General features: G+C 33.3%; 6 protein-coding genes, 1 non-coding gene and 1 pseudogene across 7 annotated transcripts; 5 read left to right on the top strand and 3 right to left on the bottom strand.

Annotated features, from left to right (window-relative positions):
- The first annotated feature begins 17,036 nt into the window (after window positions 1–17,036).
- LOC118049619 (cytochrome P450 726A27) lies at window positions 17,037–19,380 on the top strand. The gene is made up of 2 exons (XM_035059660.2): window positions 17,037–18,012; window positions 18,539–19,380. The coding sequence occupies exons 1-2, from the start codon at window positions 17,125–17,127 to the stop codon at window positions 19,163–19,165; spliced, it is 1,515 nt and encodes a 504-aa protein (XP_034915551.1). The 5' UTR covers window positions 17,037–17,124; the 3' UTR covers window positions 19,166–19,380.
- Window positions 19,381–24,033: 4,653 nt separating this feature from the next.
- Window positions 24,034–33,492, top strand: LOC118049685 (dihydroorotate dehydrogenase (quinone), mitochondrial-like; annotated as a pseudogene).
- Window positions 33,493–40,795: 7,303 nt separating this feature from the next.
- Window positions 40,796–43,311, top strand: LOC118049618 (F-box protein At1g11270). The gene is made up of 2 exons (XM_035059659.2): window positions 40,796–40,935; window positions 41,736–43,311. The coding sequence occupies exon 2, from the start codon at window positions 41,810–41,812 to the stop codon at window positions 42,992–42,994; it is 1,185 nt and encodes a 394-aa protein (XP_034915550.1). The 5' UTR covers window positions 40,796–40,935; window positions 41,736–41,809; the 3' UTR covers window positions 42,995–43,311.
- A 3,262-nt stretch (window positions 43,312–46,573) lies between these two features.
- Window positions 46,574–49,679, top strand: LOC118049617 (probable RNA helicase SDE3). Its single transcript, XM_035059658.2, has 3 exons — window positions 46,574–47,776; window positions 48,126–48,347; window positions 48,504–49,679. The coding sequence occupies exons 1-3, from the start codon at window positions 46,907–46,909 to the stop codon at window positions 49,482–49,484; spliced, it is 2,073 nt and encodes a 690-aa protein (XP_034915549.1). The 5' UTR covers window positions 46,574–46,906; the 3' UTR covers window positions 49,485–49,679.
- Window positions 49,680–58,309: 8,630 nt separating this feature from the next.
- Window positions 58,310–60,649, bottom strand: LOC118049615 (protein PHYTOCHROME KINASE SUBSTRATE 4). The gene has a single exon (XM_035059657.2). It carries the CDS (start codon window positions 60,229–60,231, stop codon window positions 58,591–58,593), a length of 1,641 nt encoding a protein of 546 aa, XP_034915548.1. The 5' UTR covers window positions 60,232–60,649; the 3' UTR covers window positions 58,310–58,590.
- Window positions 60,650–61,819: 1,170 nt separating this feature from the next.
- On the bottom strand, window positions 61,820–63,769 carry LOC118049614 (prefoldin subunit 5). Its single transcript, XM_035059656.2, has 4 exons — window positions 63,504–63,769; window positions 63,269–63,372; window positions 63,074–63,151; window positions 61,820–62,319 (listed from the first exon to the last, which is right to left on the bottom strand). The coding sequence occupies exons 1-4, from the start codon at window positions 63,712–63,714 to the stop codon at window positions 62,236–62,238; spliced, it is 477 nt and encodes a 158-aa protein (XP_034915547.1). The 5' UTR covers window positions 63,715–63,769; the 3' UTR covers window positions 61,820–62,235.
- A 97-nt stretch (window positions 63,770–63,866) lies between these two features.
- On the top strand, window positions 63,867–63,938 carry TRNAT-UGU (transfer RNA threonine (anticodon UGU)). The gene has a single exon. It is a non-coding gene; the product is annotated as a tRNA-Thr (tRNA).
- A 2,590-nt stretch (window positions 63,939–66,528) lies between these two features.
- LOC118049613 (transcription factor TCP21) lies at window positions 66,529–68,759 on the bottom strand. The gene has a single exon (XM_035059655.2). It carries the CDS (start codon window positions 68,437–68,439, stop codon window positions 67,624–67,626), a length of 816 nt encoding a protein of 271 aa, XP_034915546.1. The 5' UTR covers window positions 68,440–68,759; the 3' UTR covers window positions 66,529–67,623.
- Between the last annotated feature and the right edge of the window lie 3,330 nt (window positions 68,760–72,089).

Here is a 72,089-nt window from a genome sequence, read left to right as displayed (position 1 = left end):
TTAAAAGGTATAAAAAAAAAATCTTTTTTAATCTAGTAGGTTATGTCCATGAGGCACACCTCTAGCTCTTCATGGCATGTTTCAATGATGTTTTGAACTTGTTTTTGATGATAAATTGTATTGATCTTATATTTTGATTAATGCATGAAATGTTTCTTGTTCTTTGCTTAATTTTGATTTGAGTTGTTTACTAGATGTTTATGAAATGTTTTGATGTTTATTTTCTTGGAATAAAATAGTTTTTGTATTATGTCAAATATGAAAGTAGTTGTTTGATGCTTTTTTGGTTTATTAGTGTATTTTCTGGGTTCCTGAGCTTGATTAGGATAACAATTTGTTTAGAGACTCAATTTTGAATTGAAATTTGATGTTGTTGTTGGCTGGCATTGGGGTTGTAGTTATGAAAGTGGAATATAATACATGATTTTAATGATTTGATGTTTTTTTTATTAGTTCTTTTTATTTAACTATGTTTGGCATTAGTAATGTGGTTCATGAGGACCAAAATCAATGTGTTTAAAGGTTTGAAAGGCCATTTCTAGGGTTTAACAGTGTGCTGTATTTTTCTGGGTTATAGAACAGTGTTATTAGAAAGAACATTACCTTAGTTATATGATTTGAATCAGTTTTTGTCCATTTCTTTACACTAAACACTTCGTGATACTTGATTAATTAATAATCTAAGGTCTATTGCCTTAGTCATAGAGTTTCGTTTTAGAACTGAAACCAATTTGGACAAAATCATATTAATTCCTTGAAAATTGAAGTGAATGGATGCTAAATTATTAATCCTTACATGATTCACAACATGTATATAGCCTTGTTTTGATCATATTTGGTCTGGTTGGAGAGTCATGTTGCTAGAATTGGTATTAATGTTCTTTGTATTCTTCATGATCTTTATTTTTTTCTGCGTTTGATTTGTTTTTGGTCAAAAACTTGTGTTTCTATTTTTTTGAAGTTTGATTTGTTTTAAGTTTTGGTTTTTTTTTTTATTTAGTTTTCGAGTCAAACCATGTCTTTTGTTTGATTTATGGTCAAATCAAAGATTTCAAGTCAACTTGATCAGGTCAACTTGGTCGAGTCAACCCAGTCGAATCAAAATTGGGTCAACAGTAAAGATTTTTTTTGGCTGAAAATGTTTTTTGTTAAAGGTTTTTTTTTTTTTTTGTTTTAAGGTGTATTTGGCAAACACCTTCTAATCCTATTTTGGCAATTTTAGTTTTAAATAAAGATTTTTACAAAACATAGCCTTACAAAAATAAATAATAAAAAAATAAATTTTACTTGTTACATATGATTAAATCCTTGCAAGAATTGCATTTATAAAAAAGAAGAAAAATGCTTTTTAGCATTGTTTTTTTGAACAAAATTGGGTTGATTGAGATTTCTATTGTATATTTTAGGCAATCTAGACATTAGATGGATGATAGGGCATCTAATGTTTCTGAAAAATATCCAAGTACATAATAAGTCTTTTATCATAAAAGATGATGTATCGTTCCTTTAAAAAAACCTAGATTAAATGACCTCCACTTTTTCAAAAAAACATTGACTAAGAGCATGGGCTTGACTTTTATTTTTATTTTCAATATTTTTTTTATTTCAAATTTTAATCCATCTCTTTTTGTAATAGTAATTAATTTTTTTTTTCTAAAATATAATACGTTAAAGAGATTATTGTATTCTGTTTTTGAATTTTTCCCTCTTATATTTTATATAAAAAATTATATTTGTATTATGCATTTACAAAAATAAAAATAATTTATTCCTAATGACCAGAATTAACTTCTAAGATCAAATAAATAAAAAGATAGCTTGAGTAAAATATTTATACGTATATCTATCTTTTTATTTTTACTTGGAAAATCAGCTATCCACTTTAGTATCTAATTAATGTTAAAAACTCCTTTTATTATTTATTAGTTAATATATTTTTTTAGGTTTTTTATCAAGCATAATCATACCTTTCCATTTCACAATTAAAAAAAAAAACAATTTATGATACTTTAAAGTGCATCTATAACATTGATGATTTTTTTAATTAAAAATTAACTTAAAATTCTACTTTAGCGTTTAGTTGTAGAAATAATTTATCACTTTTATATATATATATATATATTATATATATATAAGTTAAGCTAGTGGTTATTAAATGGTTGCGTTTTTTAGCAATCACTACCCTTACCGATTAAATTTAATTTTTCTCCACGTTTTTTGTTCTAAATCAACTCAAGAAAGCATGCAAAATATGCTGCCCGATTCATTAGATTAGGATAAGCTAAAAGAAAGCAGATAGAAAAAAGACGAAGCGTAATTCAAACAAATTTGATGTAGGAAAATAAAATAAGAAAAAAAATCAATTAAAAAAAAATCACCATCAAACCAGACAAGGCTATCAAATCTAATGGCGATTTTCATTTTTAAAGCAATTTAATATTAAAAGACAAACAAGTTCAGTCATGGTGTCGTGTAAAAAGCTATAGATATACTGTTCTCTTCATTTATCTACCAATACAGCTATTTTCTCTTCTCAATAAGTTATAAATCCGACATAATTAAATAAGTTGGTGTTATTTAATCAAGCGATTAAAAAATTGTAATCTAATAAATGAACTGAGAAAAAAAAAATTCATTAAAACCTAAAAACAGAATTAATTTTTTTTTTTTATCAAAGCTTAGTTTAAAAACAATTCAATATTAAAATTTAAAATTAAAAAAAAAAAACACAATCTAAATTAACTCGAGCAAGCACCGCCCTATTTATTAGATTAGAATAAGCTTAAATAAATAAATAAATAATAAAACCTAATACAAATAAATTCATAAAAAATAAAATCAAAAGAAAATTAATTAAAAAATTCACCAACAAACTAGACAAGCCTATAAAATCTATTGACAATTTTCATTTCTAAAGCAATTTAACATTAAAAGACAAAATTAAAATAAGCATTAAATTAAAAAAATCAACCACCAAGAAATTTTTTTAATGAGAGTTGGTGGGCATGTTGACTTCTATGAATAGAGAAAAAAAAAATACAAGAAACCAAGTTAAGTCATGGTATCGCGTAAAACGTTGTATATATATATACTAGTTACATGCCCCGCGCGATGCTGCGGGTCAATTATTTTTTGCATTTTAAAAATAGTTAAGATCTAAAAGTGTTAGTTTTTTTGTAAAGTTATACCAAAAAATCTCAGTTTTGGTTGCATCGCCTGATCCAAGAGTAATATTTATAATATTAATAATAACATTAAATTTGGGTTAACCTTTGGCATAAAAGTGTCTGGACTACAATACCAGATCCAATAGCATTGGACGTGGGTCTGGCTGCAAGGTCGTGTCATAAAAGTGTGATAATTAAATAGATTAGTTAAAAAAAAAAAACCAACAGGAAGAAAAAAACTAATGAAAAAAAAGAAAAAAAATATGAATTAATTAGGTTAACCCTTCAAACCAGGTTAACCCGTTATACCTTGAATTCGCATCATGAAATTTTGATAATTAAAAAAAAAAAATTAATGGGTTAACCAAGAATTAACTGGGTAACTCGTCAAACTAGGTTAACCTGTCAAACCCGGAATCCGTGTAATGAAAGTTTGATAATTAAATAGAAAAAAAATTTAACATTAACAATTTAAATTAAACAAAAAAAATTAATTAAAAAAAAAAAAGACATTATCCTTTTTACTGTGGATTGCACTGTGCAGTCCACAGTCAAAGGCATAAAAAAAAAAACTAAAGGCGTCAGCCAAAAACTACTTAGAAAAAAATTTAATATTAATAAACTAAATTAATTAAATAAAATTAATTAAAAATAAAAAATAAAAAAAAAACCTCTAAGAAGAAAAAAAAAATACTAAATAGAAAGAAATTTAACATTAACAAACTAAACTAAACGAAAAAAAAAAATTAAAAAAAAAATTCAGGTTAACTCGTCAAACCAAGTTAACCCGTTAAACCTGAGATCCGTGTCATGAATGTCTGGTAACTAAATAAAAAAAATGAACATTAACAAACTAAACTAAACAAAAAAAAGTAAATAAAAAAGAAAAAAATATATGGGTTAACTCGTCAAACCATGCTAACCCGTTAAACCCAAGATCTGTGTCATGAAAGTCTGGTAATTAAATAAATAAAAAATTAACAAACTAAATTAAACAAAAACATTTATGAAAATAATGATAATAAAAATTGACGAGTCAACCCGGAATTAACTGGGTTCACCCGTGAAACCAGGTTAACCTGTGAAACTCGGGATATGTGTCATGAAAGTCTAATAACTAAATACAAAGAAATTTAACATTAACAAACTAAACTAAACGAAAAAAATTAATTAAAAAGAATAAAAAGTAAAAAAAAAAATTCTATTTTAACTTGTCAAACAAAGTTAACCCGTTAAATCCGGTAAACGTGTCATAAAAGTCTAACAACTAAATAAAAAAATTAAACATTAATAAACTAAATTAAACAAAAAATTTTTGTTAAAAAAAAAAACAAAGGAAGAAGCAAAAAAAAATCCCAAAAAACATATAAAAAAAAAACACAGCTAAAAAAACTAAGACAACTTCAAAAAAAAAAAAAAAGCCTAAGGAATCAGTGTTTTACTATGAAAATGAAAATATTAATTAAAAAGAAAAACCAGAAAAAAAAAATCTGAGTTAACCCATTAAACTTGGAATGCGTGTTATAAAAGTTTGAGATAGAAAAAAATTTAACATTAATAAAAAAATTTATTTTTAAAATATCCATTAAAAAAAACAAAGAAAAAATGAAGAAAAAGAAAAGCAAAAAGTAAAAAAAAAATGAATTAATTGGGTTAACCCTCAAACCAAGTTAACCGTCAAACTAGGGATTCGTGTTATGAAAGTTTGATAACTGCATAGAAAAAAAAATTGACGGGTTAACCCATAATTAACTTGGTTAACCTATGATACCAGAAAAAAAAAATCTGGGTTAACCCGTTAAACCCGGAATGCGTGTTATAAAAGTTTGAGATACAAAAAAATTTAACATTAACAAAAAATTTTTTTAAAAAAATATCCATTAAACAAAAAAAAAGAAAAAATGAAGAAAAAAAAAGCAAAAAGCAAAAAGCAAAAAGCAAAAAGCAAAAGCAAAAGCAAAAGCAAAAAAAAAAGAAAAAAAAAAGACAGCTCAATTAAAAAAAATGAAAAAATAGACTTAAAAAAAAAGCAAAAAGCAAAAAGTTAAAAAAAAAAAAATTCGCAAAACAGCAGGGATCAGTGTTTTACTGTGAACTGCACAGTGCAGTCCATAGTAAAACACTGATCGCTTTTAACTATTTATAATATTAAATCTGTCGCTCCCGAGGATTGAATGAATTAAAAAAAAATTGCTTTACAACATAAGCACGTTAAAGAAATAATAGTGTGTGTATATAAATGCAAGAGAGAGAGCGGGGAGTTATAGATCCCGCTTGATTAAATAAGTTGGTATCATTTAATTAAGTGATTAAATAATTGCAATGATAATAAATGAACTGAAAAAAAAAAAAGTTGAAGAAAAGAAAATGATGCCAACTTAAAGCCACCCCAATATAAATGATCGAAAATGAATAAGAAAAAAAGTGACTCAAATCATCTCGACTAAATATGCAAAATTTATAGCCCGATTCATTAGATCAGGATAAGTCAAAAGAAAACAAAAAAGAAAAAGAAAAAAAGAAGCCTAATTCCAACAAATTCGACGTAGAAGCATGAAAGCAAAAGAAAATCTTTTTTTTTTTTAAAAAAAAAAAAAAGAAGCCTCACCAAACTGGACAAGTCTATCAAAACCAATGACCTGAATCATGTGAATTAAAATTGATGATAACCCAATTGAAGTCAAACGGCCAAAAAATGATGATACTCATTTCTAAAACAACTCAATTTTGAAATGTAATCACCAAAGAAAAAAAAAATGGTTTTAGATAAACCAAAACAAGGATAAGGATACATCTAAACCAACCCCAAACAACCCATTTCTTCCCAAACCAGCAGCTGCATGTGATTCTTTCCTTCCCCTTTCACAACAGAAATGTGAATCAAACTAGTAGAGATGACTTTGTGAACTTGTGAGGGAGAGATGAGACCTTGAGAGAGGAGTGGGCAGCTGTATAGAGGAGAGGAAAAAAAGAGCTGGAAAACGTGAGAGGAGGAAGAAGGAGGAGAACCAGCAGCTGAAGAGAAAAGAATAGTGTCAAACCTTCCTCAAATTTAGTTAAATTCAGAAGGTATGGGTCATGAAACTCTCTTCCTCTCCCCTTTAAGATCAAAAACGAAAATGAAGAAGAAAAACCCTAAGAAAAGAATTGATCTAAGACCTAAGCCAGCTGTGAAGGAAGCTGAAATTAAATAAGAGAACAAGCAAACAAAAGTGAAATAAAGCCAATTTCAGAACATCTAACAAATAAATAAAATGGAAATAACAAATCATGATAGAGGGCTGGCTCTAACTATGGGGTGGGCCAGTATGCATGTATGTGTGTTCTGCTAGAATTTATTGAAAGATTTTATGTTGAAATAAATGTGTTCTGCTGTGATGTTGTTGTGCTGAAATTAATGTGTTTTGCTGTGATGTTGTGTGCTGAAAGTAAGGTATTCTAAACCTGTTTTTATGAGTCTTTGCAAGTTGATTTTGAATTGATGACTGGATGTTAAATCATAGATTTTAGTTCTTAGACTTAAATTGAGGAAAAAGTATGAGTTACTAAATTAAAGAACTTCTTGTGTTGTGTGTAAATGGAAAGGCTGACGAATCTGGACAGTTTCGTCTCTTGATTTTCAAGAGATTTCGGGTAGGAGGATGAAAGAATTAGGATCATATTCCTTATAGAAATTGTAGTTTTGAATGTTGGCTAATTAATGAAATTGGTCTTGCTCAATTTAGAGATTATAGAACTCCCGTTATGGGTCACCAAATGAGACAGTAACAGTTCAAAAATGTCTAGATAGTAACAGTTCAAAAAATGAGACAGTAACAGTTCAAAACTGAGACAGTAACAGTTCAAGACAGTAACAGTTAAAAAATGAGACAGTAACAGTTCAAGACAATAACAGTTCAAAAAAATGAGACAGTAACAGTTCAAGACAGTAACAGTTCAAAAATGAGACAGTAACAGTTCAAAAACGAGACAGTAACCGTTCGGATTTTACGTAGAAATAGTTCAAATATATGTATATAGAAATGATGACTGAAAAAAAAAAAGACTTATTGGTTGTTGATATGTTTATAATAAAACATATTCGTGAGTGAGAAAAACTTATGGGATAAACCTGTGAATTTCAGGAGGGACCATAGGTGTGGGGCAACAACAACAGCAGTAGCAGGGGAGTACAAATAGAGCTTCTATTTCAGGTAGGTGACTTGCACCTTCCCTTTTCATAAGTTGAATATTGAAATATTTAACTTGAGTATTACCATATTGTTAAAACCGATATTAGATTGTCGAACGCTTAAATGTTGATTAAAGGTTGATTAGCTTCGGCTAATGGCATCCATATGGATGGCCGGGATGATGGACTGATTAGCTTCGGCTAATGGCATCCGACTGGATGGTCGGGATAAATGAATGATTAGCTTTGGCTAATGGCATCCGAACGGATGGCCGGAACAAAGAATGATTAGCTTTGGCTAATGGCGTCCGAGTGGATGGCCGGGAGAAAAGAATGATTAGCTTCGACTAATGGCATCCGAATGGATGGCCGGGGGATGATGGATGATTAGCTTCGGCTAATGGCATCCGGATGGATGGCCGGGACAAAAGAATGATTAGCTTCGGCTAGTGTTAATTCGAAAACTTGTGCATCTAATTGTATTACTAGTTGTTATATCAACTACATGAATAAATTATAAATGTTAATGCTTTATTTAACGGCCAAACCGTTAGTACCATTATTATTATTATTAAGTATTTTCATCCTCTTAAATGTTTTATACTACTGCAGGGACGTCACACCAACGAGATGTTTAGGAAACCCGATACACGGGAACCTACTTTTGCAAGGAATCATGTAGATGCATTCTATATCACAATGTATTTTGTATGGATCAATGTACTGAATGTTTAACTTTTACTAGATCCTTTTTGTTTAAAAATGTGATGTTTATTAGTGGGATAGGAATGCAAACTCATGACTATGTATATATTCTTTTAATATGATCTTCAAATCATGCAACTTTAATATTATGTGTTTGTGTAAGATTTACTTTCAAATGAAATGTTGATTGTATGGATTGTAGTTTGATGATGTGAAGCTTCAAGTTCCCTAATTACCGGCACCATGTGTTTTAAATATAAAAAAAAAAAAATTTACTGTTGATTTGGGCTTGGAAAGCCGGGTTGTTACATGAAAGATAAAAATAAAATAAAAATATTAAGTTAAAAAAAGCAACGACCAAAAAAAAAATTCGAGTTAACTGGAATAACCTGAAAAAACCGCAGTCCTGGTAATAAGATCGAGGTATCCAAATATAAAGGAAATTAAAAAAAAAATCACGGGCGGAGTTTAATAATAAAACCAAACTTGGAATGATAAAAATGAAAAAAAAAATCATTTTTTTTTTTAAAAAAAGCCCTAATAAAAAAGAATGATATTAACCCTGGGTTAAGTTTTTAGATATACAACTTAGGTCATGAAGCTAAGATCACTTAATTTTTTTTAAAAAAAAACATGAAGCATAATTTCCAACTAACCCTATACCGAATGATGAATTTAAAAATAATTAATTTTATAAAAGGACCTAAAAAATAGAAATTAAAAGAATAAAAATCAAGTTAGAAATAAAAAAGATGTTTGACATTTTTTAAAAGGAGGTTTCAATTGAAAATAATACTCAATTTCACAAAAGCATTAAAAAAAATTAAACAAATAAAAACCAAATTTAAAAAATAAAATAATCAGATAACCTAATTTTTTTTTTTTATTGTTTATAACGCTCATTCACAAGTACAATCTATTAGGTATGTCGATAATGCTCCGTCATGAGTCTAGATTCAAGGTATCAATAATGTCATTGCAAGCTTCTTTTTTATTAACATTAGTCATGATATCATAATGTACAAACATGTAAAAGCTGTAATATATTTTGCTGCGGTACAATACACAGGCTATGTTCTTATATTTATAATAGGAGATGAATATATACAAACGGGTTAGGAGATAAGCTATGAGGGTTGAGATACACTTGAAGTGTTCTTGGCTTGATCCTTATCTCCTTTTACAGTAGGGGATGAGGATAGTATAACTGTATTGTTGGTGGGTTTGACTATGTCTCTAATACCCTCCTTCAAGCACAACGGTATGGGAAGAACGTTGAGCTTGGAATGTAGAAAACCAAATCATATGGAAGATAATGGCTTGGTGAAGATGTCGGCGAGTTGGTCTTTGTTGGAAATGAAATTGATGGAGAGAAGTTTCTTGGCTACCATATCACGTACAAAGTGGAAATCAATTTCCACATGTTTTGTTCTTGCATGAAATACTGGATTTGCACATAGATAGGTGGCGCCGATGTTATCACACCATAAGACTAGAGGTTGAGATATATGAATGCCAATTTCGGAGCATAATGACATGAGCCAAGATAATTCAGCAGTAATGTTTGCTAGTGATTTGTATTCGGCTTCAGTGCTTGATCGAGCAATTGTTTGTTGTTTGCGACAACTCCATGATATTAAGTTCCTGCCAAGAAATATGCAGTAACCCCTAGTGGATTGTTGATCATCGCGGCTCCCTGTCCAGTCTGCGACAGAGAATGCCTAGAGATTAGTGGATGTGGAAGCATAAAATTGAAGGTCATGTTGGATGGTTTCCTAGAGGTATCGAAGTAGTCGTTTGACAGACTGCCAATGAAGATCAGTTGGTTTGTGCATAAACTGTGATAGTTTATTCACACAAAAGGAAATGTCTGGGCGTGTGATGCAGACATATTGAAGTGCGTCAACGGCACTTCTATACATAGTCGGATCCAAGAGGGGATCTCCTTCAAAACTGGAGAGATAAGTAGAGGTAGCCATTGGAGAGCTGATCGGCTTTGCATCTGTCATTTTTATTCGTTTGAGAATGTCCATAATATATCGATGTTGTGATAGTATGATGCCCTGGTTGAATGGCATAACTTGAATACCAAGGAAATAGTTTAGTGGCCCTAAGTCTTTGACTGCAAAGTCATTGTGTAATTCTCGGAGTAGTGACTGAATAACAACATGACTGGAGCATGTGATAATGATGTCATCTACGTAAATTAATACCAACATGAGATAATTAGTGGAGCGAAAAATAAATAGGGAAGTGTCTGACCGTGAGCTGAAGAAACCAAGTTGAATCATCTTGGAGCTTAAACGAGAGAACCAAGCTCGTGGGGCTTGTTTTAAGCCGTTTAAGGCTTTGTGCAGCTTACAAACATGAGACTAGTGTTGGGGATGTAGGAAGCCAGGTGGTTGTGTCATGTAAATAACCTTAGTTAACGTTCCATGTAGGAACACATTTTGTATGTCAATCTGATGTATAGGCTAGCCACTGTAAAGAGCAAGAGAGAGACCCAGACGTACCATAATTGGTTTTACCACAGGGCTGTAAGTTTCACCATAGTCGATTCCTGGTTGTTGATGAAAACCTTTTACGACAAGTCGTGCTTTATATCGATCAATGAAGCCATCTGCCTTTCGTTTTAACCAAAACACCCATTTACAACCAATGACATTTGATGCATCTGAAGGGGGGGACTAAAGTCCACGTTTGATTCTACAGTAGTGCATCAAACTCAATATTCATTGCTTTTCTCCAACACGAATTCTGCATGGCAATGGAGTAACAAGTAGGTTCCATGGTTGTGAGGCTAGATTCAGTAAGAAGAGCTCGAGGCAAGGGATAACGGATAGTGCCATCTGTATGAATTTTGGGTTTGGTGATGAGGTTCTTTGCACGTGTGGTCATAGGGTGAGTTGATGAGGGTAGGGGCGTCTGTGAGCTGGTGTTTATGATAGTTGGATTGGGCGGTTCAGGTGGGGGAGGGGGGTTTAAGGAATCTGAAGAGGATAGTGATTGATGGTGGGGTGGTGTTGTGGCAAGATTTTGTTGGATGATGGTTTCTGTTGATGGAGAGTCCAAAGAAGGTGCTGTCGTGGCCTGATAGTCATGAGGAATGAGTAATGGACTTGGATTATTGAATACCTGCATAGATATGTTAGGGGACAAAAAAGACGTAAGAGAAGCATATATGCATGGAAAAGAGTTTTCATTAAATACTACATACCGGGAAATATAAACTCGATTTGACGGTAAGTGAAGACACTTGTACCCTTTGTGAAGGGGGCTATATCTTAAAAAAAGACACATTATAGACCGTGGTTGGAGTTTATTTTTATTATAAGGACGTAAGTTCGGCCAACATGCACAACCAAAAGTGCGTAAAAATGAGTAATCAGGTTCATAATGAAAGAGAGTGTGAAAGGGTGAATTATTTTAAAGCATAGGGGTGGACATGCGATTTATAAGATAGCATGCCGTGGAAAAGGCATCATCTCAAAATTAGAGAGGGACTTTGGCGTGAGAAAGTAAGGCTAGGCTAGTTTCGACAATATGTCGATGTTTGCGTTCAATTTTGCTATTTTGTTGATGTGTGTGGGGGCAAGAGACACGATGGGAGATACCAAAAGTTTGAAAGAGTGTGTGAAAGGGACGGTATTCCCCACCCCAATCAGATTGAACTGTACAAATTTTTTCCTTGAAAGAGCATTCAACATAGTTTTTAAATTTATGAAAAATTCTAGTGACATCACCCTTACAATAAATGGGATACAACCAAGTGTATCGACTAAAATCATCTAAAAAGGAAACATAATATTTAAAACCAATTTTGGAGCAAATAGGGGCAGGGCCCCAAACATCTGTATGGATGAGCTCTAAAGGTCAGTTAAAGCGAGAGAGAGATGCAGAGAATGGTAATTGTTTGGACTTGGAGCTGAGGCACGCAGAGCATGGATCAGTGACTTTGGAATTGGAAACTGGAAGTTGAAAGGAGGAAATAATTTTCCTGACTAGCTTGATGGAAAGGTGGCCAAGCCATGAGTGCCACTGAGGAAAAGAGACTCGTTCACCAATTAAAGCGGAAGGGGATGATGGATTTTTAAAAGATGGGAATTGATAGAGACTATGACTATTCGAGCCGTCAAGCAGCAACCTCTTCGAACGTCGATCCTTCAAAAGAAAATAATTTGGGTGAAATTCAAAGAAGGTCACGGTTACAAACTTGACAAACAGGACGAGAAGAAGAGCCACAACCTGGAAAGAAATGAGTGTTGCGCCCTCTGCCACGAGAATGTTGATTGGAATATGGCCGTGAAGGCCCCCTTCCAGAAGGTGGGGCACCAAGGATAGAGTTGTATCCGCTGCGAGGAGGTCAGAAGGAATTTCCTCCACGTGTAGCATAATGAGCCCCAGTGATAGAGAGGTCAATGGATGAGTGATGGTGCTCAAGTCTGAGTTCATGAGAGAGGAGATGGCCATAGATTTCTTCTACAGATAAAGGTTCAATATGCGTTGTAACTGACACGATGAAGGGATCATAATCAGGTCCTAGTCCAACAAGCAAGAAAGCCACCATTTCAAAGTCATTAAGAGGTTGACCCACGGTAGCCAGGGAGTCAGTAAGAGATTGGAACCTTTGAAAGTAGTCAGCAATAGAGGAGCTTCCTTTTTTTAAGGTTGCCAATTGATAGTGAACCTCCATGGTGCGTGCACGAGATTGGGACATGAAGAGTGTCTCCAAAGTTGTCCAGGCAGATTTGGAGGTGGTGCAACATGTAACATGAGTGAGCATTTTTTCAGTAAGAATGAATTGATGGCAAGGTTTGGGGAAGTGATAGTAACACCGTCAATGGTGGAGGAAATAGTGGACGGTGGGGGGGGAGTACTGCCATCTACGTATCCGAAGAGGTTTTCGCCTCTAAGATGAGGAACAATTTGAGAGAGCCATAAAGGATAGTTGTCCCGAGTGAGTTTAACTGGATTGAAGTTGGTGAAGGTGATCAAAGGAGGGGTTTGAGTGGAGGAGAGGGTTGCTACTGCAGACATGGTGAGAGGGGATGAAAGAAAGGAAAAAAAAAAAATATTGACATATGTCAGGTGTGCTCTGATACCATGTAAAAGCTATAATATATTTTGCTGCAGTACAATACACAGGCTCTGTTCTTATATTTATAGTAGGAGATGGATATATACAAACGGGTTAGGAGATAAGCTATAAGGGTTGAGATACACTTGAAGTGTTCTTAGCTTGATCCTTATCTCCTTCTGCAGTAGTGGATGAGGATAGTATAACTGTATTGTTGGTGGGTTTGACTAGGTCTCTAATAAAACATAACCCATTTGAACCTTTATTTGAGTAAAAACAAATCCAATACACAAAAATATTAAGCAATGTTGTTTTTGTGAAAAACAAAATTAGTGGAGAAAGTAACTCTTTGTAAATGTTACCATGCCCAACCTAGTAAATCAACTTTTAAATCTTCTAATCCAATTGTTTGCATAGCCCAAACTTCAAGTTAATCATGTGGGAGCTACCCTAACATGTTTAAGTTGATTTTACAAGACCAATGATAAACCAATTGACTGATAAAAATGTGGATTAGCTTTAACAAATAAAAAAAAACTCAATATGATATATTTTCATGTTTTTATTTTGAGATGGAGACCATGTGAATAACCCCGGATCTACTAGGGTTTAACACATAAATCATAACTTAGGTCATAAATATAATCACAATGCATTAACCTAGTAGGTCAATTGTCGTTTTTCTTTCCCCTCCCTTACTGGCCCTACATTAGGTTTAGGTTGAATGGAATTCAAGCATAAATTAAAGATTTTTTAGATAATTAGGTACTAAATTAAAAGAAAAGAGCTTAGGCTCTAGTGGGATGAAATTTAGGATTCTATTGAAGGGTTCATATACAATCAAGGATTAAAATTAACAAAAAAAAAAAAAAATAGTTGGTAGGTGAAGAATTTGTGCCAACATGTGGGAGGACCTGTCGCATTGAGGTGATATGAACGGCGTTGTCCAGCCTTCAGAAGCAGTCTTCTTTAGTGTCTCTAGATGAATCTCGACAGTTTTTTTCCGTTAGAGACGGCGCATGGTGGTTGTTCCTTGGCTGCTAGTTTCTCTCCTCTTTAATTTCTTCTTTTTCTCTCGTTTCCCCTTAAATTCCGTAGCTTTTTTTTTTTCCTGAAAGGGATTGATATTTTCTAGTGTCAATTACAACCCCTTGATTTCTAATATCTTGAAAAAAATAACCAAACAATATTGCCCAAAATCAAGTGCAAATCAAATGGTAGATTTTCTTGTACACCCGAGAATCTTATACGAGGTCATTGAAACAAATCATAAATTACAGTCACAAATTGAATAAACATGAAAGGATAAAATTGAAAAATAAAAAGTTGAAAAGCAAAAAAAAACATAAAAAATAGCACCGTGTAAATTTCCCACATGCTTTAGTTTCTCTTAACTTAATTAACATGAACAAATCTCATGTAAGTCGGCAACCATATTGGAATTTTCAATTGAGAACCCATATAATATATTTTTTTTTCTCTCAATTTAATAACTAATTATGTGAACGGAATAGTTAAGAGATATTGTTTTGTGCATACTTTGGACATGTTTGGAAATACAGTTATGGTTGCTTTTTAAAGTGTTTTTCGTGCTGAAATGTATCAAAATATTTTTTTTTTTTGTTTTAAAAATCAGTTTTGAAATCAACGCATCAAAATAATACAAAATATACAAATAAATAATTTTTAACAAAAAAATTGAATTTTTGTTAAATGTACCGCGTTCCTAAACGGTGTCGGCACTACCAAGATTGCTTGAAGGAATTTAATATTGATTGACTAGTTAGTTTTAATATATTTTTTTACCATTTGATAAAAAAAGATTTTTTATTGTTTCATGACCAAATCTTTATTCAACATTTCAAATTTCCAACTTTAAAAAAATCAGATCTGAGGTATTAGCTTTGTATTTACCACATTTCTATACCTCTTAGCACTACAAATGTAAGGTAAACTACCTTAACACCAACAATATTTCACTTTAGTCCTTGCAGATTAAAATTTGTCATTGTTAATCATATGTTTTCAAGACTTCTCCATTGAAGAGATTTTTCGTTAAATAGCAACTGTCACAAATATGAGGTTTTGGAAGAAACCATACAAAGAGGGAAAAAAAAAAAAAAGAACAAAATCAAAATTGGAAGTCAAATTGGCTAAAGTTGCATAGATTTGGGAACCAAAAATAAATTATAACATGTGTAGTGGTTAAATTTGAGGTCTAAATCAATTTAGTTAAGGAAAAAATTAAAAAGCAAAATGTGATTTAGGGAAAATCCAGTTAAAATTGCAAAATTTCAAAAACTAATACTACCAGAAAATTGATAAATATAAATGGAAATACCGACATAAAATTTTAATCATTAGATTGCGACAGGTTAATTTAGATTGATTTGAGTTTTTTTATTAATATTTTTTTAATTTCATTAAATTAATTAAAAATTAACCTTTATAATTTATTTTAATTTATTTTTATTAATTACCATCACTATCATTTGTACCTGTAACACTTCCCTACCGGGTATAATACATTCTGGAATAAAGAAGAATAACAAATTATATATTCAGATGTAAAGAAAATTCCATGAAAATTGTTGGTCAAAGTCAAAAACTTTGAATAGGAGGCCATGAATGAGAAAAAAAAGAGAGGATGGAGAAATTTAGGTTAAGGGTTAGCATATATGGTGATTTTCTTCTCACGTGTGAATTCTTAGTTTGTATTATATATTTGAATAAAATTAAAACGTAAAGTGGGCACTAAAAAACTCAATTAAATGATTAGCTAGATTATCAGCATGACATAATTTTTTTTTAAAAAAAATTGTTTATAAATTATAAATTATGAAATCAATATTTTTTTTTTTCTAAAATGAATCTTTGGTTGCTATTTATTTTGCTTTGAGAACAAAACAATATCACTTTAAATCGAAAAAATAACGGCTTATTATAAAGTCTATGTTTTTATATATAAAAATGATTTTATTCAGATGAAGTGTCTATATATATTACTACCTTATTCAATTTTATTTAGAAAAAAAAAACTTGAGAATTATTTTATAAATATGTTCACATGTTATAGGGGTTTAAGAAGTCATAAATCATTTAATACTAAAAATAGTATTTCTTTTTATTATTATTTTAGTATAATATTGATTGATAATTTTATATTTCAAAAGCAAATTAATATAATTTAAATTTTTTTATTTACTTCAAATTAATATATTTTTTTTATTTTCAGATTATTTTAATAGATTTCCAAACAAAAAATATTTTCTAAAAAAATCACAATCAAACTTATAAACATTCTCTTAATCAAACATTATTTAGTTATTTAAAATATAACATAAATAGCACAGCAAATTAACCCTTTGGCTTTGTGTGGGGACTTGGTACAGCCGTGCTAGATGCATATACATTATTAGTGGGTGTGCCTCTTTTCATCATCATTTCTTTTCGTTTAGCTGGTAAGAATTCCTCCCACGTCAAAGCGTGTTTGAAAATATAGTTGTTGTTATTTTTTTAAAATATTTTTTATTTAAAAAAACATGTCAATAATATTTTTTTTATTTTTTAAAAATTATTTTTAAGATCAGCACATCAAAATAATTTGAAAACATCAAAAACATATCAATTCAAAACAAAAAATAAATAAAAAATTTTCAAATTTTTTTAAAAACACTTTTGAAAAACATTCCTAAACACCCTCTTAATCGCCATACAATTTAAAAAATTATTAGGGGTCTTAAGCTTTATTTATTTTAATGTTTTAAAAACTTTTTTTTTTTATAAAAAGAAAGATCGATTCATGATGGGGCCAGCCCGACGTCGATTCTTGTTGCTGAATTGGAAATTTTTGTCCCCCTTCGTCATGATCATAGCATGGCCCTAGATATTTTTAATTGCAACTTGAGAGAGATTATGATAAAAGGGCAGGAATGATACATTAGCCTCCCTTGCCAATTTCACTAGCTGCAGCGTTAGCCATTAATCCTATCGATTTTCTCGTTATGGAATTCCCAATCCTTCTAGCCAGCCTTCTCTTTATCTTTGCTGTACTGAGATTGTGGAAGAAATCGAAAGGCAATGGCTCAACTCCAGCCTTACCTCCAGGGCCATGGAAATTACCCCTCATCGGAAACATTCACCAGCTAGCTGGCTCTCTTCCCCATCATGGCCTCACAGACATGGCCAAGAAATATGGACCCGTCATGCAACTGCAAATTGGAGAAGTCCCAACTGTCGTTGTTTCTTCAGGAGAAGCAGCAAAAGAAGTAATGAAAACACACGAGATCAACTTTGTCGAGAGACCTTGTCTCCTTGTTGCAAATATCATGTTTTACAATCGCAAGAACATTGGGTTTGCACCATATGGAGACTATTGGAGACAAATGAGGAAAGTTTGCACGTTGGAACTATTTAGTGCAAAACGTGTAAGATCATTCAGATCAGTAAGGGAAGAAGAGGTATCCAATTTTATTAGAAATATTTATGCGAAAGCCGGTTCGCCAATCAACCTTAGCAAAATGATGCTTGACTTATCAAACGGCGTCATTGCAAGAACAAGCATCGGTAAGAAATCCAAAAACCAAGAAGCCTTCTTACCGATCATTGAAGATGTGGCAGAGGCTTTGGCTGGTCTGAATATTGTAGATGTGTTCCCTTCTGCTAAGTTCTTGTACATGATCAGTAAGCTGAGGTCTAGACTCGAAAGGTCGCATAAAGAAGCAGATGAGATCCTTGAAAACATTATAAATGAACGTAGAGCCAGCAAGGAAGAGACGAAGACCGATCAAGACAACGAAGTGGAAGTTCTTCTGGATGTTCTTCTAAATCTACAGAATCAAGGAAGCCTTGAATTTCCTTTAACAACAGACAGCATCAAAGCAATCATCATGGTTAGTACATATATAAATCTGTTTGTGCATCACATTTCACACATGTTTTAAATATATATATGCCTGCACACCTGATGCTACTTAAATTCAAGAACATTTGGTCTAACTTGTGTAAGGTATTCGAACTCAAATTTAAGTCTATATATGTTGTGCCTTCTCCGGTGTCTTTAAAGACACCAGCCCGTCATTGAACTGGATGTTTGAAACAAATCAATTCAGTGACCTGAGTCACGGTCGAATCCTGCTAAAGAGGTGGCTGGATCTTGGAGATCACGGACATCATGACACAATAGTTGGACCGGTTGTTGTAGAAAATCGTGCCTTTCCACGCCTTCAAAAAGGCGCTGGAGAAGGGACAAGTAGTTAAACGATCAATACTGATCCCAATTCACACACACCAAGGTTAAACAATTAGAGATCCATAATCAAGAAAACAATTATCTCTCCAAGTTGAATTGATATATGATTTCTATGCACTAACTAAGAAAGATATGATCAGCTCCCTAACTCGCAAGTCCTGTTACAGGAAATGTTTGGTGCTGGGAGTGAAACAACATCAACACTTTTGGAATGGTCAATGTCAGAAATGTTGAAAAATCCAAGGGTAATGAAAAAGGCACAAGAGGAAGTGAGGCAAGTCTTTAGTGATTCAGAGAATGTTGATGAAACAGGTCTTAAAAATCTGAAATTCTTGAAGCTGGTCATCAAAGAAACTCTGAGACTACATCCACCCATTTCTTTGATTCCAAGGGAATGCAGCAAGACATGCGAGATTAATGGATATGTCATACAAGCTAAAAGTAAAGTAATAATCAATGCATGGGCAATTGGTAGGGATTCGAATGATTGGACTGAAGCAGAGAAATTCTATCCAGAGAGATTCCAAGATAGTTCAGTTGATTACAAGGGTACAAATTTTGAATTTATCCCATTTGGTGCTGGAAAGAGGATGTGCCCTGGCATGCTGTTCGGTATAGGTAATGCTGAGCTTCTGCTTGCACGGCTGCTATACCATTTCGATTGGAAACTTTCCAATGGAGCAGCTTTAGAAGATCTTGACATGAATGAGGCTTTTGGGGGAACAGTTACGAAAAAACATTATCTTGACTTGATTCCCATTCCATATGGTCCTTGTCCTTTGCCTGTGGAGTGATGAAAGTCTGTGACAGTTTCACCTAAGTTTCGGTCCCTGAATAAAATCTACTTGTACTAAACTACTTAGTTTTTACATTGTGATGTTCTTGTGATTGTGCAAGTTAAAGTAAACAATAGAACGTTAGCTAAATGTGTTTCTTATGTATTTCCAAGAACTCGGGAAGTTCACCCTTGTGGAAAATAAACAATTTTCGACTCTCAGATAGCAAAGTTCGTCGTGATCTTGGTAAGCAGCTTTATATTCAATTTATATATACTTAATTTGAGTAGTGGAAGAGAAGTGCCACAACCATGGCTTTGTCTACACGAATATGGAGTTGTGGCTGGGTGTGTTGGATTGTTCGGCCATCGTTGACCCTGAATTCTCTGTTGAGGCTTGGAACCACTCTACTTGTTTTTTAATGTTTAACCACTTTCAGAGCTAAGTCTGTGGATATTCTCTGCTGCTTGGGGCTTGCTCTGTGGATAGTAATCTGATTGGCTGCTAAATTGATGTTACCTCCAATTTTGTGATTCGCTGCTCCTGCTACGCTGCAGTTTTTGTCCATGCTTGGATTTTATAAACCAGCAACTGCGGGAAGCAACGCTTAATGTACCAAGTAAAAAATCCAAACAAACAGGATCACTTGTTGGAACCAGTGGGAAGTCCTTCGAGTCTTAGTGCAAGCAAGGGTACTGATCAGATCCTAATAGAAAATAGAAATGCTGAAAAGGAGCTTAGTCTAATAAGCTCAGCTTCATCATAACTTTCTGCAAAATATTTGACATAAAAAGATACTAGCTTTTGAAATGCAGCAGTTTAAATTGTCAGTGCATTGCCACATTCTGCTTGTGATGTTTTGAAAAAAAACGAGAAAGAATTAATAGGAAAAGACAGCAATGTTCTTGGAGGCTTAGACAATGTTGTAGTAATTGAGCAAGAGTTTGATAAATATTTGAGGAAGATGAAAAAAACTCAAAAAGGAGAAATCATTTTTTTTTAGAGAGATAAACCGTGAGAAGAAAGAGAAGAGGAAAGAGAAGAGAATTGAAGAAATTACGAGTTTAAGGTAAGGTTTATGTTTTAATGTGTATAATTATGATTTTTAGTTTTAATTTTTGGTTTTGTTAAGTTTTAGGGTTTGAAGTTGTATTCTAGAATATTAATTGATGGATTGATTACATGTAATTGATTAATTGATTATAGTGTGATGCTAATAATTGTTATCAATTAATATATATATATATTATATATGTTGTGTGTGTGTGTGTGTGTGTGTGTGTGTTATAGTTATTATAAAACATGATCATTTGTTGAATATAAATTCTAGATATGAGATATGTGTATATCTTATTTAATAGCTCATTTGATTGATGTTAAGATATAATTCTATTTGTTTGATTATGAAATGATATTTTGATATACTACTTAGAATACCCATACTAATATGGTAGTGTTAATTTTTGTGCACATTATATTTAAACCTTAGTTGGTAGGGGTCGATAGCAACTAGATAGAATAGATACAAATGAAATTGTCTATACCAGAACTGTACGACCAAGAATGGCCTAGGAGAGTCACCAACTTGTGCAAACTGATCATTCCAGAGTTTGGAGCCGCATGCTCATTGCATTTTGATTTTTTTACAAGCCTTACCTTATGATATTCCTTGTTATGGCTTGTTTATTAAACTTTATTGTAAAAGCTTAAAGTCAAATTTGTATATGTTTCTCTTTGCCTAATTACCACATATGGGTATATTGAATGTTATTTACTCACTAAGTTATTGAAATCACCCTCTTGTTATTTATCCTTTTCAGGCATAAAGTTTTTATAGCAGGTTAATTTTGTTGGACTTTAGAACCCACTCTTTTATTGTATTTAATATTGTTTTGTTATATCTAGTTAGAGCACCACAATTATAATATTTGTATTAAGTCATGTGTTAAGATGTTGATTTATATTATGGACTTTAATTATGGTATCAGAAGCTATTTAGATCTCTAGTTTGTTTAAATGGTAAAAGCTTGTATGTAAGTCTTGGTTCGTAGAGGTATGTAAACCTAAAGGGGAACCTTGCATATGTGTTAATCATGGATCCAGGAATCGAGTTATGAAAAACTTGGTATTAAAGCTATAGGTCAAAGAAATAGTAATATAATTAATTTTGTAATACGTGAAACATTAGGATCTATATCGTTTTGTTTGTTGTCCTTAGGTTTTTGAATTCTCATCAAGCATGTCTTCTTTAACTCCTTGAACTTTGTGTAGATATATTTTCCTATAATTTTATGATAATTATCATGTTATTGTTCTAGCATGACTTAAGTGCTCTTGCTCCTTAAAGGAAATGTTGGGGAATAGACAAATAATTGGTACTATTAAAGTAGGTACAATCAAGATGGTGTCCATATTGTACAGTTGAGGACTGTAAGGAAAATAAGGAAGGGCAGTGTACTCACACTTCAACATGTTAAGGAGGTACCTTCACTAGTAGAGGATGATCCTCATGAGTTAAAAGAGGAGAATGTGGTTGATTAAACAGGTGGAGGAGTAGTTAACCTCAAATCCCTTATAAAATTACAACAGTTTAGCCAGGCTTTGCAAACATAGATAGAGTTTAGTATGGAAAGAGATCAAAGAAAGGATAAAGATGTACCATCATCATCCCAAACTGTTTAAGCAGTCAATGTGTCGTTGAATGAATTTATGAAGTTAACATCTCCTACCTTTATTGGATGTACAACTTAGAGGATTCTTAAAGGTTGCTAGATGACATATGATGGCGGTGTAAAGCTTTAAGGTGTACAAACCATTGAGCTATGAGTTTGGCATTATTTAAGTTAGAGGGAGAAGTAGCCATCTCTTGGTTTGAGTCTGGGAAAAGAGCGAGGCTAGGAACGAGTTTAACACCATATTCTTGGACAGATTTCTTCCTCAAAGTATTAGGTATGCTCGAGTGTATGAGTATAAGAAGCTATCTTATGGGATTATAATAGTGGATGAGTATGGTTTAAAGTTTACTCAATTTTTAAGGCATGACACACATCTTTTACCCACTAAGGAGTGAGAAGTTAAGAGGTTCATTAGAGAGCTCAAATCTTTGATGTATATGGTGATAGTGTCTCAAGTGTTTCCATTTTACTTCTTAGTAGTTGATAGCACTAGGTTGATTGAAGCATAAGAATTAGAAGATATGGCTATAGGCCAGTCTAAAAGGCCTAGAAAAGAGAGTCAGTTTTTAGACAGTAAGGATCGAGTGCAGGTCCATTTAAAGGATGAAGTGGTTGTTAGGGCTTATAGGTTTTGAGAATGTTTAGACAAAGATCTTTTGCCAGCAGCTTAGGCAATCAAAATGACAATATTAGTGCTTGAAGCTATAGTTAGAGTTCAATTGAGACTTCACCTCGTAGCTCATTTGTTTCATCTAGGGACAAATCTTCATGTCAACACTATGAAGAAAGCCATACTAATACATAGTGTTATAGGAGGACTAGGCTTATTTTGGTTATGGCTAAATAGGACATAATTTTTGGGAGTGTCTTAGAAGACAACTATATGCTTCGAGAGCATATGCTTCAATTCAGCCTCTTATTCAAGCACCATTGACAAGCCAATTTATGGCTTATGGTAGTAGAGATTTTGGTGGCCATGGTTATAGAGGTCAGGGTGTAGGAGATAAAGGCCAGATACAATAGGGACAGAGGTATGCCAAAGTTTTTGTCTTGACTTAGCAGGATGCTCAGGCATCTAACACAATTGTTTCAAGTATTCTTATTGTTTACTCGTTTGAAGCCAAAGTCTTATTTAATACGAGTACAACCTATTTGTTTATGTCCCAGTATTTTTCCATGAGGTTATATAGGCAACCAAATCTGTTAGGATTCTCTATTTCAATCTCTACTCCTTTATATGAATTAATATTGGTGGAGTATGTGTATCTGGATTATGGAATAGATATTGGAGACATGATCTTTATAAAAGATCTTAAATGTCGTAGAAATGGTTGATTTTGATGTGATTTTGGAAATATACTAGTTGGCAAAGTAAAAAGATTTAGTGAATTATTGGGGTATGAAAGTAGTGTTTCGATTTAGATTAAAAAAAAAAAAAGTCGGGCTGGGAGATAAGATTACATCTTCATTAATTATTCTATCGGCCATCTTGAGGTGAATGACGTGAAAATAAGTTCAACGGTATATAGCATATATAGTGGAATGTAGAAAAAAAGTTTCACAATAAAACCTAGTCCCGTATAGTCAGGGAGTTTATCAATGTTCCAATGACTTACATGGATTGTCTTTGTATAAAAAGATTGAGTTTTAAAAGGTCAACTTGTAATTTTAACAACATTAACTGAATGTAGATAGAATGCTATCAACAACAAGATAATCAAACTAAGTTTTTATTTTTGGAGGCTGATGTCTTTTATTAGGTTTAAAGCCTATGGAAATTGGACTCCATTTTAGACGTCCTCTTGGTATTTTGTGCACTGGGCTCCTTGAAAAATTGAATCAATTCTTTTCTTGTTATTATAAAGCAAGGCCTAATACTTTGCATCATGTATTTGTTAAAAAAATTCAATTTCACTTGTATGTTAACAATTTTTCAATTTGGTAGGTATATTATGTGATTTTTATATCAAAATCATATAATCTATCACGTTTTTCTTTTTATTATTAAATAATACATAATGTGAAAATTAACAAAATTGATAGAAATTACACCTATAAAATTACTGGATCCCACAGTCCACTAAATGAAGTGAGACTAATGCAAGTTTCAAATTGAGGGTACCAACTTGGATGAACTCCAAAGATGATGATAGTGTTTAATGAAGCTTGATGAAGGAATATGGGAAAAGCAAGGTATTAACACATGAAGGGATGGTGCATATTTACTGGAAGAGGAAGGACAATGAATCACAGGGAGGGAGAGAAGAGAATGCCACAGGTTCCATGTTCATGTATGAGCGTAAGCTTGGGAATCCCTTCCAGAAAAACTAATGTTCCTTTTTTTACTGCTACAACTATAGCCACATGTGGCACCATTTGATGGCTAATTATAACGTTGCGCATCATTTACAAACCAGACATGCGTTTTGATTACATTTGAATTCTCATATATGTTTCCAACGGTCATTTTATTTCCACAAATTACTATTCCTTCTTACTCTCTGCTTCTTGATCTTCTTTTCCAAGGTTTAAACTTGTGACAACGCCCCTTTCCATGGTATTAACACCTACGTAGCAGCTTGATTGTTCTTTTTCACTATCCTTCTGCCCAAAACAGCTTGTGGATGAAGAATGGTTTCCCTGGGTAAATCAGGTAGGCTGACATGCACCTTCTTGTTTCCTTACTGTTTCTTTAACTGCGACACATGAAACACAAGATGGAAAAGTTGCAGAGGGAGGTAAGTCTACCTTATAAGCCATCGTACCAATCCTCTCCCCCACTTGGTAAGGAGCAATGCCAGTTTTTATGAACTTCTATGAGCTACTATTTTCTATCCATGGCTACGGTTTGAAGAAGACTTAAAAGTCACCAATGTTGAATGTCCTTTCACTCCTCTTCTTATTAACTAACTGAGTCATTCGATATTGAGCTGATGTTAGATTATTCTTCAATGTTAGATTATTCTTCAATCAAACTGGGGGTGATAAGCAGACGAATAACATATAAATCCACTCCTTGAAAGGAAAATAGGTGCTTCCAAAACTGGCTTAAAAACACACACAGCATCCCTAACACTAACTATAGTGGCAGGTAAGCCATGCGATTTGTAAATGTTGTCCATTAAAGCTTTAGCAACTATAGATGAGTGTAAGGATGGGTAATAGCTATATAATGGGCATACTTATTAAACTTGTTGCATGCATATTGGAACTCTAATTCCAGAGTAATGATTTATATATGAATGTACCATGAACAAGAATTTAAACATGAATGACTGCTTGATTTATTGAAAGAATTTGGATACATACCATGATAGATTCTGATAATCATGCTTTGTTTATATTCTTTGAAGCTTTTATAGTATTGAATAAATTTACATTACTAGATAATCTCATGAATCACTCATGGTACGAGTTCAATTTGAAAGTACCTCGAATACTTGTATTTTATTCTTGGGATTTAAACTTATTCTGTGTAGAATTTTCTTGCGGTGGTTGGCTATTCAATGCAACGAAACTCGTGAATCCATTTTTTTCCCTTTTAGATGCTGAGTTTGCTCATAAGCTTGCTGTCTCAGCAGCTGCTCGTGGTTGGGTTCCGAGAGAGTAGAGGCCTGATCCTTCAGTTTTACCATGGCGGGATCTGGCCAAGACTCCATTTGGGTAGGAAGTTCTCCAACCCTATAGGTCTAGCTGCTGGCTTTGATAAAAATGTTGAGGCTGTTGAACGGCTGATTCACCAAACTGCTTGGCTAGTATCCGTTGTTTTAGCAACGGATTTTCCGTTGCTGTGCAAAAAATGTGCATTCGATTTGTGTTGTTGCTGATTCTGTTGCTAAATTGTTTTAGCAACGATTTTGTAGATTTGCAACCCTGCTTCACGTAGTGACAAGAGGGAAATCCAAAGCAACGTATCTTCAGATTGCGTCAGGAAGGGAGAGAATACCCCTCTTTTTCCAGTGCATCTAGTAGTGGTGGTGGATGGTTCTTGGATTAGTGAAAATTTGATTCTTTGGTGCTTGGACATGTGAAAGAAACCATTTTTTTATCGTATGGACTTCAGAAAAAAAAAATTATTGTAAATTTGTTTCTAGAAAAGTGTTTCAGTACTGATATATATGATTGCTTTATATATGTTTGTGCCAGTGCAATTATCAATCGCTGGGGATTTAATAGTGAAGGCATTGTAGCTGTTGCAAAGCGATTGGGTGCACAACATGGAAAAAGAAAGTTGGATGAACTTCAAGCGCTTCATCTACCTCTAACAACGAAGTCATACATGGAGGCAAAGCTGGTCCTGGCATTCTCGGGGTCAATCTGGGAAAGAACAAGACAAGTGAAGATGCTGCTGCAGATTATGTACAAGGGGTTCATACATTGTCCCAATATTCCGATTACCTGGTAGAACTTTCTTTCCATATCTGTCTTTCTTTTTGTTCTTCTATCTTCCGGTTCATGAAAGCTTGTGGTTTTTCTTACAAATGTTAATGGCACTCCATCATCTAGCTACATGCGCTTCACTTGACGATACTTTTATGCACACTGTGAAAATGAAAAATGGAATGCCGATAGCATATGCCCTTTTACCTAGGCAAGTACATGACAGACTAAGAGGAATTGAATTCTGTTTGATATGATTTGAAAATATGTTCTTGTCTTGCATAGGTTATTAACGTTTCATCACCCAATACTCCTGGATTGTGTATGCTTCAGGGAAGAAAGCAATTAAAGGACCTAGTTAAGAAGGTATGGATGCTTACGCCTGACTTACACCTCTTTTGAAATTTTATGATGCTTAGTTAACCTTTTTTTTTTTTTTTTTGCATTTCATTTAGGTCCAAGCTGCTCGTGATGAAATGCAATGGGGTGAGGAGGGTCCTCCTCCTTTGCTTGTGAAAATTGCTCCTGACCTGTCCAAGGAAGACCTTGAAGACATTGCAGCAGTGTGTAACTGCTCTTATTTTCATATCCGTTCTCCACTTCCACATGCAGCACTCTTATAGTTCCTTGTTTGTGATTTCTTGTAGGTTTCTCTTGCACTCCGCTTGGATGGACTGGTATGTCTTGTTCCCATCAAGAACTCCATCTGGTTTTACTTTTAGCTGGACATTCGTGTTTTTGTGTTCAGAACTTTGGTTACTTTTCAGATGAATGAAGCTTTCTAATTAGTTTCTTACAACAATTGATGACTTGGTTACAAGTATGGTTGATAAAGCCATCTATGAAGTGGTTCCTATATATATATATATATATATATATATATATATCCTACTCACCGCAGAAATTATTAGTGGGAGAAATCACTGGTGGTGGCTTTGAAACACTCAAAGGGGATAAAACACTAAGTTTTATTTCAAGAACAAAAGCTTACAATAACACAAAAGCTTAACACACACCCTCTCTCTCTTTCTAGTGTTTCTCTCTAAACTCTCCACACATAATAACATAAGCTTAGCTGCCTATTTATATATAAATTGAGAATACGAAAAAATCAAACTTTCAGGTGTGAAGGTGGCTGGCAGCATGCAGCTAGGCAGTGGCTGCTGGTGGCTGGCGGCTGGTCGATGATAGCTGGTAGCTGGCTGGGCGGTGGTTGCCTTCCATGACCTTCTAGATTGAGTTTAATACAACAAATCTCCCCTTTAAACTCAATCGAGGGATGTCATACCAAGCATGAACTTTAATATGATAAATACTTCTCCCTTCAATGGCTTTGTAAATATATCTGCAACTTGATCATTTGTTTTGCAGGATAACAATTTGACTTCTTTATTCTTCACATGTTCTCGGATAAAATGATGACGTGTATCAATGTGCTTACTTCTTTCATGATACACAGGGTTCTTTGCCAATGCAATCGCTGATTGATTGTCAATATAAATCTCTGTAGGATTTTCTTGAGGAAATCCCGAAAACTTCAACATATTCCTTAACCATATTGAATGGCATACAGCTGAGTTGGCAGCAACATAATCAGCTTCACAGCTTGATGACGTTATAATCGATTGCTTCTTGGATGACCATGTGAAAGATGTATCTCCCATGAAAAAGACAAACCCTATTGTGATTTTCCTTTCATCCAGATCTATACCCCAATCACTATCCGAGTAGCCTACAAGATTGAAGTCGTTACTTGAGGTATAAAACATACCTTCATTTATTGTGCCTTTGATGTAACGAAGAATTCTCTTGGTTGCATTCAAGTGAGACTGGTCTGGTGTCTCCATATATCTGCTGATAAGTTTGACTCCGTAGAGTATATCCAGTCTGGTACATGTCAAGTACCTTAAGCTTCCTACTAAGCTTTTGAAGTAAGTTGGATCAACATTTCCAACTTTACTCTTCCTCAATTCCACTCCATTCTCAACTGGAGTTGATACCGGATTACAGCTTTCCATCTTGAACATTTCAAGAATATCTTTGGCGTAAACCGCTTTGGGATACAAAAATCCCTTCTTCTTTTTGCGTTACTTCTAAGCCAAGAAAATGTGACATTAGACCAATATCTGTCATCTCAAACTCCTATACCATGCTTTGTTTGAAGTCTTCAAACATGGTAAGGTTGTTGCCGGTGAATATCAAGTCATCAACATATAGGCACACAAATAATATGCTGCCATCTACTTCTTTCTTCACATATATTGCGTGTTCATATGGACATTTTTCAAATCCATTATCTTGAAAATACCTGTCAATTCTAGTATTCCAAGCATGCGGAGCTTGTTTCAAACCATAAAGAGCTTTCTTTAACTTGTATACTTTGCCTTCATTTTCAGCTTCAATGTATCCAAGTGGTTGTTCAACATAGATCTCTTCTTCTAGGAAGCCATTCAGAAATGCTGACTTCACATCGAGTTGATAGATCTTCCATCTATGTTGTGTAGCTAGTGAGATCATCAGTCTGATTGTCTCTAGCCGGGCTACTGGAGCAAATACTTCTCCATAATCAATACCTTCTCTCTGTTTATAGCCTTTAGCCACTAATCTGGCTTTGTATCTTTGCACTTCTCCTTTTGCATTCTTCTTCATCTTGTAGACCCATTTGACACCTATTGCTTTCTTGTTTTCTGGTACATTAGTCAACTTCCAGGTATCATTCTTCTCAATGGCATGTATTTCTTCATCCATTGCTTTTATCCACTTCTCTTCTGTGATAGCTTCATTGAAGCTTAGTAGGTCACTATCTGCAAAGAAACCAAATAAAGCTGTATTTTCCATGACTTGAGTGGCATCGTACAGCTCTTCAAGATTTCTCATCCTTCTTGGTCCTTCTAATGAGGATTTGATGGTGGTGTTGATGGTGGTGTTGATGATGATGATTTTGGTGTGTTCCTCCTGTTGAATACAGGGAATCTGTGTACCGAACTTTGTGGTTCATCTGCTGGCACAATCGATTCTTCTGCAAGTACTGTTGGTACTTCATCATCTTCAAGGATCAAATCAGTGTTGATCCATTTGACTTCTTATTGGTCATCATTTCATTGCCAAGATTTATCTTCTTCAAAGATAACATCTCTACTCATAATTACCTTCTTTGTGATGGGATTATACAGCTTGTATCCCATCCTTCGATCACAATATCCGAAAAAGATGCATTTTTCACTTTTATCATCGAGTTTGGTCCTTCTTGCATCTGGGATCTTTGCATATGCCACACAACCAAAGACTCGTAGATGAGTAACACTTGGTTTGTGATGACTCTATGCTTCTTGTGGAGTAACACCTTGCAAACTTCTGGTTGGGCTGCGATTCAATAGATATACTGCACATTATACAGCTTCAGCCCAGTATTACTTGGGCAACTTCTTTGCTTTGAGCAAACTTCTTGCCATGTCAAGAATCGTTCGATTCTTCCTCTCAGCTACACCATTTAGCTGTGGTGTATAAGCTGGTGTTGTCTGATGTCTGATGCCTTGTTGTGTACAAAAGGCTTCAAAGTCATATGCTGTATATTCTCCACCTTGATCAGATCTCACAGTTCTGATCTTATAGCCATTTTGCTTTTCCATAATTGCTTTAAAATCTTTAAAACAATTGAATACTTCTGACTTCCTCTTCAGAAAGTATATCCATGTCTTTTTGCTAAAATCATCAATAAAAGTGAGGAGGTACCTATTTTGTCCAGTCGACATAGGCTTTATTGGGCCACACACATCTGTGTGCACTAACTCTAGTGGCCTCTTTGCTTTCCAGTTGACTTCTTTGGCAAAACTAGATCTGTGATGTTTGCTGAGGACACAACTCTCACAGACTTCATCTGGATGATCAAGATAAGGCATACCTTTGACCATCTTCTTGCTTGCTAGCATCTTCAGACTCGTGAAATTTAGATGTCTAAGCCTCAAGTGCTAAAGCCATTCTTCACTGTCGGTGATGACACTCAAACACCTTGCTGCATCATACTGGATGTTTAAAGGAAACATCCTATTCTTGGACATTTTCACATAGGCAATTAGTCTCTCATTGTAGTCTGTAATTATCAGATGACAATTCTTCGTGAAAAGAGTATAACCTCTCTCCATAAGTTGACCTATGCTGATCAAGTTCTGCTTTATGGCTGGGACATAATAAACATCGACGATGTAGCTATGATCTCCATTCTTCAACTTGATTGGGATGTTGCCTTTACCTTTGAATGAAACTTTTGAGGTATCTCCAAAAGTAACTAGACCTTGTATGGTCTTATCTAGATCACCAAATAAATCTCGGTGGCCACACATGTGATTGCTGGCTCTAGAATTTAGATACCATATATTCTATGTTTATTGCTAAGTCCTTGTTGGACAAGTAATGCAACTGCTCCTCTATCATCCTTCTCTGCATAGTTGGTTTGCTCACGTATCTCTAACGGAGCTTTCCTTCGACATTCAGTGTTATAGTGCCCCAATTGATTGCAACTATAACACTAAATATTTCTCTTGTCACGGTTATTGTAACCGCCTCCTCTTCCTCTAGGAGTGAAAGCTTGTTTTCCTCGACCTCCTCTGGTGGTGTTTCTATCACCTCTTCCTCTAAAGCCTGTATTCCAAGATCCTCTTCCTTGGAATCATTGAAATCCTCCTCTGGATTGTTAACTTCTTGCTTGAGTGGTATATCCACTTGTTGAAGTCTCCCCTTGCTCATATCTGTCTTTGAGAGACAGCTTTACTTGTAAGGCATGCTCAATGGCCTTATCTCCATTTCTCTTTACAATCTTTTTCTCATGAGCATACAAAGAACTCATAAGCTCATCCACTATCAACTTGTCCACTTCTTTGGACTCTTCAATAGCAACAACAACAAAATCAAATTTTGGATCTAGGGATCTCAAAATTTTCTCAGTAATTTGAGAATCTGTGATGGCTTCTCCATTTCTTCTTATCTGATTGACTATCACCATAATTCTTGGGTGATAATTAGAAATAGACTCCGAGGACTTTATTTGCAATAATTCAAATTCACCTCGCAAAGATTGAAGATGAATCTTCTTGATTCTATCAGCACCTTTGTATTTTTGTTGGAGAGCCTCTCATATTTCTTTTGGTGTTTATGCGGAAGCAATAATCTCGAATGTAGCTTCATCAAGACCTTGATAGATGATGGTCTTTACTTTGTTGTCCTCCTTTCTATTGGCTTTGAGAACTTGTTTTTCTGCCTCATATAGAGCATCTTCTGCTTCTTTAGACTCTGGTTCATCATAACCATACAACACAATCTCTATACACTCTTATGAACCAAGGAATGCCTTTAATCTGATGCACCAACTATCATAGTTGTCTTTGGTCAGCTTCGGGATGAGTGTTTGTGTACTTTCTATAGTCATTTTGCTCTTTGAATGACTATATCACCCTCTAGGAGCCGAATTTGGCAAAATGGACACTGTAGATCAATCCGGAATGCTAAAAATAATAGGGAACCGGTCTGACTTTGTTGAAAATGGGTAAAAAATGGGGTGAACCGATCAAAAAATCAATTCTGTACAACGGGTGGTTTGCTGGAGTTGAACCGGGAATATTCTGGGGAATATTATGTCGGCTCGGCTACAGCTGGATAGTGGCTCAGCTGAACTCGGCTTGCGGCTCAACTAGGACGCGGCTTAAACGGCTCGGCTCGGCTCAAATATGGCGCACATGGATGTCAGTCGCCGTCTACCTCTGGCGCGCGTGGGCGAACAGTGCAGAATCTTCAGGCGGCACGTGTGGGCTACCTTCATCTCCGATGAAGCTGATTCTTGCACCAATGAGTTCGTATTGATGAGCTATGCATTGTGGAATGATCAAAACTTGTTTTTGACAACTTTGAAAATTCAGGTATATCCCAAAACACTTCTATTTTCTGACGAACGAGGCTCTGATACTAATTGTTGGTGGGAGAAACCACTGGTGGTAGCTTTGAAACACTCAGAGGGGATAAAACACAAAGTTTTATTTCAAGAACAAAAGCTAAAATAACACAAAAGCTTAATACACACCCTCTCTCTCCTTCTAGTGTTTCTCTCTAAACTCTCCACACATAACAACATAAGCTTAGCTGCCTATTTATACACAAATTGAGAATACGAAAAAATCAAACTTTCAGGTGTGAAGGTGGCTGGCGGCATGCGGCTGGGCAGTGGCAGTTGGTCGGTGACTGCTAGTGGCTGGCTGGGCGGTGGTTGCCTTCCTTGACCTTCTAGATTGAATTTAATACAACAGAAATAAGAACAATACTTGCACACAATCATGTTAATTACTCACTTATCAAGGCTGATCTTGCTTCTTCTGCTACTGGGCTAGATTATATCGAATACAACCATATCAAGGCCAGATTTTGTAAAGAAATACCCAGTGGCTGATGAAACTGGTGGTTAGAGTGGGAAACCTCTCCTCAATTTGTCTACCAATATCTTAAAAGTGATGTATATTTTGACAAGGGCATGTTGGTTGTTCTTATGATAAATATTAAATTAAGTTCCTATGCATCCTTGGCATTCACTTGATAATGGATTGACTATTATATGGTCAAGATCACTAGAGCAAGTTAGTACATGCACCATGAAGAAACTCCATTACCCAATCATTTTGCTGGCTAGTTCCAATAATCTTAATTCTCAACAAACAAAAAAAATTTCCAATAATCATAGTTTTTTCCCCCTTTAATTTTAGAAACATGGGTTATATTATCTGTAAAGCATGCGATCTTATACTGTTTGGCTTGAATTCTGTAATAGTTCCTTTTCCTGTTAGTTCAAAGTTTCCCGAGTTATTTATAGGTTGTGGAGGTGTTTTCAGGTAAAATCTAAAGAATCCATCTTCATTAGTGTCATTAACGTATGATTGCTTCATGAATTTGTTGCCTGAACTTAATTTACTTGCTGACAATTCAGTGGTGAGGATGCATACAAAAAAATTCGAGCTGGAGCAACTCTTGTTCAGCTTTATACAGGATTTTCCTATGGGGGACCAGCCCTGATTCCTGGAATGAAGGTAACATTGCAATGTGTTTCTGCATTCTTGGAGCGACGTCTAGAAAATATAAGTATAACATTAAATTGTTTTGAGGGGGGAAAAGCTTCTTTCTTTTTTATTGTTTTTCTATGGGATATGGAAGGATTTTTGTGTATAACTTAAGCTCTTAGCAAAGCTTCCTTTGGGAAGTGTATTGCTTTTCAAAAGAAGGAAGAACTCAGATGGAGCGTCATCTGATAAATGAAGCAGAAATATACAAGCAATGATAACACTGGAAATTGTTAAAAATTGTTTTCAAATACAATATTCTCTCCCCCGCAAAATGCTTAGTTTCTTTCACTTTTTTTACCTGATCTTTTTTTGGGTGGAGTGGAGATTTTTTTTTTCTTGTTTTTGGTACAATATGACAACGATTTTGAAGTGATAGAATAGAAATTCTGGAGAAATATATATATATATATATATATCTTAGAGAAAGGGGAAACTTCCCCTGTTGTTATCTTGTTGTTCTGCACTGTCTTAACACATAAGATGGAATAGCAATATGCTTTTCAATATGGAAAATCAAATTAAGATGTTTATGTATTGATTTAAAGGGAAATGGTATACTTAGAATTTCAAATCAAGTCTTTAAGTAGGTCATAACTATAATGAATAAATATGTTTGTAGAAACCGATCTGGTAATATTTAGGCTTAATCTCAAGACTGAATAATGATATTTATGTGAAACGAGGAACAAATCCAATATTGTGACCACTCTCAATGAACTTGCTTTGAGTTCTTTTTGTTTGTGTTTTTTGATACCATAAAAAATTTCTTTTTATGATAAATTGATGCATGTATTTAATTAAATATGTTAAAAATTAGTTATGTCAATAGATACAAAATAAAAAAAAATTATTAATAATAACTAAAGATTAAACTTAAAGTTTAAAAGAGAGATGTAGATTAAGATATTTGATCTCGTAATATAGATCATGAATTTAAATGTGTTTAATAATTTTATTTCTTAGAATTAATTTTTTATTTATTTAAATAATAATAAAAATAAATATGTATATGAAAGAGAGATTGAATAAGATCCAAACATAAAAATGGGACAATTACAAAAAAAATCTCTTATACTATGATTCATTGTTTTTCATCTAAGCTTTAAGAAATTATGGTTTCTCTCCTGTGTTACTCTTTACACCCCACATTTTGGAGTAAAATAAAGTCACTCATTATCTACAAGTTTGTTATTATAATAATTTTAATGATGAAAGTGCCCCCGGTGACTAAAATTAAAAAACAATTGTGTTATTATTGGCTTTTATTAAAATAAAATAAAATAAAAGCTAGTTGTTTCCCAATGTTTTATTATTTAAACAAATGCCACTAAAATCATGTATAAAATAAATCTAGCAACAATTCTTGATCAAATTAAAGACAATAAAAAATATAAAAGTTCACCAAAAAAGAAAAAGGTTCATTAGTTTCAACCAAAAACAATAATTTTTCAATGTTGTTCATCATTTCAACTTAATAAAAAATAACACTAAACTAGAATTAGTTACACAAATTTGTAACAAAAATTTATAGCAACAATTCTTTACCTTCCAGAAACAATTCTTCACTACAAATCTTACAAACACACACTACTAGCACACATTGTAAAACACAAACTAAAATCGGCAACTTACACATTTGAAATAATGTTATCATATTCATCAAATGCTAATAGACTACAAACTTGCAACAACTTAGATGTACTAAAGTTTAAGAACAGAAAGTGAATGAAATATAGAAAAAGGATAATTGTTAGGATATAAAAAACAAAAACAAGTAAAATCAAGCTTTTCTACATACGTGGTGACAGGTTATACGAGAACATATTCATTGATTGGTGCAAACCTATTAATGATATTGATTTAATTACTAGAAAGGGATGAGATGTTAATGATATTGATCAAATACTAAATAAAATAAAATAAAAATAAAGATGAATTACATTATGTTTGGATCAAGAATCATAATATGAAAGTTAGCTTTGTAAGTGTAAAGTTGTTATTAATAACTAATTTAATATGTGTAATTTTACTATTCTTAACTACAATATGATTCATCATATTCAAATGAAATGAATTACAATAGTGAATTAATGCACTAAACATAATGCATATTAAAGTAGTGCACTAGACATAACTTAAATCCAAATATTATATATGTCTAAAAGCAACAATCATCCACAATACATACTTCAATCAATGCAACTAGTTTGGGTTAAGTGTTAAGATAATGATAATGTTCCAACAACAATTTACAATTTAAAATCGAATTGATTACTAGTATAATTATGAGTAAAAAAAAAAAAGAAGTAAACATTATGCATATTTAAGTGAAGTCTCACGTGATCTTGAGATAAAGGTTGAGAGGAGGACTAACATCTATATTACTAAATGTTCACCTTTAACTCTACCTTTAGAATCTCCCCCACCATCTCTAGAAGTTTTCCCCCACCACCTCTGTCAACTTTCACAATTATAGAACCTCTAAAATCCACTCATACCCCAGTCAACACCATTGTAATTATCAGCACCCATCACACCTCTACCAACATTCCTCACAACTCTACCAATCCCCATAACACCTCTTTCAACACCTATAAAAGTACCTAAAATACCTTTGTTAGTACCTTTATATTGCCATCACCACTCAAAGCCCTACAATACCCACCATACTATCACACCACTTAAACTCATGCTAGTACCTCTTATACTATCACCATTATTTAAACCCATTACAACTCCACTTAAACTTGCAACACCATGGAATTTTCTAATTTGTTCAACAATATTTATTTAATAAGTCTTTGAATTGTGTCCATATTGCTTGCATATATTGAACCTCATAATATATGTTTTTTTATATATATTACTAGATTGATCTTCTTATTGTTCCCTTCTAATATTCTTTTCAGGTCTACCAACACTTCTTTTAAGATCAAAAGGTAGAACAATGATAACTTCTTCTCGTGGATCCAGATTCGCCTAGGTAATGGGTGGAAAAACTCCCAATATGCTTTCTTATAGTTCAACATTGTAATATATATATATATATATATATAGGCATGATAGTCTTCTATGGTAAGTCTTTTATGTTGCATACAATGAGCCACATGCCTACAAGGAATGCATGTCATCATCCATTTAACCAAATTTTATGCTCATTATATATATATGGATGATGACATGCATTCCTTGTAGGCATGTGGCTCATTGTATGCAACATAAAAGACTTACCATAGAAGACTATCATGCCTATATATATATATATATATAGACTAAGTTTCGACATTACCACCCTATAATTGTTTTGTCAACATATATTGAAGATATGACAACATGTTTAATCATTATGGATAATATATATTTTGCTTATATCATACGTAATGCAAGAAATCGCTATAATATACTCTATTTTTTAAAAAATCATATAAGGAGTATAAGAATCGTCTCCACGTGTCTTTGTTTTCTTCCTACACAATGGCATATGCAACTAGAAAAAATCCATTGTTGCCATCTAACTCCATTATCGATAACAAGACACTTTCATATGGACCTTTTAGAAGGCATCCATCAATGCCATTTATATATAAAAAAAAAAGTCTCATAAATGACTCCTTATAAGTTTATATGTTCCTTCTACAAACTTCTTTGCCTTTCTCCTAACCCTTTAAAGTATTGAATGTAGTTTGATATCATATTTTTCATCTAATATTGTATCCAGTGCTTCTCTAGATATATTTGGATTAGCACTAATAACAGGTAGTATCTTATTTGTAATCCAAGTAGAATTGATAGCTTTTATAATGGAAGGTTTGATACAAGTATGTTTATCCTTAAAAGTTTTAACTATGAAAGTATTGCTCTCATGAACACATGAAGCATAAACCTTTTACTTGTAACCAATACCTCAACATGTTGTTGTAACATTCTCCTTCTAATTAAGGTATATTTTTATATGATACTCATGCTTAACTTTGTATTTTCTCAACACTTTCTTAAAATTATTGACATTATGAAAGATTTGACATTCTCAGAACTTCATTGATCCATCAACTCCCACTTTAAATGTCTTGCATTTAAAATCAGATATGGCATTAACCTTTGACTTCTTTTGCTTCTTCCTCATCTTTTTTTTTTAATCTTAAAAACCCTAAGAACAACTATTATTTGATAATTAAACTAAATACAACATTATCATCATCATCGTTAATATTTATCTTCCATTTATCCTCTAATTCTAAGTCTTTTTCCAAACTTTTACCAAAAACATACATCACCATCTAAGCTAGCAATCCATTTATCTTTTTATTCGTTAACAAATTCATATCCTTTCTTATTAAAAGCAATATAATCATCATATGTTTCCTTCTCCTCATCATTTGTTTATTTATCACCACCCTTATCATACACGCTACTAATGTCAAAATTACACTTTCAGTTCTTTAATTTCCTAAATTGTCATCATTAAAATTCCTGCCAACAACAACATCATCAACATCATCATAAAAAAGATCTAAATCATCTACATTAAACTCTAATACACCTTCATTACTGATAGGAACATCATCAACCTTATTGAAGTATTTTACTTTAGTTCTTTGACTACCTTCAACCTTACTAGTGAAACACCTTAGCATCCTCTTTGTTACAAAAGCAGTAGCATCATCAGCATTAATATAAGTATGTATTTTTTCTTCCTCTTCATGCATATTCATCATCTTTAACTTTGATGCATAGTCAAATATTTGATTTTCTTTGTCATTATTTATTTTAAAACCATACATGTTTACGTTAAAAACTTGTTTGCATATGAATAATATGCATATATAAGCTATATAGTTATAGCATCAACCTTTCTCAACAAGTGATATGATGCTATCGTGAATAACAATAAATGGCTTCTTGTATTGTGCCATTACAAACAATATAAACCTAATTAAAAACTTATGTAGCAGTAACCCTAATTATAGACCAATCTAGCAATCATACATGTTAAACTCTAATTTTAAACAATAAGATTATTGTGAACAATAACCTTAATTGATAAAATTAAGGGTTTTAATGTTTAATTTAAAAAACATTCACTTAATATTGTAATCAATCAAGCCATAAACCAATTAATTAGGGTGTTTATACCATTTTTCATAATAACCATAATTTATCAAATTAAAGGTTTTTGATGTTTACTTCACAAAGCATACATTACAAGTATAAACAATAATTTAAACATTACTACAACACTTAATATTGCAATCAATCAAGCCAAAAACCAATTAATTAGGGTTTTTATAGCTTTAAAAACAATAACCCTAATATATAAAATTAGGGGTTTTCATGATTTCAATAGCAATGTCCATAATTAATATAAAATATACCTAAAACATATGTAGAACAATCTAATTTCTTGATTGTCAAGCCAAAATCCAATAGTTTAGGGTTTTCAAAGCTTCAGGATTAGGTTTAGGATAAATTAAAAATTATTCATTGTTTTATTAAATCAAGTGCATATTCATAATATTTTAACCATTAACCATTAATTTTAGCATAAAATAAACTCATACACATGTCATTCAATCAAGATTCACTTAAAAAACTTACCTCTCCACTTTTATCTACATTCCCTAGTGAAAAAGATAGAATAAATTAACACCAATAATAGGTTTTTGGCTCTTAATACTCATACGGAGAGATTATGAATAAGAAAACAAAGATCTTGCTTCAAATTTAGTGTTTTATGTGAGAGTGTTGTGTTTTTAGAGAGAGAGAGAAACTGGAGGTGTTACATAGATGTAGATATAGATATCTCATATTTAAACACAAGTTGGACTCGGTTGTATTTAATATCATATTTTCTTGAGACTAATTTTTATTTAATAGAACAATAATAAAATAGACATGCACATAAAAGTAATTGAATAAAATTAAAGAAAAAAATAGCAAGAAATAGACTAAAGAAGAAAAGTGATTGAATAATTTTATTTGTCTCGTTGACCATAAAGAGAAATAATAATTTCTCAAACCTTAGATGGAAAACAAAAAACAAACTAAAGTATAATTTTTTTTTTTTTGTAATTATCCTAAAAAAATATTATTCAAGGTTACACAAAAACAATACCTACTAATATTAGAAAAAAAATGTTATCATCTTATGTGAATGCTAAGTAAAAACTAAATGACATTTAACCAAATGTTAAATTGAAAAGTTTTATAAATAGATGTAGATATAAATATATCATCTTCAAACAAGGATCATGGATCCAGTTGTGTTTAAAATATTTTTTTTTTCTGAGACCAATTTTTATTTAATAAAATGACAATAAAAAAAAACATGCACATAAAAGTGATTGAATAAAACTAAAGGAAAATTTTTTTTAAGTAAGGTTCTATAGAAAGAATGTCCATTAATATTAGAAAAAAAAAAAAAAAAAGCATTGCAATCTTATTTATAAACTAAGTATATATTAAATGATATTCTATTAAAAAAACTCATAAAAATTAGTTTTATTTATTTATTTTAAATAATATCAATTAAAACTGAATGTCACACTTACACTTAATTAATCTCTTTTAATTAATTTATATTTAAATAAAAAAAAATCAAATTTTAAAAGGAGTACAAGTGCTTGGTCCAGTGCACCTCACCCATTAACAAAGAAGTCAATTCATATGAGCCTACAAGTCTAGGCTCGTGCCCCTGACTTTTTATTTTTGCCTATCCACCCTAATATTTTTATTTAAAAAAAATAAAGGCATATAACATGTCGTTTGTCTACCAAGATTCAAGCATTCACAATGGTGCTCAGGAAAACAAGGGTTGTTCTTTTAGTCTAAAAATAAATTTTTAATTCATTTTCATCTATAAACACCTAATAAATACTCTTAAAACATATATAATTTATCAAACCCAAACCTCCAAAAAGGTCTAAGATTAGAAGATTAAATTAGTAAGAAATCCTCTCTGGACCCGAATCTAATTTTTTGAGGCAAGATGAAGATTCAAAACACCTCAATAAAACATTCACTGTAAAATAAAATTCGTTAATATAAAGAATAATCTTTATTGTTTTTGAAATATGGTCAACTAACAACTTTCTCTTGCTTTAGTTGTAATCCAATGATTTTTGTCTCTTTTATTTTACATTCTTGAACTTAAAAAAAAATTAATTAAAATTAAAATTTCAAAAACTATCGGGACTAAAAAAAAAAGTGGACTAAGAAGTATATTTTAATGTGAATGTAAGATTGAGCACAAGATTTCTTTTTATTTTACAATTTGATTTTATTTATTTTCTTACCTATCCATTTTAATATATTCTATTATAACTATTATTATAATGTAATTTTTTAATTATCCTTTAGCTCAACAGCTCCTAACTTTCAAAGTTTATTTTAGAGGCGCGCACCTTAGAAAAAAAAACCCGTCAACAGTAATTTAATTGATTTTTGTAACAAAACGATATATTAAAAGGGTCGAATTCAGATTACAATTTTAAATTGTTTTTTTTTTTTTAATCATCAAGACTTCAACATCTTAAAGTTTTCTTTCTTCACATAATAATGCCAAAAAACCCCCGAGGCCCCTAACCCCTCTCTCTCTCTCTCTCTCTCTCTCTCTCTGAGAGCATCAACACCAACCCAGGTACGATGCCTATACACGTATACATGTATTTACGCCTTTTTTCTTCTTCTTTCTGTTAATGAATTCTGGGTCATGATCTGAATTGGTTACAGTATTACACTTCCTGTGTTTGTTCAATCTTTGTTTGGTTCAACTGGTTTTCATTATTTCCGTGTTCTGTTCGTGGTTTGGTCAAAATTTTGCTTTTTCATTGTCTCAACATGTAAATCGGCATGATGTTTGTGTAGTTCAATTGGGTTTTGATATTTCTACTTGTATGTTTTGTGGTTGGTCAAAAGTTTGCTTCTTTTTTTTTCTTATGAATCTATAGATAATGTTACAACATTCGCTGTGTTTGTTTGATTCAATTGGGTTTTGATTATTTTTTTTGTATGATGATGGCTTCGTTTAAAGATAGCTTCTTTCATTGTGGAAGTCTCTAAATCTGGATGATGATACACTGTTATGTGTGAATTTTTTCTCTACAGTAAAAAATTGTTGAAAATGTGAGCTGTCCTTACTTTGTTGAATTAAAATCTGATCTTTACTTTTGTTGTTGTGAGAAATTTGTGTGAATTGAAGAAGAAAACTTGTGTTGTTGTTTTGATTGAGATTGTTAATGAAATTGATTTGAAGTAAATGGATGGGTATTCACTACATCAAAGGTGAATCGCAGTTATGTCATCTGTTGCTGATGTAGATTCATATAGGTTGCATTGGGTATTTAGTATTTATATAACTTTGCATCAATTTGATTGTTTTCTTATGTTTGAATACTGTTATGATGTCTCATGAGCAATTTGATTTATGTTTCTCTGAAGATTTATGAGCAAGAGTAGGGTTTTGCTGCAAGAATTTTGACTTCACTGGAACATCATAGTTTGTTTATCTTCTAATGAAGTCGAAGAGAAGACGTGTGAACAATTACAATGATGATGCACAAGGGGAAGCCATTTTGCCGCCTGAGATGTTTTGTGAGGTTTTGGCAAGACTTCCAGTGGAATCAATTCTTAGATTTAGAAGTGTTTGTAAGAGTTGGTGTAGGATGATCCAAAGTCCATTCTTCATCAGCTTGCAACTGGGTGTGACAAAGAATAAACCATGTCGGTTTATTGTCCAATCACAACGCGAAATTGATATGAGCAGCCTATATTTAGTTGATATCGAGGATCTTAAGGCTAGGGAGATTCAACTTGAGAAAATCAAGTGCCGCACTCGTCTTAAGTTTAAGCTGCCTGCCCTTGGAGTCAGATGTTTTTGCGATGGATTACTCTGCATGGCTTCAGAAAAAAGGCTAGATCCTGTCTGTATATGCAATCCAATAACAAAAGAGAGTGTGATATTACCATTATCCAGGTCAAAAGCACATCTCGTCCGTCATAAGCTTGCTTTTGGCTTTGATCAGTCATCAGGCAAGTACAAAGTTATTCGAGACTATAGAACTAGCAGCAATAAGCATCTCAGCAAGTTCCAGATAATTACTCTTGGAGAAAGTTCGTGGAGACAGTTGAATGCCCCACAAAATCTATGCACATCTGATTGGGATGCTGCAGTGTTTTGGAATGGATCTCTCCACTGGATAATAGATGATAAAACTATCGAAGAACCTATTCTTGCATTTGATCTAAGCAGTGAGACTTTCTATACCATTCCTTTTCATAGGTTGTGCTTTTCTCACGAATGTTATGAGTTACAGGTCTTGGGGGCATCTTTAACTATAGTGGAACATAACAGTCATATGATTAAAATTTGGGAAGTAGCTGGGAACAAGGCCAAAGGATTTTCTGCCAACTGTAGAGAGGAGCATGATACATATGTATGTTGGAACAAGTACTTTTTCTATAAAACAATTTCTCAGCCTAGCCACAAGAGTTTCATGTTACAGGTATGCATTACAGATAACAACAATGTCAAAAAGGATTGGTTTACTCGTTTTGTCCCTGAAAAGGTGCGGTACTTCCACCAAGACATCCATGGCCTTCCTGACCATTTCAACACTGCTCATTTCAAGCCCTCTTTCGTCTCTCCTAATGCGCTCCTTTCAGTTCAAAGTCAGCTTCCTGTGTTAAAGAGCTCATAAACTTGGTTTCTGGTGAATGGGGAAATTGATTTGGATTTCATAGTTCCAAACCCGGCAATGCCACATTATGTAGCTTGGTTTTTAGCAAATGGGTGGTGTAGATTGGATGCCGTTGTCCATATGGGTCAACTGCACAATCAAATACTAATATAGTTCTTCAGTTATTGCAGAATTTGAGACTCGGTTGATGTTTATAACTTAAATTCAAATGTGGAACTAGTTGCTGTCCATTCTGCTGTTCACTTTTGTTTCTTCTGTTCTTTGGGAATGGTGATTGATTGTACTATGATCTTATCATGGTTTTGGCCGTGCAATAATGTTGTTGGAGGCATCCCATTTGATAGACTATATATTTCACAACTCATTAGGTAAATACGATTTTGGTGAAAAACATGATGATTCTTCTTATGAGCCCATAAACTATGATTATACAAATAAATTAAAACAAGTCTTCAAGGACAAAAGTTAGCATATTCAAAACAAAATGTAATTGTACAAAACATTGCATTTAAATTGTTCACAACAATAAGATAAATAATGTTTCATACACAATCAATTTTTAAACAATATGAACAATACATTAAAATTTCAAAGAAAAGGTTTTGAAAAATGAGGAAAAGTATACCTGCATGTGCATTTATATGAGCCCAATATAACTTATTTTTTTGTTGGAGTTCTGCCATTATTTCTACTCTGAAATATGCTTTCAATCTTCTCTCATTTATGTTCTAGTATTTTAAATATCAATAGACGGTAGTTTCAAAATATTTTTTTAAAACCAATTCATCAAATTATGTGATGCTTTATTGCTTGGGTTGGAATATGATGTGTTTATGGTTCAAATAGTTCAACCCACTCATTTCTCCGACTAATATCATAGGTATACTATAAGTCTTGTTTCCATTAGGTCCATCACTTGCAATAACATTCAAACACAGTCGAGGATTATAAAGAGAATGAGTAGAAATGTCTTCATTAAATTTTATAATCATATTGGTGTTATATAGTCTCTTACAAAATAATAAATAAAAAACAAGTCAAATTCCTAAACACTCTCTTTCTCTTTTTCCCTCTATCCCCCTTCTTTATATGAGTTTCCTCATATATCTTCATTAGAGTTGATTCACATCCAAGCTATTTTTCCGGCAAATTAAATTGTTTATTAAAAGTCATCAATAAATATTTAATTAAAACTTCAAGAAATAAATATACAACAAGCTCTTACAATATGTTTTGCATGGTTGACACAAGAAATTACTCCTCCGCTATGCTAGACATCAAACCATGAATTTCTTTGTTTGTGTTTTGTATATCAGATCGGGAGCGCCTTCTAAAAATTTATGTTTCCATAAATTGTTGAAACAATGCCCAATTACTCTATATGACATACCTTAATTTATATCCTTTTTAACTTCTCAACGTCATTAGACCTAGCTTTCTAATAGTTTTTTTTATAGGCATCATACCAAAATCACACAATTTATTATAGAAATTTGTTAAACAAAAATAAGATAAAGAAATTATAGAATATAAGTTTACAATAGTATAACATTAATTGATTTAAACTTACCTAGTTGCATTGTAGTATTCCCACACTTTTTTGACAAGCACATTGTTATTGTTGTCCAACCAAATTCTTAATTGATTTCATACATTAATTAGTTTTTAAAATTTTAAAAATTAGTAACTCAAAGTTAAGATTATTTAATTATCTAACCTTAAAATTTCCTTACCAAGCATCTAACATGTTCATCCATTTAAGATTATCATGAAGCTGACTACATTGAAACAATGATTCTTCAAACAACTACTTCATTTGAGAGGTGATTGAACATGCAAGGTGAACCTGCAAATCATTTCATCAATTTTATTTTCATGTAATGTAAAAATTAAATTAACTTAATACAAATAAATAAATTCAATATTGAGATAAAACATTAATTATATAAAGATGTGGCCCTTCCATTCTGCAATAATTTTTCCTCAAACAAGCTATATCAAAGAAGGGATGCTCTTTATTGGTTGAGACTTGATCTTTAATGTAACAACTCTAATTTTTACAAAAAAAAAATTCTAACAAAATATCAAGTCATAATTATTAAAACTAGAGTAAATTTTTTTATAGCTTTACTCCTTTATAATTATCATAATCCCTACTAAAATTTCGATAAAATTTCTTCTAATATTTGACAATTTCAAGTATCGACATCAATATAATAACACTATCAAACTCAATAATCGATTCATTTTATTAAGAATCGCATCTCATCAATATCTTAACAACATCCCTCCATATTATTTTAACATAAAAAATTTAATACACTACTAAAACAGTGCAAAATTAAATGATGAGGAATGGGCATAAGAAACACATTGTTACTACTTTAAATACAAGTTCTTTTCTACTATAACATTAGAATTCGTATACTTTAGTTTACATACCAAGAAAAGTATTTAAGGAGTTATAATTCATAATATGTAAACATAAAATTGTATACAAACTCCTCCTATTAACTAAAATAGGAAAGTAATAACAAAAGATTACTCTTGACAATCCTAGACCTAGAACAAGAATTAACAATACAATATATTAATTGTCAATATGGATTAAACATAACTTCAAATAATTCTCAATGAATTCATTTGTAATTATAATTTACCCTTTTAATTCTAATCAATCAAAAGATTACTCTTAACAATCCTAGATCTGGAACAAGGATTAACATGGGAATATACTAATTGTCAATATTGATTAAACATGATTTAAAATAATTCTCAACGAATTCATTCCTAATTATAATTTACTCTTTTTATTTTAATCATTCAACAACTAGTCAGGTAGATTTCGATGTTTAATATCATCTTCAGTTTTTTAGATCATCTTTTTTGAATGATTTAACAACTTGGCTATCCTACTTAATATCCAATTAATCAAATTATTTATCATGGATACTAATTCATTCGAAAATCCTCATTCGACTACCCATCAATCCAGCAAACCCTTGTGGTTGCTAATTATTCAAGCATTTTCATTTGGAAACCAATAAATTCAGTAATTCAGTCAATCCAACAATTTTATTTGAATGTCAATTATTTTGGCTTTTTTATTTTTAAAGCCAAAAAATCTGATAATCCCAATTAAATATCAATCAATCTGACAATTCTATTTATATGCTACTTATTACAACATCTCCATTTAGAAGTCAACAAATCCAGTAATTTTAATTGGATATTAATCGATTTAGCAATCATTTTTGGATGCTAATTATTTCAATATTTTTATTTGAAAACCAATAAATTCAATAATTCCAACTAGATACCAATCCATCACAATAAACCCTAGCAAAAAATAAAAGCTTGCCAAAAAACCTAAGGTTTTTCCTCAGTTTACTGGTGGGTTTCACGTCTAAATATACAATTTGGGTTGGTATCCTAACATTGTACAGTAACGTTTCTTTGTTTTTTAAAAAAATAGGTATCAATACAGGGTAGTGACTTTTCAACTTTCAGTATCAGAAGCAGCTCTACTCCACTGTTTCGGTCTTTGCTTCAAGAATATAATAAGTCAGTCAGTCCTTTCTTTCATATATTTTTTGGTTCACCAGTAAATTCATTTCCATCTCATCACTTATATTGATCATCTCACAAGATTTCTGTTTAGAGTTTAGTCCAGATACGATACTGCGTGCTTTCCAAGTTTTATTTTTTCTTCTTCTAAAAATCCCAGTCCCCCAATTTTCTAGCTAGCAAGTATCAAAGAACACCAAACTAGGGGAGTTTCACCCATGGTGTTCTAGGGAAATAATTCGTGGAGAAGGCAATCCCTGATCGAAACTTTTGCTGTTATTTTCTTGGAACCAAACAGCAACTTTAAGTATTTGGGTGTGTTTTTGTTGCAGAAGGTCAGTCAACATGTCTGGGTATCTTGAATTCTTAAAGTGTGTGCTTTGTTGTGTAGAAGAACATGAAGAAGATCTCCTTGAAGTGCTAGGTTCAAGGTCAACAAGTAATTCATCAAATGTTGGATCAAGATTCACTAGGTCTGTGGGAAGAATCTCTGATAGACTTCTGGGTTCCAATGATTACACATATGCACCTATATCTTCCTGTGATCCACCTACATCTTCCCCTGCATTACCTCAATCTTCATCAGGATTTCTCTCACCTTCTTCAATTCCAACACCTTCATGGCCTAATCCCCCAACATCATCTTCTAATCAACCTCGATCCTTACATATACCGGCAACATTTTCTTCTAGACCCTCTCCACCTGCACCTTCAACAACTTCGTCGAATCCACCCCCTCAAGCTACAACGTTGTCATTCACATCATCTCCATTTCCACCTCCACTTTCAACTTCTTCATCAAAATCATCCCATAAAGCTGATCCTACCGCTTTCCATCCATCTCCGTCTCCCAAACCACTCCCATCATTCCTTAAACCAGGAATTTCATCTTCTAAACCTTCGCCATCTTCGCCTAAAGCATCCCCATCTTCCCCAGGACCATCTTCCCCAGGACCATCTTCATCATCCTCTAAACAGCCCCCATCCTTCAAACCAACTCTGTCTCAGGTTTCCCCAGATTCAATTAATGAGCAGACAAAGGTCAGCTACATGTGGGTTCAAAAGGGTGTGTCACCTATTTATGCGATTCCTAAGGATATTGAGGACTTGATCAAGAGAGACAAGGTGCCTCGAGTTCTTAATGAACCGCTGTCTCTTTCGACATACAAGGATTATTTTGCAGCACTTCTGTATGCCGAAGACTTCTACGTTGAGGTACTGATTAAATGTGTTCCTTTTGATATACATTAGAGCACTATTTTCACAAAAAAAAGCTTCTTGTGAAAACTTGTTACCTCAACATTTGAATTGCTGTTCATGATGATCATTGAGAGTGTGACATTTTGAAGTAATCTACAAACTGAAATATGAGTGAAGGCTGACCAAACTTTTTTCAATGGCTATGGTTTTAAAGGAGGCAAAATGAAGGGCTTCCTAAGGTGCTGAGTGAAGAGTTTAGAAGTTCTTATTTGTTGCATTCTATATATAGAGTACAATTTTTCTGGTTTCAAATTTCTTGTTTGTGCACTGAGATCTGGATCATTGTGTGCCTTGTTTGAATCAGAAATGGAGTGAATTTAAATTGGAGAATATTACTCTCAAGTTGCAACGTGCAGAAATCATTAAGAAGTCACGCAGGAATGAATACCTCAATGAAACTTATGAGAAGGATGATAAGATCTTTGTAGAATTTGAGATTGACTCTTGTTGTGAGAGGCGGCCGTTTCTTTTGTCCAGAGACTTTGCCTTTGCACGACCTTCAGGTCAAAAGACCGAGCCATGTCAGGTTAGCATCCTCAACTTTCTAGTTACCATATGCTGTGAAGTATGCCATTTTACTTTGGGGATGAAGCAGATGGTGGAAATCAAGCATTATTTAACTTGAGCTTCATTTAGTGCAGTCAACTTATTGACATCGTTAATGTTTTCAAATTCACACCAGGGTATTATATATCGTGTGGAGAGGAGCACTCGTGTAGTGGTTGAATTTGGTGAAGATTTTCTTTTGCAGCATCATTCAACCCGTAAATATGATGTTAGCTTCTCATTTAACAGAGTTTGTTTGAAAAGGGCTCACCAAGCAATTGAAGCGGCTTCAGATCCTTTATTTAAAAGTTTTCTTTTCCCTGATTGTGTCTCCAAAAAGATATTCCCAATCTCTACACCTCTCCACTTTTGCAATCATAAACTTGATGTGTATCAAAGCTCTGCAGTTCGTGAGATTTTGAGCTTCCAAGGACCACCGCCTTATCTTGTTGAAGGTCCACTCTGTTTAGAAAAGTTTTCAAAACAACTATCAAGGACTGGATTGGTAGTCAAGGAAGCAGTGCTCCAAATTTATCAAACCTCGTCAAAGCTTCGGATTCTTATATGTGCACCCATTAACAGAACATGTGATATGCTGATGCAAAGCTTAAACAATGACATTCCAGAGTCAGATATGTTTCGAGCAAATGCTGCTTTTCGAGAGATAGATGGGGTGCCTATTGACATCCTGCCATCGTGTGCTTACAAAGGGGAGTGTTTTACGTGTCCATCTCTTCAGGAGCTCCGGAAATTTAGAGTAATCTTGTCTACTTTTGTTAGTAGCTTTCGGCTGCGTAATGAAGGGATAGCTGCTGGTCATTTTAGTCATATTTTTTTGGTTGATGCTTCATCAGCTACTGAGCCAGAAGCAATGGTGCCTCTGGCTAATTTGGCTAGTGAGGAGACAGCAGTGATAGTTACTGGTGCACCAAGAAACCAGTCAGGCTGGGTTCGCTCCAACATTGCAAGGGAGAATGGACTAAAGAGATCCTACTTTGAAAGACTTCGCGATAGCAAGCCATACCAGAGTTTACTTCCAAAGTTTATCACACAGCTGGTTGATCCCGAGAAAGAATCAGTTGGTGATTATAGCTTTGCATCTGTATCTTATGATTAAGGTGTTCTTCCATATCTGCAACGCCATGATACTCTTAACTCATTGGATTTCCTGTAAGCTTTCTCATTGCCTGGTCTTGTGTATATGAGTGAAATACGAAGAGAGTTCTTCTGTAAGTTGACTCAAATTTTCCGATTGATGTATTTGTTTGCTTGACTAGAAAAATTCAAGTAGAATAATTTTCTTTCTTGTGGTTTATTGCTTTCTGTTGTAGTGCTGTTAATGTGGTGGTTTTGTTTTAATCACTTAAAAAGTTCTTTTTTTATATACTTAAAAGGTAGAGAATTTAAAATTTTGATCTTGGGTTTTCATTGTTTTGCTGTTTATGCCAATAATTTTGAGCATTTGTTTCGGTTTCTGCATTTCTGATGTTTTGTGGGTTATGGATTGGTCTTCATCTGCCTAAACTGTAAAGACAAATTGGATGCAAGGCGTGTAATGTAACATTTTGCCCTGCCATTGCATTCAGGATTCAGCAAATGGAGTTAAAATCACCATCTCATATAAGACCTTCAGATTCAAGGCCAAAACATTCTGCTGTGAAATCAAAGTTATAATTAACAGATTCATGAATTTTGTGTGTGTGTGTGTGTGTGTGTGTGTGTATAAACATAGAAAGAGAGGCTTACTCTTTTCTGTCAGTTCAAAAAACAAGGGTTACAGGTTACTTCTCTAACATCTTTTTTTTAAGGAAAAAAAAAAAGGTTAAAGAGAGGAACAAGAAAACTAGAACATAAAATAAAAGAACTTGTTTCCATTTTCATACAAATACAAGTTCTTAAGGCCAAGTCAACTGGTCTGCACAAAACCTAGGCTCCTCTATTTGATCTTCAATCTCTGACACAAACTTGATTCTATCCTTTGGCAGTGGTTTCTGCTTAGTGGTAAAAGAAGAAGACGACATAGCAGCAGCAATTTCACAACGTGCCCAATTTAAACTTCTTGAGTAACCCAAATTTAAAATTAAAATGTCTCACAACTCTTGATATAACCTAATCAACTTAACTTAATTATTTAAAAGGACTTAACTTAATTATTTAAAAGGTAATTTTATTGATCGGTAAAAAAAAAATTAGTATAAAATTGAGAAAAATTAATGAAATTAGCATAAAAACCTCAAAATTTCACTACTTGCCTAACTTGAATTTAAAATTAAATTATGTAGGAGTTATCTCGATGTGATCCTATCAACTTGGCTAATCTAAAGACAACATGAACTACTATTAAAAAGAGTGAGGATGATATTGAAAAAAAAAAAACAAATGAAATTGAAAAAAAAATTATGAAATTGTTCATATAGGGTAATATGAGCAGGAAGGGTGTTCAAAAAATTAATTTATCTATAATATCATCTAACTTAACCTAATCTATTAAAATTAGATAATGTGAATAGTACGGATAATAATAGAGTAAAAACCCTAAAAAATAGATATCATGAGTTAGGTGGCAGGTCATGATTTTTAAAAACATGGCCATCCCAACCCAACCCAACTGGTATATTCCATAGCAACAAACTCAATTTATTTTTATATGTTCTAACTGTATTTTCCAATTAGTTCTTTCATTTTAGTCAATTAATATATTAAACCTAAATTGTTTGTTACATCTTATAACAGGTTTTATGTTAATTTATTGAGCCCAAATCTTAGTTCTAATTAAATCTAACCTATGAAAATTAACAATATAAATCTAATATGTTGATATTTTAAATATTCATAAAAATATTGGTTAACCTAATATGTCTAATCCGTTCAAATAAGTTTTAAAAAAAAAAAAAAAATTGGTCAAATATCTAGTTTATAAAATATCAAAAAAAAAATTAAGTTGAATATAGTTATAAACTTAAAAGAATTTGAAAATGTGATTGTGGTTACTTTTCACAACGCTTTTTTTTCTTCAAAAATGTATTAAAATAATATTTTTTAGTGTTTTATTTTTTAAAAATTTTTTATATTTGCTGACTTTTGTGAATATTATTTACATTAAAAAATTGAAATTACACAAATCATTGCAAAGAAAAAATTATAAAATTTAGTAATTTTTAAAAGATTATTTTAATAAACAAAAATAAATAAGTTATTTTCCAGCTCATTTTCCATACATAAAACACCCTATTATAAGGAGGAACGGAAAGTCCAACAAACGGAGCCTAAGATTCTTTTAACTCTTTTTAGTATAGTAGGGTAATAGGGTAATGGATGAAAAAAAACCTATATAGCCCCTTGTTTTGGTCTGACTTGACAGGCAAGTTTCTGTTTTACTCGTGGAAAAATATAAAAACTAGGGATGGTTTGTGCTGATTTGCTAATGGTTTTTGCTGTTCACTTTCCTTCATTTATGGCTTTTGAAGTTTTAATGTCTAAAACCATGGGCTTTCTGCCCCTTGTTACTAGTATACGTTGCTTTTTTGCATTACTTAGCTATTTCATACGTGCTTGACAGCAATTAGTATGTTTTTCTATTAATAAAAAAATTAGATATATCAAGTTTTTTAATGTTTTTTTATATAAAAAATTCAAAATATAAATAAAAAATCTTATGTAAGTATCTAATTAAATAGTTATATGTGTAAATAGCAAAATTAAAAAAATCAAGAAACAGATATAGATCAAGATATTAATTTCGCAACATAAAATATTTACACTTTACTGAATTTGTTTATTAAAATATTTTTTTGTTAATCAAACGATAACAAACACAAATACAAACATGAACTTGAATGAATAAAGTTAAAGGGAAAAAAATTAAACAAAGCTACACATATTTGAAATATTATCTAAAAATTAATATTTTTTATTTTAAAAAAATAAAGTTCATCTATATTAAACATAATAAATATATATATATAGATGAATCATAAAAATATCTTCAAAAATTAAATACATACATGTTCGTAATTATACGGTGTCGTGGTGATCGTTTTACCAAATTAAGATTTTGGGTGTGTGGAAATAATAAGAAATTCTTACCTGTTTATGGTTTAAAAGGTTTGGAATCCGCATATATTATTTTGGTTACTAGAAATCCTAACTACTCTTTCAGAATCTAGATAAGAAAATTAGTTATGTATAAGAAAGACAATATAACCCCTAATACTCTTTTCCAAAAGTTAACTGTATTATTTATTTTTCTGATTATTCCTAAGACCTTATTGTGTTTTACTATCCATTAGTATGTGTATTGATTAAAATGTATCCACCTCAATAAGATGAACCATGGCTTTATGGTTCAAGCCACGTAAAATGTAGCATGAGGTAAACTTGTTTTTAAGTTTATGAAGTATGCAAAAATGTAAAACCTATTTTTGAATGTGTTTCTCTTTTACTTTCATATTTTTTGTATTTTTTATTAAAAAAAATGATTTTTTAATAAACTTGACCATATGCGATTAAAAAACATTTGGTTAATTAAAAACAATTTTATCCATTTTTTTTTACCATTTATTTAAGATAGGCTAAAAAAGATAAAGACACGCACATATTTTTTTTTCACTAATTTATTCACGCCCTAAAATTACATATATTAAAAACCATCCCTAAATATCAATCAAGATTACAACAATTAATTAGAGAATAATTTTTCGAAGCTAGAAATTAGTTGAAGGAGTTGTTGGAACCTTGGAAACAACACTGGAAGACTCTAAAAGTGTAGGAACAATTAGGGGTGATCATTTTGAGTTCGGTTCAGTTTTTACCTATAAAAACAACCAAACCAAAATTTTGTAAAAAAAAAAAAAAACCAAAACTAATTCCAATCGACCAGTTTCGGTTTTGTTCAGTTATTTTAAGTTAAAAATTGAAACCCAACCAACCAATTTCAGTTCGGTTCGGTCTGATTTGGTTTGGTTAGTTTTATATTAAAAAATGAAAAAAAAATTTTTTTTTTGGTTTTTTTAAGACTTTCTAATGGGATTTTTCAGTTCAGTTTAGTTTGTTGAATTCTGATTTATGGAGCCGAAATCGAACTGAATTTTTTTAAAATATTCTAATTGGTTTTTTTTCATTATTAGGTTTTTTTGGTTATTTTTTTTCTAGTTTTCTCAGTCCAATCGATTTGTCAGTTTTTTTGCTTATCTCTAGAAACAATGGTGGTTAATGGGCCACGACTGTCATAAGAGGGGAAAAAAAATAAAAATAAAAACATTTTTGTGTTTGTTTCTTTTCTCTTTGTGTGGCATGCTGGTAAGCGTGGTGGTTGAAGTGTGAGGGAAGGTGAAGGGTTAATGGAAGCTGATGGGTCTTATTGATAAATAAGAGTCTAGGGTTTTTTTTTTTTTAGGTGTGTGTGAGAGAGAGAGAGAGAGTTTGTCTTTTGTATGTAATTTCAGTATCCTCCTTTTTATTTTTATTTTATTTTTTTGGATAGCCTCACTTAATTTTTTTTAGATTTTTCTTTTACTTATTTATAGGCAAAGTAATTTTGTCTCTTCCTCCCAATTATTTTGGCCTTAAGTGACTTGGTTTTATCTTGGTCCCTCCATTTTCTTGCTTTGCACTTTGGTCTTTTTTTTCTTTTTATTATTTTTTATATTTTGATTTATTTTTTTAAAGCAAATCCAACATCAACTTGATGACAAAAATTAATCAACGATTTTAAAATGAATGTGTTAATAGCTAAATGCATTGAAAAAAAATTTTAAATTTTGTATTCTTTCAAAAAGGCGTTAAAAATGACAAAATAAAGCAAATGCATCAGAAATATATATTTTTTGTTGTTTGTTTTTTAATATTTTGTGATTTTCTAAAAAAAAAAATTGAAAAGGGGTAAAAAATTGTGTTATGATAGTTGTCTCCTTTTTAGGTGACCTGCTCATGGTCTTTTATCAGGTAACCTATCTATTATGTGAAAAATATCTAGGATTTTTTAATGGTTTGTGTTCGGGTGATCTACCTGTAATTTTGTGATCAGAAAACCTCTTATGCTTTCTAATCGGGTGACCTACCCGAGATTTATGATCAGGTAACCTGCCCATTTCGTGAAAAATAACTAATATTTTTCATGAATGGTCTGTGTTTGGGTAACATGCCCATGGATTGTGATCGAGTAAGCTACCCATAATTTATGATCGGTTGACATGTCCATTGTGAAAAATATCTAGGATCTTTCATAAGTGAAACGATTGATTTTGAGTGATGACATTTTTTAATTGTGTATTGGAATTTTTTCAAAAAATATTTTTTAATATTGGACTTCTAATCATCAAATGGAGCCTTGTTAAGCTCAAAACCTTGTTAGGTCCTTTTTTAGTGGAGTCTTACTAGACTCTTCTTTGATAAAACCTTGATGGGTTTTTTATTAACTAGAGTCATACTAGACTCCGAACCTTATTAGGTCTTCATTTGCTAGAGTCTTGCTGGACTTTATCTTTCTTAAAATCTTATTGGGTTTTTTTTATTAACTAGAGCCTTATTGGGCTCAGAACTTTGTTTGGTCTTTATTTGATGAAATCTTTATGAACTCTTTCTTTGTTAAAACATTGTTGAGTTTCTAATCAACTAGAGTCTTGTTAAGCTTAGAACTTTGCTGGCTTCTTTTGAGGAATCCGCCTTGTAAAATTCTTGAAAATATTTTATAAGGCTCATGGTATAAAGTCTTGTAGAAAGACTTTATATAATAAGCTTGTAAAGCAGAAAAATATGTTTTTCAAAAGCAACGAAGTTGAAAGGCAACTCTACTAGGGATTTTTTTCAACCTTGCAAAACATAAAAACTATTTTTAATATATTTTTAAAAGAAAAATATGTTTTTCAAAAGCCCATCAAATCATGATGCATGCAAAATATAAAAACTATTTTTGGAATTTTTATGTTTTCAAGAAATTCTAAATCATGCAATAAATTTTTTTTTTTTTTTTTTTTTTTCATATTTTTTGTATTTTTTTTATTAAATAAAAACATGATTTTTTTAGAGAAACTTGGTCATATGCAGTTTAAAACATTTGGTTACGTAAAAAAATTATCATTTTTTTACCATTTATTTAACACATTCTAGGAGAAAAATGCAAAAAACACACATTATTTTTTAAGTAATTTACTCACACACCTTATAATTACATGTATTTAAAACCATCCCCAAATATCAATCAAAATTACAACAATTCATCAAGGAAATAATTTTCCAAAGTTAGAATTGGTTGGAGGAGCTGTTGAAACCTCGTGAACAACACTATAAGAATCTAGAAATGTAGGAATAATGGCGATGCATGGGTTCCACACGCCACCGTGACTACTAGCTCTTGGGCTCACGCATCATTGCTACTAAAATGGAAAAACTTGGTAGATCTGGAGTGGTTTCTTCTTTTCTTTCTCTTTGTACCAGTGATGAAGGTCATCTCTACTTTCAGAAGAGAAAAAATTCACACAAACAATCAATTTTATTTTCTCTATTTTTCACTTTACATATCTTTTTTTTTCTACTGATTTTCACCACCACCAATCATTTCCATAGAGTGAGGTAGGCTATCAGTATTATGTGTTGACTATGGGTATGATGAGGTTGTCGTTTTGTTATAAAATAAAGAAGAAAGGTGTAAAAAGAAAGAAGTTGATAATGGATGGTGTATGGTTAATGTGATTGCCCATGAGGAAGTTGACAAATGATAGAGAGAGGCTACTAGTGCTGATGGAGAAGCTACTCACGCCGGTTGTGGTTGAGGCTATGGTGGCACACAATATTGAGTTGTTGGGCATGACATTGCTGGAGAGAGATGGTTTCCAAAAAATAAGATCTTGTGGTGTCCATGGGTTGTGTAAAAGAGGATCTGTGGAGATCATAAGAGAGAGAGGGGGGGAGAGATCATGAATTGTGTGGTTTTTGGTTGATTCCAATGGTGGTGCAAAAGTGAGAGCAATGAAATGGAGAAAAGGGGGGGATCATGAATTGTGGGTTTTTTAGTTGATTCCAATGGCAGTGCAACAGTGAGAAACAATGAAATGGTTGTTGAGGCTATGGTTTATGGTTATGGAGAAGAAGGTTGTTGTTAAGGCATGAAGAAGAAAGGTTGTTAGATTGTCAATGCGAAGGAGAGGTTATTAGTCCACTAAAAGAGAGGCTGGTTGATGGGTCACGACCGCTAAAGGAGAAAAAAGGACCTTTTATGTTTGTTTCTTTTCTCTTTGTATGGTGTTCTAGCGAGTGTGAGGGAAGATGAAAGGTTGATGGAGGTTGGCAGGTCTTGTTGTAAAAACAATTATAGGGTTTTTTTAAGTTAGAGAAAGAGAAAGAGAGAGTTCCTTTTTTTATGTATTTTTAGTATCCTCTCCTTAGTTTTTTTTTTTTTTTATAGCCTCCCTCTGTTTTGAGATTTTATTAATTAAATATAGGCAAACTAATTTTGTCTCTTCCTTCTAATTGCTTGATCCCCAATCAACTTGGTTTTTTCTTGGGTCCCTCCTTTTTCTTGCTTTTTGCTTTAGTCCAATGGTCCTAATCTTTTACATTAATATTTTTTTTATTTTTTCGTTTCTTTATATATATAAAAAGACAATATCAACTTCAACAGTCGAGTTTTTGAGAAAAAAAAAAATTAATCAAAAAGCTTTGAAATAGTGCTGTGTTAATACATGGAAAAACCATGAAACCCAATTCTCAAACGGTCAAGTAAACAAATGACTCTAAATGATGAAATTGAAAATTGAGAAAAAATTCAATAAAAAAAAAGCATCTAAAATAAAATAAAATAAAGGTAATTGAAATAATGAGGATGAAAATTGAAATAAAAAATAAAATAGAGAGCAACCAAATTTTTTTATTATAGGGTTAAAGTGAAAAGAAAAATAACTATAACAAAAGGAAAAGGAAAAGGAATTAAAAGAATGAGGACCAAATCAAAATAATAATAATAATAATAATAATAATATACAACAAATTGAAATTAAATGATTAAATTGAAAATAAATAATTTTTTTATTAAATGGTCAAGAATAAAAATTAAAAATCAAAATAATAAGAACTGAAATTGAAATACCAAAAAAATAGAAAGCCAACTTGTTAATTTTTTAGGTATGAGAGAGAAAAGAAGAGAAAAAAAAAAAGAGTCATTGCCAATAAACCGTTGCATCTTTGGCAACATACATCGCACCACTAAAAAGAGGGCGTCGACGTGCTTCCAACATTGTCACAACTGGGGCAGTGCTTGATGGTCTTATAATAGAGTATGCGCTAACCAAAAGGTGTGAGCGGCGTTCACTTGCTCACTCATGCATGGCATGCACTAACAACCTTTTCTTTTTATTAATATTTTATCATTGATAAAAGATGAAATTGCCATTAATCCAACATGAGTATTACAAAAAAAAAATAAGTCAAGAGAAAAAGATCAAAAAGCCCCTGCAATGAACTTTTAAGTTTTTTTAATTCCAATAGTATTTAAGTAATTTAATTATGCATAAAAAGTAAAAAAGACCAAATTACCCCATATTCAACATGAGTAATAAAAAAAAAAAACCCAAAAGTAAAAAGATTAAAAAAGCCCATAAAGAAATTTTAGTTTTTTTTTTAATTTCAATAATAGTTAGGTAATTTAATTGTGTTCAAAAAATTATTAAGAAAATCCCTAGATACTAGTTCATTATTTTTTGCTTTCAAGATTTTGAAGTCATTACATTGTTTCAAAACAACGCAAAAAGATCATCTTACCTCTCTCAATGATATTAAATGATTGTTTATATAAAGGTAAAGTGGGTTTTTCATTGGACTACACGTTTAGAGTTTCAGTGTTAATTGCTTGGTTAACTGTGGCATTTAATTTTTAAGTGGTGTACTTATTATTTTTTTAAAATATATTAAATTATAATTTTTATTTTAAAAAAAAAAAACATCACTAAAAATATCAATGTGAATGGACTGAATTATAGGTTTTCTCAGAAGAAAAACCAAGTGCATAATTACCACATAAAAAAGAAAAAAGGGCTGTGTTAGAACTTCAAATATGAATCTAGGTCTGCAATAAGCTATAACACTGTATTTGTTCATTTATTCACTCAAACAAAGTACTAGGTCGCTTGATCAACACTCAATCAAGAGGAAGAAAAGAGCATCTGCTTAGGGAACTGAACATGGGAAGCAAGTCTTTTACCATCACAGCTTGCTTCCTATACTGCAAAGGGTCATGGCAAGCGAACAGAGTGAGACCTAGCTAGTGGTGGTTTGTTCTTAATAGCTGCCCTACTCCCCACATGCCTCTGTGTGGAACTCACTACTCTTTGTCCCTCTGTAGCCACACATTTTACGGGATGTGGCCCCACACTTACCGCCTTCTCACACCGACAACTCATCAACAACCCTCCATTCCCTCCTCTCTTCTTCCCTGCTCCGCCGCCGCGGCCGCGCATCATTGTCGTTTCATCAACTTCTGATGCACTAACTGAGAAGTTTGTAACACTTCCTCTGTCAAAGCCTTCTGCTGTTGTCACACTCCAGTCTATGCTAGCCTCGCTTGGTTCATAACATTCTGTTGCTGCAACTGATGGTGCTCTAGGGTCATCAAGACTTCGTCTACAATACAAACTCCCTCCATTGGTTGCAGCTAATCGCCTTGCGTTAAAGCTTGAAGCATCATCAAGAGAATCACGAAGATTAGGACACATTGCATATGATGTTGTTTGAGTTGAGAAGCTCTCGATCTCAAACAAGTCTGAACTTGCATCACTTGCCATGTCATCATCTATGACTGCGAAGCTTTGACGTCGGTGAAGATCAGAAATTGACTTGGTTGGAATAGGATCATCAGCTGGCCGAAAAACCTCCAACGAATGGCGAGGTGGATCCTCAAGAGGAGGGTTATAAGTAGCTGATGGCAACACCAGTTTTATAGGAGGTGGGGTTTGTCTCTGTACAGGAAAACTGAACCCATCAGTAGTATCAGTACTGAATGGTCTTGCTGAGGCCACTACAAGATGGTGGCTTAGGCCTGAAGGGAATCGGTTGTTGTCTGCTGAGATTCGATGAGAATTAGGAATCACTTCACGTCTTTCGAGCTTGTTGTCTGCTGAGATTCTATGAGTGCTAGGAATTGCTTCACGCCTTTCGAGCCAGTCCGGTGTAGCCAACCCTTTTTCAATAGGATTTTCTACAGTGGTAGGAATTTGATTCTGAATCTGCCTTTTGAAATCCGAAGAGACTCTGGTGTGGCTTATCCGCGATGGGGTTCTTGCTTCTGATAGCTTTTCCTCAATTTGAACAGATTTCTTACCTGAACATGGACATTTTCTCCCAAGAAGCCATTTTGCGCCGCGCCCCTTTTTCTTGTCATCGTTTGGAGGTGGATTTCGCATCGAGACAGCGATTGCCCCTGGTGGATTCGACAATAAGCCAGTCTGGCTATTCCAACTAGCTTCGGATGAAGCTGTTGGCGTTGCGTGGAAAGAGCGAGCTCTATAATTCCTACCATATCCATCCACAACAGAAGATGAAGCAGAAGAGAATCTAGGAACCGAAGAGAAATCATATCGCTCGGATACGCGTTCAAGATTAGCATTAACTGGAGAAACTCTCTTGTTCAATTTGGGATCACAGCTGCCACTTTCGTTGAAGTAATAACTCTGCGCATCAAAAATGCATATCTCAGAATCATCAACTTGATTAATCTGTTCTGGCGTCGGTCTGAGATAAGAAGAAAAGGATGCATCTCTAACAGTTGATTTTTGTGGATAAGAAATGTAAGGATGAGAGGGTTCAATGATGTCAAAAATTGGCTGTGGAGCTATGCTTCCCGCGGCAATAGTTTTCATCACCCTCGATCTTTCCATACTAAAATTCACACTCTTTTAACCAAAATTCAAATCCAATTGCACACAAAAGTATGAGAAAAGAACAGTAGTAGTAGTAATAATAATAGCATGGGCTGCCTCTGGAATTCCCTTTGTTCTACTATATGTAGAGAGGTACAACACATCCTTCGTCTACAGCAAGAATCAATAATAAAGCAGTAAAATGTTCCCACCTAGTCTTATAATTTAGCAGTCACAGTCTCTCTCTCTCGTCTTTTTCTTAGGGGATGGGTGATAAGAAAATAGTGGTCTTCACGCCTCGTCAAGGATCATGGCGTCAGGTCCCACGCAACACATTCTCAAGTGGCATGGGGATTAGTCACAGTTTCAGCACCAACCCCTTACCTGGTGATGTCAAGATTCGAGCTAGGAGAACATCACTGTTTTTCTTTGACACGATTCGTGTTCTTTTACGACAAAGGCCAGCACCAACCAGGCACAAAATGTACAAAAACTGAAGGCATATCATGTTAGATTAAAGGTTTACCATGCCCTACATGCACGTCTACCGAAATCAATCAACGTCTCTAAGGATTGGGGAATGAACAACAAGGACAGTATATAATAATGTCAACATGATGTTTTCCATCAACCTTTATTCCTAAATGTCAAGCAAACCTGACCCTCCCCAGTTCACATACACATTCCTCTACCGCTGGTGTCCATTGTCACTTGCGGAAGTTGCCTCCATGAACAGAAACATTAACTCCACCAAACGATATACTATCCACATGATGAGAGAGACATAATTTGCGCACACACGTACAAAAGAAGCAATGAAGAGGGGTGGTTTTATCTGTAGCACTGGAGGACAGAAATTTTCTTGGAAGTTTATTCAACTAGGGATTATCCCGAATCTCTTTATCTTTATTTTATCACTTCTCCATTAAATGGAAAAGAAAAATGGATTCTGTGCTTGATTTGAAACCAGAAACTGCACTTTTAAAAATGGAACGATGGGGTTTTGAATTTAAAATCCATATCCTAACATTGTTTTGAAAGGTATTCTCCGATCAGTTTAGCTCCACACACCGAAATTAAATCCCATCTTTGATTGAAATCCAAACTTTTCAAGCTCGTGAACCTCAGTTGGGGGTATTGAGTTTCATTGGTCAACCCATTGTAAAGGACCTTCACTGCTTTGGTAAGTTAGTGGGTGCTGCATCCATGTCTTTCTTTAGCGTTTGCGAACAAGAAGGTTCAACCTTTATTCACTTCTTTACTATAGGAGCCAAACTTGAACATGGATTCTCATGTTAAACATGCCTGCACTCAACTTCATCCGGAATTGGTTTGGAAACCAACCTCGGTTTAATAAGCAATCAAGGAATATGATTGAATGGTCTCAGGTTTGAACTACGGCTCATTTTGCGCCGGTGATCAAGTGACTACAGCCAAGTAAAATAAAGCAAGATTGATTTGGCAATTCCAATATATCACTTGTGGCCGGTGAAATTGTGTGAGCGTCAAAATCTGGTCACACGATGCCAAAATATATATATCAAAGAAAAGTCTCAGACACGCAGGCTTAGTAAGAAGATCAGCACAAAGGTAAATTTCAAAGACATCGAAAAAGAATGAAATCAATATAGTATCAAATATTCATCTTCAACCAGACAAAGGAAATACTGTGGACAGTTGATCAATCAGGGAAATTAAACTGACAGCAAAGCAATGTCACAAGACTCAAAACACACCAATTGAAGAAATAAAAAGTCATTAAACAGGTCAACATGACTTCAAATGAATAACCACTGAGGATACCAGAACGACCTATCATCCTCTCTAACTTCTCATTCTCCATGTAAATGGTATATCCAAGTTTGATGCCATTTCAATTGCGAAAACTTCTCCTCCACTCAATGACAAGGAATCCATTTTGGTGACAAATAACATCACCTTTAATGCAGTTTTACAGAGAATCTTTACAAAATGCTAGAAAATCAAGAATCTAACAGCAAGAGGGCAGATATTCTGAAAATCCTAAGTTGTAGGAGCCAACTGCCTCAGCTTTGCCTGTAAGATTGCCCCTGCTTCATCTGCTACAGTCTTCTTTTTAGTTGCAAGCTGCAATTTTAAGCATTTCAAATTTAGCCTTCCCATCACTGAAAGATTAGCAAGCAGCAGTGATAATGATCTCAAACCAAGACAAAGATTGCAGGCTCAATGTCCAATAAAGAAAAGAAAATGCATTTTAATCCCCTCAATTAGGATTATAATGTTTAAATTGATGGACTGACTACTTTCTTCCCAAAATACTTCTTCTGACACAAGGGATTGATGAAAATCAAAACTTATCATCAAGCACGGTCCTAAACAGGAAACCTCTCAGCTCTCCAATCTTATGTGAAAAGCAACAGTGACCAGATGCTGGCATGGTTCATTGTCAGAAAACCAGTATACAATTCATTCTAATTCGAATCACATGATCACAACACAATCCTTTGAAATTGCTGTAGTTCTTGCATGTCAGGGCATGAACGAACATCGTGAAAGGGACATGGAGAAACCAGGCGTTGAATGGTTCAACTAAATATGTTGCAAACGGATTTCAGCTGACAAAAACTTCAGGCAAAGACTGACAGACTATTAGCATTGTGTGGTTCAATCCACAGTTATGATGCACTAATGCAGGTTTTAGCACCATAATAATCAGTTAAGAACTCCATCAAACTGCTAAAAAGGTTGCCTTTCAAAATACCATGGCACTCCCCAACTAGCAGAACAGGTTTAAGTAACCAAACTAAGTGTCCTGTGCTAAGATTTCCAAATGTAAACAATTCTCAACATCCTTAACACAGAGATATGATCGAAAACATACCTCAATAAGCTGATCAAAATTAGACTTCAACAAGTTAATCTTGCGCTCGCAATAATCTTTCCCTTCATTCATTGTTTTCTATTATCATAACAAACAAACAAACAAACAAAGAATTTAACCAGGTTAACGCAATCCAATACATTGCTAATCCACTAAATGAAATTCAAAAAAGCCATCAAACTTGTACCAACTAACCTCAACAAAATATCCAGTACCAATATCAACAAGAACTCTATCAGCATCATCAAGTGTACCAGGTACATAAAGTGAAGCAGTTAATGGCACCAACATCTTCTTTCCTAATTTTCACAAAAACCCCACAAAACAAAACCCACAAAAGCACACAAAGAAATCATAAAGATCCAATCTTCGAACTTCAAGACAAGCAAGAAAAATCAAAACTTTAACAAGAAAGCAATAAAGGGTTTACCTTGGGGACGGTGAGAGAGGTCATTAAGTGAAGTGGCGGCGACTTCAAGACGACCAGTGGCTGTTTTAATGTTGTTAAGACTGTCTTGTAAGAGATTGAATTCAAGATCTGTTTGTTCTTTTACTGCTTTTAGTTGTTCTATACTCATTTTCTCCATATCTGATGCTCTCGCCGCAGCTGGACTGGTGGCTACTCCTTTTGACGAAGCCATGGTTGTTTCTGTTGCCCTCTACGTTTTTCTTGTGTGGTCACTCCTCTTAATTGAGGTCTTTTACTCACTCGTGTGGCCCGGTTTTGTTGGGTGGGGCTTCGCTATATTAAATACGTATATATAATTTACCATTCGAACCATTAACGTAAGGTGCCCCTATAGCTCAGTGGTAGAGCGTCAGTCTTGTAAACTGAAGGTCTGCAGTTCGATCCTGCATGGGGGCATTCTGTCTTTTATTTTTGCTTTTTTGATCATATAATTCTTCGGTTTCATATGCGGCCCATTAATAATGGGCCCGTGAATAAATGGGCTCAGTCCCCACCATGCATGCATGGAAATGTTTTGTGTCAATTTAATAAATTAAAGTCTGAGCTGATTCAATGTGACAGGATCACACCATTTTTCTCCGAGCATTAAAAATGTAGGACCCTATCAATTATTAGCATATTTTTTTAACCTTTTTGGTTTGCCCTAATCCAAACCAAGTACAAATCTCGACACGACAGATGGATCTTATTCTTTTCAATTTTCATAATTTACCCTCATCCCGCTATAATTATAGCCAATTTATTTTCACATTTTTTTTATTTTAAAATAATTTTTTAATGTCTTTATATGTTGTTAATATCAAAAATTAATTTTTAAAAAATAAAAAAATATTATTTTAATATATTTTCAATAAAAAAAATACTTTAAAAAATAAATCTTGCATCTCCTAGTCCCCTCCTTGTCTTCAAATGTAACATCAAAGTTCGATTCATGTCATCCTGTGTTATCCTTTATCTTTAATATTGATTGCCACACACAGCTCGACCACTCCTTCAAAACCAGCCATGGAATCCTTGGAAGCTGAAACTAAATCACTCGAGCATTGGCCTTCGAGATGCTTGGCCTTCGAGAACATGACTTCAAATAAAACAATAATAGCCAAGAGTTCACAAATGAGAGATGCCATCTGAACATAAATTCATGGCTGGGAAATGCAGATGGGTTTGTTCTGGCAGACCTCAAATAAATGGAGCAACCAGAGATTCATTAGGCAGTTTGAAAAGGTAAATTTAAAAAAACAAAAACGATAAATTTTAGATTTTTCATAATCAAAGTTGCAAGAAAGAGTTTTTGATAATCCATATAAAATTGAGTTGATTAACCAAATACTTTCAAAATTATAATTAAAACAAAACAAACACGATTTCAACCACACCTTAGAATTCATAAACTCAACTTCCAACTACTTCTTCCTTAATAATGTTGATACGATGCTCCAAAAACACTAGTATATTGATACGCGCTCCGCAATAGGTTAATATCAAATTTTTTAAAAACTATAAAAAATATATTAAAAATATAGAGAATATTTTATGCACTCTAAGTCTGGCACCAATGCCAAACTCGTGCCTGGGTCTAGCAGTCATGTCAGTCACAAGCTAACAATAAATAAATAAAAAACAATTTTGCGTTTTAGTTATCAAGAGAGAAAAGAAAAGAAAAAACACAAACAATTGATCACCGACTGCAACTCAACCATGATATCTCTACACGCACCATACCATGTGAAAGAGGGCACAGCTACGCATCTATTTATACAACGGATGACCAGACTTGACCACCGGGAAGCATCTCGAACGCCTCCTTAATGGCTCGAGCGCCTCCCACTTGCTTGGGCGTAGAAACACAAGCCTGGCATGGCTACGAAACCCACATGACTTGGGTCTAACAACCATATCAAACCCGCACCTGGGTCTTACAACCATGTCAAACACCCACTTGGGTCTGGCACTCAAGATGCTTGGACCTGACAACCATGTCAGACCCAAGTATCATGGGTCTGACACCAAACATGGTTGTCAGACTCAATGTGCTTGGACTTGACAACCATGCTAAACCCAGGTGTCATGGGTCTGGCACCAAACATAGTTGCCAGACTCAAGGTGCCTGGGTTTCATAACTCATGTCAGATCCAAGCAAGCAACAAAAGAAAATGACAATTATACACTTTAATTGTTAGGAAAGAGAAAAAATGCAAACAATCAATTATCGTTTGCAATCCAACCATGATATCTACACACGTCGCACCATGTGAAAGAGAGCACAGCTACGCATCTATTTATACAGCAGATGGTTAAATTTGGCCTCCAAGAAGTGTTTCACGTGCCTCCTTAATGGCTCGAGCGCCGTCCACTCGCTGGGGCATATGAAACACGAGCAAACAATTTTTTTATTAAAAATAAAAAATACAACATGAAAAATACTAAAACACCTCTCATTATTCTTTTAATTACACCACATATCCATGTAATTTCATTGTCACAATCCTCTAAAGCTATAGTGAAATCTTTAGCTTTCTTTATGATTTGCCCAGCTACTACCGGTCTGCATTAAGATACAGGAAAAGGATGAAATGTAGCATCTTACAATTGATACAAGACATGGATCCAAGCAATAAACTGTGGAAGAAGACTTGGGATGATAGTATCGGATACAACACCTGCGATGACTTGAGCAGAAAATGATATGATATGACCTGTAACACAATCTATCACAACCGTCAACAAACACAGCTTGCTAGCATGAATTCCCCACCTGCTCATTAATTAGTGAATGGTGTAACTCACATCTTCCACGCAAACTTTTCAAAGTTACTAGCAATAATCGCTTCAAAGAACTCCATGGATTGTTGGGTAGAAGATTCAAATATGAAAAGAACAAGCCGAGAAAGCCAGATTAAGAAATGTGGATTATACTTATTGATAGCATAATGAGTTGATATATATACATTGAGCAAAAGGCAAGGCACACAAGCAACAGATTGAATTGAGAGAAACACTTGGGTTTCTTATTCACACAACAGTCACCTGAAAAACAATCCACTTACATACACGGAACACACATTATTATCACACTAATTGATCAGAGAAATGGCTAAGAATACTGATAAGTTTCGAAACAGCGGTCTTACAAAGAGGCACCCGGGTTTCCCCCACACACAGCAGTCTCCTTTGAGATCAATACACCAACACATACCCTGAAAGCCCCCCTAATAAGAACACACAGCAGTCTCCTTTGAGATCAATACACCAACACATACCCTGAAAGCGGAAGAGTGCAAGAAACAGTTTGCAACCACCGTGGCAAATCACAAGCTAAGCACCAAAAGAACCACCACTGTTGTCATCAAACCATAACACAAATTGCATCAAACGATATCAACTCTTCATCCTCCATGGGAGCAAAGGAAAATTCAACGAATTTGGGGAGACTAGAAGTCCAGAATTACAGGGCGTCGTCGGATTAAATACAAAGCAAGCAGAATGACACCCAGAAAACTCCACTTTTCCATTGTATTGATCACCCAGCTATTGAGACAACATGACATTGCTTCAAACCCACATTTGCAAGCATTGTGTCACACCATGGAAAAGAAGGCTAAATGTCCAAAGTAGGAAGAACTCACTAATAGCATAAAGCACTCAAACTTCTAGCCAAACTTTGACAAGTTTCTCCCAAAATAAGAACACAAAGCCTGATATAGATTTGCGCCAGACTCCCCTAATCCATTATGAAACAAACACCTTTGCAGCTTCAGCCACAGAATTTGAATCACAAAACCATAATTCTTCACTCCATTCCTCCTCCATCAACACCCCCAAGAACCTAAACAATTTGAACCCTAAAAAACCCTAATTAATCTCCAAACAAACTTACTACAAAGAACCCCTAATTAAATTCATGCATTCGTTACTTAAATTCTCCCAAATCCTAAACCCTAACCCTAATCTTCACTAAAATTCTTCTCGTCCATCTTCACACACAAGCCAAAAAAAAAAAAAAAAAACACCAATTTAACATGACAACATTCTTATAATATATACCATACACCAACACTACCAAGATCCCATTTCTCCACATTCAACGGTGATCATCCTCTCTCCTTCCTGAACTTCCATGTCCACTGGACAAAGAAGCCAGCAAATTCAAATGACCAGGAAGATAATTCCCCACTCTTGCCGCCGACGCTTCTCCCATAGCCGCAGCATGCTGGTGCATAAACAGTGAAGACTGCTGCACCGCAGTCGGCTGAACAACCATTTCCGGCGGTGCAGCAGCAGCAGCAAACCCCCAAAAATCGGGCCTGGCAGGTAAAGCCCAGAACCCACCAGGCCCGGCTGTTGCTGTGGGGCCCATTAAAGACCCAATTGTGGGGGCCACGGAAACCCCATCATCGTCCTTCCCACCACCATTACCATCCTCCTCCGGCCGCATCCTTTTCCCAAGTATAAACGGCGCGGGGCCTAACAAAGGCTTGTGATCCAAAGAACCACCCGGATGAATATTATTGCTCGAAAGAGAAGATATAGAATTTGAATTCCCACCAGCACGAACCGAAACAGAAACAGTAGAAAAACTAGCAGGAGTAGTTCCAGTACCAGTAGCAGCAATAATCGAAGGCTCAGCTTGACGAAGTAGCCATTCAATAGTTTGTCCATCGGACTTATGACCCAATTCACGAGTCAACTGAAAAACTCTAGCAGCACAAATGATCGGCATCCGAATCCTCCTTCCACGACCATCAACTTTGCTATGACGGTCTTTAGAAGGTGGTTTTTTAGCAACTAAAGTTCCATTAGTAACTCCTCCTCCACCACCACCACCACCTCCAGGTGGCTGGTTTCTTTGTGGGTCTATCAAAGATCCGTTATTTACAGCGCCACTGTTGTCTGACATGGTGAAGAAGAGTGAGGGGGCTAAAAATGGTGGGCTTGTAGAGAGACAAGAATGGATTTTGCGGGTTTTGAGAGCAAGAGGGTTTTTGGAGGAGGGGAGGAGGAGGAAGGGGGGAGAAGGAGAGAGCTAGCTAATCATTGAGCGGCAGGAGCTGGTGGAGACAGGAAGGAGGGCACATGGGTGGTGGGGTCCATTCACACGCAACCCCTCCACAGCTCACACCCCTCGGTTTCTTTCTTTTGTGCTGTGTTTGTTTGTTGGATGGAGGAGGGAAATGAGTTGTTTTTTTTTTTCAATTAAAAAAAAGAGAGAGAAATCCTTAATATGAATTGAAAAAATAAAATAAAAATAAAATAGAGATATGCTAATTAAGCTGGAATTGCAAGTGGATCCATTTTATACTAATTCTTTCTTCTTCTTCTTCTTCTTCTTCTTCTTTAAAAAAAAAAAAAAAAAAAACAATATTTTCTTCCCCTCGATCTCCTTTGTTTCTAATGACATCTCCTTTCTTCCCTCCCCTGTTCGTTACCCAAACAATCCCTGCCCTAATTTGATATGAAGAGGGTAAGGCCCACGCGCGAAACAGTAAGCTTCTATCTAGCAGAGGAATTTAAGTGTGGTGGTGTTTCAGAGTGGACCCACTCTTTTTTATTTTTTTGAATTGAAGTTTCCAGCTACGTGCTGTTAACTTCTCATTATCCATTCATATCTCGCCACTTGGTCGTAAAAGAGGGAAAATTTTGAAAGTCAAGATTTAACGGGGTCTTGTTTGGTGGTGTATGATTGTAGCAGCAGCCTGCATTGTGTGATAAGTTGTTTTCAATATTTTTTTATTTTAAAATAAATTAAAATAATATTTTTAAAAATATATATAATTTTAATATCACCACACCAAAACAATCTAAAAATACTAAAAATATTTATTTGAAACCAAAAAAAATTATTTCCTTACAAAAAAAAAAACTTTCCATCCACAAAAATAAACAAAGTGTATAAGTGTTTGTTTGGCCTTGAGTGGATTTGTTTAAGAAAAATAAATTTTTAATTATAATTTTTAAAAAATAGGTTTAAAATGTTATGTGTTTGGTTAAAATAATTGTGAAGTGAATCTATTATATGCAAAATAAATAAAAAAACAGGTTTTTATTAATAAAAATTAAGTTATTTTAACTTTTATAAAATTAATGTTTGAAAAGCAATTATATATGAAACGTAGTACAAAAAACACAAGTTATATAATTAATCAAATGATTTTCTTTCTATAGTTAGTTAAAAAACCAAAACAAAACTATCACAATACTCTATTTCTAAATATTACTACATTTTCAATTTTGATTAGTCCGTGTTATTATCATTTAATGGCAGAAATAGTGTGAAAATAGTGAAGTGAGATCTCATTTAGAATTAAATGATCATATGTATAGTTTTAAGACTCGGTCCGATTCGACGGATCGATCCGGAACTAGAACTGGACCAAGTTGAAGAAAAAATAAGAGAAAAACAAATTTGGTGTAACTCGGCGACCCGGTTGACCTGGCAAGACCGGATCAAAAACCTGGTTGCAACCCGTTAACTTTTTTTTCTTTTTTTTTTTCTAAAACAACGTCGTTTGATTTTTAAAAAAAAAATAATCCGAACAACCCGATAACCCGGTCAAAACCCGGAACTTGGGCTCTGGACTAGACCTGGGTCTAAAAACTATAATCCTATTATTATCCTTTAAGATGCTTATGTCCTTCTAGTAGCTTATGCTGTTAGGAGGGTTTGTTTGGTATTACATTAAGTATTTTTTTATAAAATATATTTAAATAATTTTTTTTATTTTTTAAGGCTTATCTTTAATATCAATATATTAAAATAAAAAAAACATAAAAAATAAAATTAAATAAAAAATTTTTTTAAAAAAACACAAGGCTAACCATGATTCCAAACATGTTCTAAAAAAAGAATAGCCATATTAGTTCCCTTTGTTGGGATCAAACCAACCTATTATGTGGTCCATCTTATCTCAACTGAAGTGCTCATGTCTTAAATAAATAGGTTGGGATCATTTCATTTCGTACTTGGAAATGCTTCACTCTAAAATATGATATTATCATTGTATCGGCATTTATGGATTAATTTCATTTAAATTTTAATATCTTTAATAATTTTTTTTTAGATAAACAGGGTGTACGAGAGTATACTAATAATTATTTTTTAAAGTGTTTTTTTTATTTAAATATATTAAAATAAATTTTTATTTTTAAAAAATTATTTTTAATATTAGCACATTAAAACGATTTAAAAACCAAAATATTAATTGAAGAAAAAAATTTAATTTTTTTTAAAAAATACTTTTAAAATACAAAAATAAATAGGCTAAGAAACCAATCAAATCTACAACACAAACTTTAAAATTTTAAAATAAATTTAAAACCTATAGTAACTAAAGTATCTGAAAACATAAAAAATATTAATTTAAAAAAAAATATTTAATTTTTAAAAAAATATTTTTAAAATACAAAAATAAATAGGCCCTAGGGCTAATCAAATCTACAATACAAACTTCAAAATTAAAAAAAAAAGAAAAAAAAAATTTGAAAACCTATTGTAACTAAAGTAGTAGCAAGAGTGGGGCATTGAAGTGGGAAAATAAAATAAAAAACATGTAATTCTGAGGAGTATAACACAACTAGTCAGATATTAAATTTGTTGTTTGTAGGTCACTAGTTCGAGTCTCACAAATCTCATGGTCGCTAGAGACTTACATGGTTGTTAATTTCATGATACGTGAAATTTATCAAGGTATATACAAGCTAATCCGAGCATAAACGTAGATAAAATAAATAAATAATAAGAAACATGCTAAATCTTTATTGTAACATAAATTAAATCAATAAGTACAGCATCCGTTGATATTCTTACAAAATAAAAGGGGAATAAAAATCATCGACCTCAAATAAAGTAAAATAAAATACTGAGCAAATAGAATGGGACCAAACCAGCAGCAACGTGTCACTATAAAAAAGCAAAAGAAAAACAATAAAACAGCAAAACGTGATACGCGCTGGAGCGTGTTTGCACGCTCGCGTAAGACCAGTCTGTCTTTGCTTTAATGAAGCAAGTCAGTGAGCAAGTCAGTCTTCGGAGATGTCACATGGAAACCTCTTTATTTACTATTTTGCCATCTAGCCAAGCATCTTGCAGACAGTGATTTTGGACCCTTGCATCTCGGGCCCCAGCAATCTAATGGCTGTAAGTTCGTTTGAAGCAGTAGGTCCATGTTTTAGCTTATTGATACTTGACAGAAACCCTTCATTGTCAAAATGTCCAAACTACCCATGTGTCTATTGCATAATTGGAAGGGTATAGAACAAGACATTATTGTCTTTGTGGTCAATTTTTCTTTTTCTTTTCAATTTGTGATTATTGTGTTTAAGAATGAATGGTATGCATGAGATTCTTACAATTCGTGGACTAAACTTTGTATTGTCTTTCTTCTAAAGCCCTTATCAAGGCAATTTGTTGAGATTTGATCCATGTGTTTTTAGCCTGTGCTTATGATGGGGTTAGAGAAGTTTTGTTATGAAGTAGGGAAAGTGTTGTGAATTTTTTTTTTTTTTTGATTCATTAGGTATATAATCTTCAAAGGATTAGTTGGTATAATT

The sequence above is a fragment of the Populus alba genome, chromosome 7 (assembly GCF_005239225.2).
Source record: "Populus alba chromosome 7, ASM523922v2, whole genome shotgun sequence".
Classification (NCBI taxonomy): Eukaryota; Viridiplantae; Streptophyta; class Magnoliopsida; order Malpighiales; family Salicaceae; genus Populus; species Populus alba.
Note: the sequence above shows the minus strand (reverse complement) of the source record. Positions and strands in the feature narration are given on the sequence as shown.

Excerpts from the sequence above, each read along its gene's own strand:
- LOC118049619 (XM_035059660.2), top strand. The coding sequence starts at position 17,125 with ATGGAATTCCCAATCCTTCTAGCCAGCCTTCTCTTTATCTTTGCTGTA. Across the intron at positions 18,013-18,538 it reads GCATCAAAGCAATCATCATG|GAAATGTTTGGTGCTGGGAG; the intron begins GTTAGTACATAT and ends GTCCTGTTACAG.
- LOC118049618 (XM_035059659.2), top strand. The coding sequence starts at position 41,810 with ATGAAGTCGAAGAGAAGACGTGTGAACAATTACAATGATGATGCACAA.
- LOC118049617 (XM_035059658.2), top strand. The coding sequence starts at position 46,907 with ATGTCTGGGTATCTTGAATTCTTAAAGTGTGTGCTTTGTTGTGTAGAA. Across the intron at positions 47,777-48,125 it reads CCGAAGACTTCTACGTTGAG|AAATGGAGTGAATTTAAATT; the intron begins GTACTGATTAAA and ends TGTTTGAATCAG. Across the intron at positions 48,348-48,503 it reads AAAAGACCGAGCCATGTCAG|GGTATTATATATCGTGTGGA; the intron begins GTTAGCATCCTC and ends AATTCACACCAG.
- LOC118049615 (XM_035059657.2), bottom strand. The coding sequence starts at position 60,231 with ATGGAAAGATCGAGGGTGATGAAAACTATTGCCGCGGGAAGCATAGCT.
- LOC118049614 (XM_035059656.2), bottom strand. The coding sequence starts at position 63,714 with ATGGCTTCGTCAAAAGGAGTAGCCACCAGTCCAGCTGCGGCGAGAGCA. Across the intron at positions 63,152-63,268 it reads GTACTGGATATTTTGTTGAG|AAAACAATGAATGAAGGGAA; the intron begins GTTAGTTGGTAC and ends TTATGATAATAG. Across the intron at positions 62,320-63,073 it reads ATTTTGATCAGCTTATTGAG|CTTGCAACTAAAAAGAAGAC; the intron begins GTATGTTTTCGA and ends TTAAAATTGCAG.
- LOC118049613 (XM_035059655.2), bottom strand. The coding sequence starts at position 68,439 with ATGTCAGACAACAGTGGCGCTGTAAATAACGGATCTTTGATAGACCCA.